At 42.9% G+C, this 72,089-nt stretch overlaps 1 long non-coding RNA gene across 2 annotated transcripts; it reads right to left on the bottom strand.

Moving 5' to 3' along the window:
• Positions 1-30,916: 30,916 nt before the first annotated feature.
• On the bottom strand, positions 30,917-61,492 carry LOC117981444 (uncharacterized). Of its 2 annotated transcripts, none has more exons than XR_004672980.1 (4): positions 61,243-61,492; positions 54,252-54,490; positions 31,853-31,925; positions 30,917-31,485 (listed from the first exon to the last, which is right to left on the bottom strand). It is a non-coding gene; the product is annotated as an uncharacterized LOC117981444 (long non-coding RNA). The 2 variants fall into 2 exon arrangements; XR_004672985.1 differs by having other exon boundaries at positions 30,917-31,140.
• Between the last annotated feature and the right edge of the window lie 10,597 nt (positions 61,493-72,089).

The raw sequence follows: 72,089 nt of genomic DNA, 5'->3' as shown, positions 1-72,089 counted from the left end.
CCCCCAGAGGTCAGTCTCCTAGGGCACAGAGTGCAAAAGGGTGGAGAGAGATTTACTGGGGAAAATGGAGTATCCACTCCTGACCTCAAGGAGAGAACTTAACAGGTGTTCCAAAGCTTCACAGACTGGCCCCTGCCCACCGCTTCAGCTGCTTCTTTGACTGTGTTCTCTCTTACTTTGCCCACTCCCACTGTTCCAGACATCTCTCCATCACCCCAGTTGCATGCCTGTTCCCTCCACCTGCAGTGTTCTTTCTTCACTCTTCACCTGGTGCAATCTTTTTTCATTTTTTATGATTTATTTTAAGCATGACTTACTCAGGGAACCTCTCATTGAAAACCTGTACTTCTTTTACACGTTGATTTGAGCATTTGGAATTCATTGATTATTTTCAATTACATTCATTTCTCTCTGCTTCTCTGGACACAAGCTCCTTGAGGGCAGGGGCTTTGTTTGGCCTCATCCACTCCTTTTTCCTAGAGCCTGCACATGGCAGGAGCTCAGGAAGAGTTTGCTGTCTAGGCCTCAGTGTCCTCAATTAGAAAAGGATGGACTTTTGATGCAGATGAAGTAAAAGGCCCCTTTGAGCTCTCCAATTCTCTGAAATGGAAATGCTTGTCCCACAAGTGAGACCCTCTTGACTTCTCTGTCAAGAAACTTCTTCCAAGTTTATACATTAGCCAGAGAATACAGTAGGGGGAGAAGGTTAGGAAATCTCAGATTACTTACGAGAGGTGAAAAATAGCATTACGGTGGACGTATACAGTTTCACAAGGAAATGAGCAATCTCTTCTTTGATGGAATATGTGAAAGCCAAACTGGAAGGAATAATTAGATTAAATAGTGATGTAAACTGGAAAGGAAGCATTACTTCCTGCACTGTACCAAATGTCTTACAGGTGTCAGTGGGACCCACCAGCTCAGTAATTAGGGTTTTAACTGTCTCCACTTAACTATGTGCAAGTGGTTGAAAACAGGAGTTTCATTGGGACCCCTGGCATCAGAACATTTTGGTGAAGTGAGCTTTGTTCTCAGTTACTCAGGGTAAAAAAAACAAAACAAAACAGGATTCATGGTAAATGGATGTGGTAATGGCTTCTTTTTTAACCCATGCTACTCAGGGCTCTGCTAGTGTGTGCCCTAGAGAACCTTAGACCACAAAGAGTGTATACCCAAGGTGTGCCCTGAGGATGGAGCCAGCATACAATACTCTAATTTGAGAGACAGCAAGGTTTTGTTGAAACTTGGCTCTTTCCCTAATTAGGTGTACAATCTTGGGGAAACCAGACCCTGAAATATCTGATGCACAAAGGGCACATCATGATACTCTGACACACCGAAAAGGTACCTGACATACAATGGAGGCATCATAAAATAGTTTTAAAATTTCAGTTTTGGAGCCAGGCAAACCTGCATTCCAGCCCAGGCTTTTACTAATATTGTTTGGCTGTGTCACCACCCAAATCTCATCTTGAATTATAGCTCCCACAATTCCCACGTGTCACCAGAGGGACCCAGTAGGATGTAGCTGAATCATAAGGGCAGGTCTTTTCCATGCTTTTCTTGTGATAGTGAATAAGTCTTATGAGATTTGATGGTCTTATAAAGGGGAGTTGCCCTGTACCTACCCCCTCGCCTTCTGCCATGTAAGACATGACTTTGCTCCTCCTTACCTTCCACCATGATTGTGAGGCCTCCCCAGCCATGTGGAACAGTGAGTCAATTAAACCTCTTTCCTTTATAAATCACCCAGTCTAGGGTATGTCTTTATTAGCAGCATGAGAACGGACTAATAGAGTCACTTATAATCTGGATGACTTTGGGCAAGTGCTCCTCCTCTCTGACCCTCAACTGATGTGTATGAAAACTCAGGTATTATAATACCTGTATCCCAGACCTGCTCGAATAATGAGTTCTCTATAATACGGCAGCAATAACAAAACTACAATAGATGAATAGGTTGGTCCCACCTTATCCAAAAAGTCAGTCTCTTATTTCATTCATTCATTCATTTATTTAGCAGGTATGTATTGAGGGCCTACTATGTGCCTGGCCCAGATTACACAGTAATCCCTGCTGTCAGGAGCCTTGCAGTCAAGGTGAGCTAGCATAGCAGCAGACTTCAAATAGACAATTCTGTGAAGGAAAATGCATAGTCCTGTGAATGTGATGAATGGTGTGTGTTATTTAGATGACAGTGCTCAAGGAAGGCTGCTCTAAGGAAGTGATATTTAAGCTAAGGCTTAGAGGATGAGTTGGCATTATCCAGGTGAAATGTGGGCAAAAGAGTACTTCAGATTGTGGGAACAGGATGTGTGAGAGCTCAGAAGTTTGAAGGAGCTTGGAAATGAACGTCAAGATGGCTAGAGTTTTGTTAACAAGGGGAAGAGAGGTGCAAAATGAAACTGGACAGGTGAGCAGAGACCAGCTCACATGGATTTAATCCTGCATGCAGGGGGAAGCCTTTCCCCATACTTCCTTTATGGGGCAGAATCCCTGCCTGCTCCTGTCTTGCTGACTCCCAAAATGACCTAGGAGAGCAGACAATGCTGGTCTAAATGGTGGAAGATCTGTGTCCTAATCTCAGATTTACCATCTTATCCTCATAAAGTGCCTCTTTAGCTGGTAGCTTCATTGTTTGACTTCCAAGTTTGCCTCCGGCAAAACAAGGTTCATTTGGGTAAAACTATCCCAAAGACATCATCCAGCCTAAAATTCTTACATTCCAAATTTCATATTCTTGCCAACTTCCATGGGTGTCATAAACACTGGGACAGTCACCTCCACTAACAAAGAGAAGGGCTGAGCATCTGCTCTGCTCATTGCTGCCCCACTGCCATCCGTGGAAAGTCTCAGGGGAAGTGCTTAGGAAGGAGGAGGAAACGCCAGGGCCTCACAAAGGATGTGCTGTCAGCAAGGGAAACAGCTGGCGAGGACAGAATGACAGTATTCAGGGCCCCTGCCAGGTTTTGGAGAGGGAAGAGAAGCGTTCTGCTCCCCAGGAGTGGAGGTGCAATGTGATCCCCTGGGGCGGAGCCTCTCTGAGGACACCTGGAACAAAGCAACCCTTAGATTATCCTCTTGGGCCTGCTGTGTTCTCTGATCAGTTTAGCTTCCGACCCACTAGTCCTTAGATTGGCCAAACCTCTTGCAATTTTGGCTGTGTTGGTACAGGCTAAGTCTGGTGGAAAGTTAAGGTAATTAACCAGATGAATCAAATTTACGAAAAAAGTTAAGTATACTGAGTGCAGGGCTTGAATGCACAGTTTGGCTTCCTGCAAGCATTAGCCTTACTAGCTCACTGCTCAGCTCTCCACGTCATAGGCTGGGTGGTCACATTATTCCAGAGGACTCTGCCATGCAGTTAGAATCAGAAACAAACAAATATCATTCATTCAGCAAGGCTTTAATGAGAGTTACAACGTGCTAAGCCTATGCTAAACCCTAAAGCAGCAAACAAAGACATGATTAGTCTCTATCTCTGAGAATCAGGAGCTTATACCTGGTTAGGCAAATGTTCTTTCTTTTTAATTTTTAATTTTTGTGGGTATATAATAGATGTATATATTTATGGGATACATGAGATGTTTTGATACAGGCATGCAATACATAATAATCACATTGTGGAGAATGGGATTTCCATCTCAAGTATTTATCCTTTGTGTTACAAATGATCCAATTATACTCTTGTCATTATTTTTAAATGTACAATTAAGTTATTATTGACTGTAGTCACCCTGGTGTGCTATCAAATAGTAGGTCTTATTCATCATTTCTAACTATTTTTTTGTACCCATTAACCATTCCCACCTTTTCCCCACTCACCCCCACTATTCTTCCCAGCCTCTGATAACCATCCTTCTACTCTCTATGTCCATGAGTTCAATTGTTTTGATTTTTCAATCCCACAAAGAAGTGAGAACAGGCAATGTTTGTCTTTCTGTGCCTGGCATATTTCATGTAACATAATCATCTCCAGTTCCATCCAGGTGGTGGCAAATGACAGGATGTCAATCTTTTTCATGGCTGAATAGTACTCCATTGTGCATATGTAACACATTCTTTAACCGTTTATCTGTTGATGGACACTTAGGTTGCTTCCAAGTCTTGGCTATTTTACACAGTGCTACAACAAATATAGGAGTGTAGCTATCTCCTTAATATACTGATTTCCTTTCTTTCGAGTATATACCCAGCAATGGGATTGCCAGATGGTAAAGTAGGCTCTATTTTTAGTTTTTTGAGGAACCTTCAAACTGTTCTCCATAGTACTTGTACTGATTTTCATTCCCATCAACAGTGTATGAGGGTTCCTTTTTCTCCACATCTTTGCTAGAATTTGTTATTGCCTGTCTTTTGGGTATAAGCCATTTTAACTGGGGTAAGATATCTCATTGTAGTTTTGATTTGCATTTCTCTGATGATCAGTGATGTTGGGCACTTTTTCATATGCCTATTTACTATTTGGATGTCTTCTTTTGAGAAATGTCTATTTGAATATTTTGCCTGTTTTTCGATCAGATTATTAGATTTTTTCCTATAGAGTTGTTTGAACTCCTTATATATTCTGGTTACTAATCCCTTGTCAGATGAGTAGTTTGCAAATATTTTCTCCCATTCTGTGGGTTGTCTCTTCACATTGTTGATTGTTTCCTTTGCTGTGCAGAAGCTTTTTAACATGACGTCATCCCATTTGTTCATTTTTCCTTTGGTTGCCTGTGCTTGGGGGTATTGCTCAAAAAATTTTTGCCCAGACCAACGTCGTGGAGATTTTCCCCAATGTTTTCTTGTAGTAGTTTCATAGTCTGAGGTCTTAGGTTTAATTCTGTAATCCTTTTTTTTGTGGGATGGGGTGGAGGGGGGGATAAGGTCTCACTCTGTTGTCCAGGGTGGAGTGCAGTGGCTTGATCTCAGCTCACTGCAGCCTTGATCTCCTGCCCTCAAGCAATCCTCCCATCTCAACCTTCTGAGTAGCTGGGACTACAGGCATGTGACCATCATGCCCAGCTAATTTTGTTTACTTTTTGTAGAGACAAGGTCTCACTATGTTGCCCAGGCTGGTCCTGAACTCCGGGACTCAAGTGATTCTCCCTCTTCATCCTCCCAAAGTGTTCGGATTACAGGAGTAAGCCACTGCACCCAGCCTAAATCTTTAATCCATTTTGATTTGATTTTTGTATATAAGAAGAAATTGGGGTCTAGTTTCATTCTCCTGAATATGGATATCAAGTTTTCCTGGCACCATTTATTGAAGAGACTGCCTTTTCCCCAGTGTATGTTCTTGGCACCTTTGTCAAAAATAAGGCAAATTTTTTAAAGTGGCAATCAGGAACTGGTGAACTGTAAAATAGTCAACCCACCTACAAGATGACCCTAATTGTTACAGGGTTTAGAGAAACAAGTAGCCAGTGCAGGCTGGGGTTGAAGAGGACAATTTGCAGAGGTGAAAGGCCTTAAAGAACAAGACACTCCAGCACCAAGGAAGAAAGAGGATAATCCCAATTTTTAGTTAAATTAATGAAAGCGAGGAGGTAAGACAGAGTGTAGAGAATTTAGAGGAATGCAAGGAACCACTACTAAAAAGTGCTAGAAGTTTACAAACTCAAATTTTTACCTGATTTGGGGGTCCCAGAGAGTAGTGGTGGGAACTAATCCAGCATGACTGATGTCCTTGTAAGAAGAAGAAAGCACCACATGAAGACAGAGACACGCAGAGAGACCACCTGGGGAAGACAGAGGCAGAGATTGGAGTAATGCAGCTGCGAGCCAAGGAAAGCCAAGCATTGCCAGGAAAGCACCAGAGCTGGCAAGAGTCAAGGAAGGATTCTCCCCTACAGGTTTCAGAGGGAGCATGACCTTGCCAATACCTTGATTTTGGACTTCTAGCCTCCAGAGCTGTGAGACGATAAATTTCTGTTGCTTTAAGCCACCCAGTTTGCAGTACTTGTTACAGCAGCCCTAGGAACCCCATACATACTCACAGGCATTCATTTAGCCTCAGTGGAGGTGCAATTATCCACCACAGAGATGGTGAGGGGGAGTAAAATAACACCTAGAAAAGTGCTTTACACTCCCCAGAAGGAATTACATTGCCAGATAAAGGAATTGTACCCACACCCTGAGTGAATAGTGGGAATAAAAGAGGTAGCAACTGACAGTGAGAAAGAACGGAGGAAACAGTTTCATGTGATCGAGTTACAAGATGATGTTCTTAGGGCTGGCCTTAATCCAATATGACTGGTGTCCTTATAAGAAGAAAACACCACGTGAAGGCAGACACGCAGAGAGACCACCTTGTGACAATGGAGGCAGAGACTGGAGTAAGGCGGCTTCGAGCCAAGGAAACTGTTTTACAAGGAACTGTTTTACAGCTCACTAGCTCCTGATTGCACTTATCAGGTTCACGGGTGAAGGTATAAGCTTTAGAATCAAACAGGCCAAAACTAAACCCTGCTCTGCCTCCTACCACCTGTGTGAACTGGGTTGAGTTATTTCCCTCTCTGGGCCATCATATTTTCAGCTATAAAGTGGAGATAGTAACTGAACTTACCTTATAGAGGCAAGTAACTTTTAAAAGAACTATGATACACAAAGCCCATAGCACAGAGCCTGGCCCCCAACCTACCAGGACCCAAGCTTTGCCTCTGGGGCCTCCCAAACCCACAGCTCTCTACAACATATGCAAGCTTCAGTCTCAGCGGAAATGCCTTCATCCACCTCCCCTTCCCAGAATTCCTCTCATCCTCCAGCACCTACTCCTGTCCCCTTGACCATTCCAGCCCTCGTGGTGTCCCCACTCTGAAACCCTATAACACAAAATTGCCTTTCCCACCATAAGACCAGCTTGCCTTTTTTTTCTTTTCTTTCTTTTTTTTTCTTTTTCTTTTTTTTTTTTTTTTTTTTTTTGGCTTATAAACAACAGGAATTTATTTTTCATAGTTCTGGAGGCTGCAAAGTCCAAGGTCAAGGCACCAGCAGATTTGAGCCCACTTTCTGCTTCACAAATGGCACCTCCTTGCTGTGTCTTCACATGGCAGGAGGGGTGAAGCAGCTCTCTGGGATCTCTTTCACAAGGACACTAATCCCATTCATACTCTGCCCTCAGGACCCAATCACCTCCCAATGACCCCACCCCCTAACACCATCACACTGGTGATTAGGTTTCCACATATGAATTTTGGGAGGGACATAAACACTCAGACCATAATCTCTTGGCCTCTTTACAAACACAACAGTTTGGCACTAGGAGTGAAAAGATAAGGAGAGAACACTGCTTTGCCTTTTTTTTTTTTTCAACATGCCCTGCCTTCTGCCCCAAGCTGTTACCCACATTGAAAGCCAAAGAAAGAGAAAAAAGAAAGGCAACATATTCCTCAACACTCACGCTAAGCCACAGGCGATACTGGGCACTTTCATTCCTCGTCATTTCATTTCACTGCATTTCACTCCATCCCCATGACGCCTCTCTAATGTATGTGCCTAACCCCTGTCTCTCCCCACACTTTATGGATCTAGAATAGCCTCCTGGCACATGGTAGGTGCTCAGTAAAAGCTATTATACCATGATAATTGTATGTCATGTCATACCATGACAATAATAACCTTCAGCTCCTCATTTGGGCTAGTATGAGAGAAGAGCCAAAGAAAAGAAAGAAGATTCTATGTGTCTCTGAAAAACTGTCTGATGCTGCAGCCAGCAAAAAGGGAAGGTGGTGCTGCTTTAGAAACAGGCTTGGGAGCCCAGAATTTCCACATGCCTAGCACACCTTGACCCAAGTCTACTTCTAACACTACCCACCCCTGCCAAGCTAACTGTCAAGAGAATAATCTTATTATTGGTAACCTCTTCCCAACACAGCCTCACCACAGGACAGCCTATTAGGCCGTCGGGCCTTATTAGTGCTTGTGGCAGCGCGGTCGAGTGTAACTGGATCTGGAGCCCTGTGCTAAATGCTCCATCTGGAGCTACTCTCTCTGAACACGGAGGAGGGCTGCACCCTCCTCATCCTTAAAAGTCTTCTAAAGAATGGCTCAAGTTTCCCAAACCTGCTCAAAGCGAAGACAGCATCCACCATCTGAGGCTCCTCACTCTTATGTAGACAAACCTAGCAAACAGTGGCAGAGACCTATTCCTCCTGGTCTTGTTCTTGAGATGGGCACTTTGCTAATAGACTTATGAATTCTCTGTCTTCTGATAAATTCACTTTAAAAATATCTATTGAACAGAAATTATATGCCCGGCATCATTGTTGTACTGGGGTTACAGTAGTGAACAGCACAGAAAAACAATCTCTGTCTAGAGCAGCTTATGCTCTCCTGAGGGAGGCAGAGAATAAATTTAATTTTGAGAAAGTCAATTACAGGGACTGCGAATCCATTGGCTGGGGCTGCCATTAAATTGTACCGTAAATTGCGTGGCTTAGACAACAGAAATATTTTGTCTCACCTGAAAGCTAAAAGTCTGAAATCAAGGTGTGAGCAGGGTTGGTTCCTTCTCAGGGCTGTGAGGGAAGGATCTGCCCCAGGGCTCTCTCCTTGGCTTGCAGATGGCTGTCTTTTCCCTGTGTCTCTTCACGCTGCCTTCCCTCTATGTGGATTTGTGTCCACATTTCCCCTTTTTATAAGGACACCAGTCAGATTGGATTGGGGCCCACCCTAATGATTTCATTTTAACTTGATTACCTCTGTAAAGACCCTATTTCCAAATTAGGTCACATTCTGAGGACCTGGGAGTTAGGAATTCAACACAGGAATTTGGGAAGGGACACAGTTCCACCCATCACAACGTTAGAAGGTAAGAGTGCTATGGAAAAAATGACGCAGTAAGAGAGACAGGCGTACCAGGATGAGGGCGCGCTACTAAACAGTGTGGTCAGGAAAGAGCATCCAGATGGAAGGAAAAGCCCTAAGTTGAAAGCAGGCCTGGAACTTTCTAGGAAAGCAGGGAGACTAAAGTGGCTGTAGTAGGATGGGCAAAGGGGAGAGTAGTAGGAGCTGAGGTCAGACAGGTGAGCAGAGAGGAGCCAAGTCCTGTACTTCAGCCACAGTATGAACCAAAGTGGCTGGAGGGTTTTGAGAGGGACGTGATCTGGTTACTGAAGTGTAAAAAATTTTTCTCCTGTAAATTTTGGCCTTGGGGTAAATAGATGGGCCTTTGAGGTATTACGTTCCCTTTCTGCAGCACGCACAGAGCCTCACCATCTTTCACTGCATTGACTCTGGCCCAAGACCCTGTATCCTGGTGCTCTAAGCAGGATTTTTATGAGGCTGCATCTTTCTGTGTTCTGCAGACCTATTTCCTCAGACTTCTTGGGCCGTGAACATCACAGGCCTTCTGTGGCACAGACCAAACTGGCCACAATGGACCAAAGCATTTTAACGCTCCCCAACACCAGGCTCTTCTTGGCCGCTCATTTCTGTATCCTACCACTAACGCAACAAAGGAGGGAAGAAAGCCTTTAGCAAGCACCAAAGATAATAAATGCTTCTAAAATTGCCTTCTTAGGAAACAGAAACCTGTAAAGGCATTTACTAACTGTACAGTAAAAAGGTGGAAACAGTTACATTACCAGACATGACCCAGTGATATGTCATTAGAGGAAACAATGTTTGCCTGTGACAGCCATCACCCACACCCACTGTTACAATGAGAATTTGCTCACTTATTTCTCCTGAGCAAGTATGGGGGCTTGGACCCCAATGCATAGCTTTATATCTTAAGAATGGCTAACACTGACTGAGGGCCTCCCATGTGCCACGCATGCTGTAAACATTTGCTCATTTAATCTTCACAGATATTACTGTAGATAGTACTGTTCCCATTTTACATATGCAGAAACTGAGCCTCAGAGAGGTTATTTTTGCCAAAGATCACATAAGCAAGCTAATGAATGGTGGAGCTGGGGCTTAAACCCAAAGCCCCTCTCCTGCAGCTCAGGAACTCAATTTGCATGTCAAAATTCTGTTTGGTACCTTCTGTCATTTACTGCCCATCTGAAAGTTTTCTTGTTTCCTCACTCTCTGATTAAAAATATTATCCCACTATAGCCCCAATGTTTAAATATTAACACAGTATCCTACTCAATGCCCATCTCCAGTATTATTCCTTTATGAAACCTTCACTGATAGCCCCTTTCTCCCACAAAAGTTGTATTTATTCTCTTTAGACTTTAAAACTTGAGGAAAATGGACGTGTGTTTTGGAGTCAAATGGACCTGTGCTCGTATGCCAGCTTTGTGACTTCGGACAAGCTATTTACCTTCCCTGAATGTCATCTTCTCAATAGGTATTGAAATGCCTACCTCATTTGGTTTTCGTATGGATTAAAAGAAATAATGTGTGGAAAGTAGCTGACCAATAGTAAGTGCTTATTATTAATAAATGTTGGTGCCTTCTCCTAACCTCTTATGACCCTCAAAGCATTCTGCCTTATAGAATAATTACTTGTGTCTTGACTTTGAAGGTATGGCCTATGTCCTACTCATTTTTGTTGCGCGCATAGGAATAACTCATAGTTGGCTCTCTATAAATGCTTATGGAATAGTGTAAGGTGCAAGTTAATCCTTCTTGAAAGGAGGTGGAAGGAAAGAGGGAAAGAAGGAAGGAAGGAAGAGAGGGAGGGAGGGAGGGGAGAAAGAGATAAAGAAAAGAAAGGAAGAAGGAAAAAAGAAAGGAAACCCCATGAATGCAATGGGTGGGAGGAAGAGAAGCCAGCAGCTGGAGACCCACACAGCCAAGGAGGTTGAGAAATCACAAGGGCAAGTTCCTGTTTTCCAGAGTTGTCCAGAACTGGTTCCATCAAGAGTTGTATTCCCTTGTTATCTGCTGCATACATCAAGCGCACGAACACACATACACTTCCTTTTTTTTTTTGAGCTGGAGTCTTGCTCTGTCGCCCAGGCTGGAGTGCAGCAGTGCCATCTCAGCTCACTGCAACCTCCGCCTCCTGGGTTCAAACAATTCTCTGCCTCAGCCTCCCGAGTAGCTGGGATTACAGACACTCACCACCATGCCCAGCTAATTTTTGTATTTTTAGTAGAGATGGGGTTTCACCATCTTGGCCAGAGTGGTCTCGAACTCCTGACCTCAGGTAATCCTCCCGCCTCAGCATCCTGAAGTGCTGGGATTACAGGCGTGAGCCACCGCGCCCGGCCAACACACATACACTTTTTAACAGCTAACAAAGTGGTAAAAGAAGGGCAGTTTAGCAAATCACTCCCCCAAGTGTTAAAGCCAGGACCACAGTGAGCAGTAACTCTGTACATGTCAAGAAGTTTCCTTTTGTTCCCTTACCCTGCCTCACTGTGGAAGCCCTAAATAGGCAGGTAATGGCGCATGACAGGGCAGGGTCAGGTCCCTCTTCCTCTGCCTGGGGAAGGAAAACCTAGTTCCAGGCAGGAGTTGCCAAGCTTTGCTCCCTCTCAGCCTGCTGGTAGCAAATGAAGGAGAAGGAATGGAGCCCTCTGCTTTCACTACGCATAAGTCAATTAGAACATGCTGATTTCTCTAACAGGATTATCTTTGTCCTTCCCCAGAGCCTGTTCCATTAAGGAAGTAATCAATGACCTATCATTCGGAGATGTCTCTGTCACTCACATGCTGGACTCCTCCTTAACTCAGAAATCATGTAGTAACCTAAACAACCAAATGCAGAGTTAGTAATTTTTACTTTTAAAGTCATTTTTATGGCCATTTTGCTTCCACCAAAAAAAAAAAAAGTGTTTGAATGCTAATGGGAAGACCTGTTTTTTTGTGTGAGCATCGTTGCTATCATTTATTACTAGTCTCAGGTGTGATGCATTTCTAGCAAGACCAGGCAGGAAGGGAGAGGGGGTAAGGACATCCTTCATTCATGAGGTGAACAAAGAGTGTTTCCCATCCCCCCATCCCCTCCTCATCAAAAACTTGAAAATAATGCATAAAATAAACAATCCATCAATCATGGGGAAATTTTAATCACATGTAGCAGAATGCAAGGCATATCTGTAAAAGTATCAGTAGAGGATACTAGAAATCTCCCAAAGCCCACCATAGCCAGAGTGATCGTCTTAAACCACTAATAGGATTACTTCCTGACCCGCTTCAAGCTTCTGCATAGCTTCCCACTGTTGTCAGGACAAAGTCCTAACTCCGTAACAGAGGCAACAAGACCTCGCTGTCTCTGGTGCCTGCCTACTTTCCTAGCCTCACCTCAGCTAATTCTCTGATTCCAATTCACTGTGCCATGTACACCCACTCACTCACACACACATATACAAGCTCACACACATATACAAACTCACACACATGCAAGCACATGTACACACGCGAACACACGAACACACTTTTCCCCTACCCCTACTGATCTTTCAGGCCCCAGATCAGATGTCACTTCTTCCAGGAAACCCTCCCAGAAACCTTAAACTTAGATTAGATGCCTTTCTCATGAGCTCCCATAGCACTTTGTACAGCTCCTCTTAACCCTTCTACAGTGCTTTGTAATTGCTTATTTGCCTGTCTCATTCCCCTAACCAGACCACTGGATGAGGACCACATACAAACTGTCCACCATTGTTTCCCCAGGGTCTCAGGCAGGGCCTAGCTCAATAAATACTTTTCAATTTAAATGTCATTGAAGAAAGTGAATTTAATATGATGTAGAAAATCTTCGGCAAGCCTGGCATATAGTAGGTGCACAAGAAATATTTGTCATTTGGAATTGAATTGAATTATAACTTGGATAATCTCAGGAATGCAAACCTGAGGTTTAATTGTATTTAAGGAAACTAATCACTGGTAAATAGTATAGAAGATGGTGTTCACCAAAGAAAATGGGTCATCATAGAACAGGCCAAAAAAAAAAAAAATTCTAAAGGGAAGAAATGACTGTTTTTGCTTGGCCCTGCAGAAGGGAAAGCCAGTGAATCTGTCAGTGACACTAGCTGGCCACTGGAAACAGGTGCCCTGCTGCAGGCAGGGGACATTCATCAGGCTTCATGCCTCCTTCAAAATGCTGGCCTCCTTTTCTCAGATTCACTGCTCACCAAGCATCCCATAAACTTCCCCTGCAGATTTTCCTACAAGGAGACCATGTGCTGACCCAAGCATTCCTAACCCTTCGGCAGCTCTGTTTCTCATTGAAAGTGAATAAATTGGCCCAGCTTACGCACCAGGCTAGTAGGAATCTGTCCTGAAACCCTGCTCTATTCTGACTTTAAGAACAAATATCATGTTTCTAAATTTACAGAACTGAGAACCAGGCCTTTGGACTCAGCAAAGTACATTGCCTTGTAAGGCCCAGCTTGAGCGATCACTGTCCCCCACCCCCCGGAAGATACTCATTTCTTCTAGATACAATGGGAAGCAAACCAAAGACTTGCATAACTCAATGAACACAGGGGCTGAGAAAACCCACTGCCTCAGATGTTGGCAATGCTGGGGCAATCAGACAATGAAAGAACGACCTTGACTCAGTCAATGGTCACGCAGGCAGAAATTCAGGGGTGTTCAACAGGGCCTGGAGCCACTGTCTTTGGTGGTAGGAACCTGGCACCTAAGCCAGAGTACCAGAAGGCTCAAGTTGTAGAGGGGGACAAGTAAGCCCTAAGCAAGAGTCTGAGGCAAGGCTCCTTTTGGGGGCAAGAAACTCTGGATAGGGTAAGGAACTTGGGACAATAGTTATCATATCCTAATACTGTCTTCCATTTACAGAGCACTGACTCTGTTCTAAGCAATGACCTTAGTGTCTTTATAACATTATCTAATTTAACCTTTCAACAACCCTATGATCCAACTACCACAGCCTTCCAATTTACAGTAAGGAAACCACCCTGGATACGATACTGAAATTGTCAATATATTAGCATGAATGAAATGCAATTACCAACATGTGGGTGTTGCTTACCTACACACACAAAAATGACAATTTCATGTGATTCAACCCCATAGATCCTGTCTCCATGAGAGCTGGCCAGGAACACAGATAGAATTAAATATGCTGGTGGGAGGGAACAGAGAAGACAGAAGTGAAATAGAGGAGGGGTCAATCTGTCACACCAGCTAGACTTGCAGGAGTGATGGCCGCAGGGTGGACAGGTCCCAAGAGCACTATTGTCAAGCCCCTGCAAGAAACTGTGGGGTTTCTGGCTAGGAGATCTGAGCCCACAGACAAAGCCAGGTGTTGTTTCCCAGTCAGGTCACAAGTCTCAGGCAGTCTTATGCTGAGCTGTCCCTTTTCCCAACACCCAGAAGCCCAAATAGCCATGCATGTCTCTCTGTCATCCCGTGTAGGGCCTCTTTCTGTAAACAGAAATCAGATCACATGTTGCCTGAAGTCAGATATGATCAGAATCGGTGCACTGTGCAAGATTTCACCAATGATGAAAATAACTTTCTCCTGCTGCATTTAACATCTGGTGTCACAGATTTTTGCTGAGAGCCATAAAATCACTAACTTGCAGAGAAAACCTCATTGTTGAAAAATACATTTATGAGGGTGTGGGGGGATGGCAGCCGGAGCCTGGCTGTGTTCTGGGCCTGCCCAGTGGATGATGAATTTCATGAGGCCTTGGTAGGAATCTGGGGCAATAGAAAGACAGACCCAGGCTAGCAACTCTGCCACTGACTAGCTGAGGGACCTTGCACTGGTTTCTTCACCTCCTGGAACTTCTATTTCCTTATCTACTTAAAAAAAAAAAAAAAAACCAGCAGGATAAAAATAGCCACGTGCCAGGGTTACTGTGTGGATTCAATGAAATAACATATGTGGCAGTGCCTGGCACAAGAGTAAATGCTAGCATTTTCCTTTCTTTTCCTTTTCCTTTTTTGTTCCCTGACATTTCCTTTCAGACCCAAGTCTGCCTGAACACTGTGGCATTTGTGGAAGACGTGTACATGCAACACTCCTGCAAAGCTTGGCCCAAGTTGCAGTTCACTGGGACCCCTGTGCTCTGCCTTAGGGAGAAGCGCTGATGTTTTAGTCTGTCTTTCCCAGTGAAATGGACAGTCTTGGGGGAAAGAGGCTGAGCCAGTTCACCACTGCCTGGCACACACAGTAGATGCTTAGGCATTTCCTAAATACTGGAGTGATCTGTATGACATCATCAAGAAGTAGCAGGAAGGGAGGAGGTGGTGCACCTGTGTGCTCTGCCAACCAGCACCCAGCAAGCTCCTGGCTTGTCTATGTTGTGTTAGGCCTGGAAGTCTAGGAAGTTAGTGACAAGAGGAGGTGAGCCTCAGGAGCCTCTTAGCTTACCTGGCAAGCAGGGGCTGGGACCAAGGAATCACGCTTTGTAGCCTTCATCATAGATGAAGGCGCCAGGTTGGGTTGCCTGGCAGGCCACTGGCCACATTGAAGACAATGTGTCCTACTTGTCATTCCCATGGCTGCCTTCAAAATTCACATTAAATCCAGTTTCCCTCGTGTCTAAATGCTGCCATGGGGTGGTGTGTTGAGGGATCCGCAGGATGTAATTGACCCTGTTCCTGTTCTTCCCCACAGCATGGCCTTGACCGTTGAACCCACTCCAATTATTGTAGACCTTTGCCAAGAGCACACTCAATCTCCCACATCTTTCTCTCAGCTTCTCCCACTCTCCACCCTTTCTGCACCTCCTATGGATGTCTGTCTCTGTGTGTGTGCTGCCTCTCACCCTCTGTGTCCCGTCCTCTCTCTCTCTGCCCTTCCCTCTCTCTCTGTTCCCTTGCCCCTCTCTCCATCTCCCTGTGTGCCTGCATGTGGCTGTCTCTCTCTGTTCCTCAGCCTCCCTCAGTTGGTCTCTGCATCCTTCCCTCCTGCCCCCTCCCAGACTCACCCTACCTGAGCCACTGCCCCCCCCACCCCGCCTCACCCAGCTGCCTGAGGTCCTGCACCTCCCAATCACTCTCCTCATATTTTTAACTCTCACTTATTATCTCTGCATCGCCATTTTTTTGGCTGCGGGCCACAGCAAACAGAATGTGAGAAAGCAAAAACTAATGAGCTTCTTCAAGAGAGGATAGGGAGCTTCTGTTATTTCATTTAGTCCTCGGAGTTTAACTCCTGGCACTTCCGTCACATCTCCAAATGGTAAGTGAAGGTTGTTACTTTTCAATTTGGTTGGGCTGTGTAGCACATTTCATCAATTAAAATGCACCCTCGGTGCAGAATCACAACAGGGCCGGCAGGAAGGGTGCTAGTGTGTGAGGATCTTTTTTTTTTTTTTCAAAGTTACTTTCATTCCATGTTCCATGGAGTGGAGAGCTGTTAGGAGGCAGCTGCGTGCTGAAAACACCACCACCGTTGGTGGAATGAATGCAGCACTGTGCATGCAATCCACTGCTGTGCAGCACCCTGATGGCCGAAGACCCTGCCAGACCTGCTGCGCCTGGCCGGGAGGTGGAGCCCAGGTCTCTGGATTTAGCCCTGAGGCTAAATTGACCTCCTAACCTACAGAGTGACCTGGGCAGGTCACTCAAGCTGTCTGTGTCCTGTTTCTGTCTCACCCGTTCCTCTCCTATAGGCTGTAGGAGGAATTCTGTAACTGGAAAGATCTTTAGGAGGGGAAATGAATGAATGGCATAATAAACTTCACCAACCACCCTGATATTCATTCATTCAACAGATATGTGTAGAACACTCACTGCATGCCAGTTACTATGCTAGCCTCGATTCTTAGAAATTAAACCCCAGTCTTTCCCTCCACCCTTACCTGCCAGAAGGAGGGTGGAATTCATTTTTGTTACCATGAAAACAAACTCCCTCAGCCTTCTACTTTTTCTACCTATGAAAATTGCTTAAGGGAGAACTAGTGACGCACCTTTTAAAGAATTATTGTTGTTTCCTGATTATAAAAGTCATTCATTTATTATAATAAATGTTTAATGCACATCAAAAGAAAGCACAAAATATAAATCAGTCACAATCCTACCTCCCAAAGATAACCACTGTTTTCAAAGACACATTACTTTTTACAGCAATGGAAACCAACAAGCCTACTAACAGAAGGCTAAGCCCCCAAGAGAAAAGAAATTTAATTATTTGACACAATTATTGAGTACCTACCTCACATGAAGGACTCCCTTGGAGTTACAAAAGTTAGTAAGATCTTGCCTTTCCAGGGCTTGGGAAACACTGACTTATTGGTCATTTTTACCCAGATGTCTTCAACCCTGGCCTAATGTCTCTAAACCAGAAATATAACTTGAGAATTGGCTCCATGTCCAATTTCAGTGAGAATGTTTTATCCATTCTAAAGTTTCTTCCACATTTTTTTCTTCCCACTATTAGAATTTCTCTGTTACTACCGTTCACCCCCTTTCCAATTGATTCTTTCTCCAGTGCTTTACTTTCAGAAATGGTGAACACTGAGCAGCCTTGTGCAATGCCTAAGTGATTAGCAGTAACATCTTAGCAGATACGGATGATAGAACAAAGCCAGGTAGAAGATGAGCTGCGTCACACTTTTGCAAGGCCCCTGCAGCTGGTGCTTCCCTATAGGCCAGGATTCGCTGTTCATAAATGCTCTCAACTGGACAACACTATGCAGAACATCCTAGTTCTATCGCCAACGTGTGCTGCTCAAAACTCTAGTCCCCTGCAATACTGCAAGAGAGGGAAGGTAGTAGTCAAATATGTTTGGAAAGTGCCTCTAGACACATCCAGTCACAAAGCACATCAACACATCAAAGGATCCAAGAAACCTGGTTAGCACAGTTTAACACAGCAATTCCCAAATGTCTGACCATGGATGTTAGAAATGCTCAGGAACATCCTAGGAAAGTCATTTGGGAAAATAAATTAGTTGTTCTTATTGTATAAGTTATTCATACTCATGTTATGTTAATATTATAAAGAGAAACATTGGCTTCGGTGTTATTAACAACATCCTTCTCTACTCTTACCACTGCCAAAGTCATAATTATTTCACACAAGGTCATCACTGGTCTGGCCCCTGCCGAGTTCATTAGCCTCACCTCCTACCCATCCAGTACCTGAACCTTCCCAAACTGCTTGAAATGCCCCCAAACTCAATGTGTGCTTTGTCTTGCTGTTTCACTGAAATGTTCATCTAACTTATCTATGCAGCCAACTCCTACTCATCTTCTAAGGCTCAAGTTTTCTCCTCTGTGGAGCCACCCCCAAATCACCCCCAGGAGTAGGATACTCCTCCTTGCTCTTCCCTGGCATTTTGTATTGGGTAGTACATTGAGTGATGCACAGAAGTTTTCAAAGAAAGAGATGAAAATGAACCAGGATCCAGAGATTAAACAAACCCCAATTAAAGGGAACACATGAAGAAAATGCTTGAAATAGGGAAAATGTAGGCAGAGAAGCAGCTGGCATTTCGAAGCATTAGTTGTAAGTGACATCCTGATTTCAACAGCATTGGCAATATCCAGACATGCAGGTGGTCTGGGATGGGGAAAGGGGGTGCAAAGAACCAGTTCCCAGGAAACTGGACTTCAGATACAACAGGAGGTCAGAATAGAATAAACTCCAGGCAAATTAAGCAAACCAGGATGCAAATCTGAGTCACTGGGTACTAATCATTAAATAGAGGCAGGACTGACTCCATGTTCTAGGGCAAGGCTGAGCCCACAGGTGCAGAGTAAGTGGCTGCACCTGGAGAATTAAAGGACTGCAGGACAGGAAGCCAAGCAATCATTACAGCTTCCAGGTGCTTCTCTCCACATGGCCTTGCTAAGGTTTGCCTCTGCCTTTATTATATAACCTCAGACTCCCCCACACTATGCATTTCTACATTCAGAACCCCAGTCTGGAAACTTGGCTTCAACCTAGTTCGAAAATCATTTGTGCCCTAGAGTTTAAAATTCAGGATTAGATTCATGGAGTTGTAATGCAAAGACCTGTTCACCACAACATGTTTAAACCCATGTTGGGAGCCTCAATAATTTGCTCGTAAAATAAAGGTCATCCATCCAAATGGTTTTGGATAAAATAAAGGTGGATAGTAAATATGAATGGGAGTCTTTCAAGAAAAAAAATGTTCATTTTCTTTCAATGCCTGAAGACACAATCTCCCAAACATCTCTTCTAAACCAATCTGGCCTAGGCAAGGTATTTCATGCCTGTAATCCCAGCACTTTGGGAGGCTGAGGCAGGAAGATTACTTGAGGCCAGGGGTTTGAGACCAGCATGGGCAACATAGCCGGACCCCATCTCTATTTAAAAAAAAAAAAAAAAAAAAAACTAAACTAATCTGAATAGTTAAGGGGAAAACATAACAGATTCAGGTCAAGTTAAGAGGATTTGAAACATAGGTTATATTATTCAATCACCACCAAAACGGGGAGAAATGGATTCTAATTAAATCCTGAAGTCCTCAACCCATATCTAGGTCACAAACTGTGAAGTAAGAAGCTATACACATTTGGTTAGGATGATTCTGTTGGCAGTGCAGGTAACTAGCAAGAAACTCCAATAAAATAAGAAGAGTCCAAAAAGGTCTAAAGTTTCACATTTTTCCGTGGAAAGTCTAAGGAATAGGAGAGGATTTCCTGTACTTTTTCACTTTATCAGTTTGGGCTCTAAAGAACAATGAGAGAAAGAGATAGAAGTGATGAAAGGGTGGGTGGGTAGGTGGATGAATGGATGGGTGAACAGAGAGATGGTTGAACGGGTGGATGGATAACATTTTTTAAATGTAGATAAAGTGGATAAGGCTCTAACTCAGGTGCTTGCTTGGTGCTTTCCCCAGAAGGCCACATGTACTTTTCCTGGTGCTTCTGCAAATGGTCACTGCAAATTCCATATGCAACTCAAATGTCAGTTGGCATCGCTTTTGTCCTTTAAGGTTCTGACAAAATTGCTGAGATGCTACCCCCACTCCCACTCCACATTAAATCTAATATTCTTCCCCAAGATTTCTGTGGATTACAGGATTTATACAGTCTTGATCTCTTGATACTCAGATTTTTTGTTCCTACTAAATCTAGTTAACATTACTGCTTTTCCTTCTTGTATCTGTCCTATTCTTTCTTTCTTTCTTTCTTTTTTTTTTTTTTTTTTTTTTTTTTGAGTCAGAGTCTCGCTCTTTTACCCAGGCTGGAGTGCAGTGGTGTGATTTCAGCTCACTGCAAGCTCCGCTTCCCAGGTTCACACCATTCTCCTGCCTCAGCCTCCCGAGTAGCTAGGACTACAGGCACCCGCCACCACTCCCGGCTAATTTTTTTGTATTTTTAGTAGAGATGGGGTTTCACTGTATTAGCCAGGATAGTCTCGATCTCCTGACCTCGTGATCCACCTGCCTTGGCCTCCCAAAGTGCTGGGATTACAGGTGTGAGCCACTGGGCCCGGCCCTGTCCTATTCTTTCTATTCCATGCGGATTCCAACACAAAATTCCACTTCTCCCCTGGATTTACCCCAAATATCACTACTGAAAAGTTTACTGAGACTATAGGAGAATAGGGAAGGGGGACTACAAAACGGAATAGCACAGCATACAACCTGAGTCATTGTTAAGCAATTAGACATTCCTCTTCTTAAAATCTCTGCACCATACCTACCACTTGGAACTTCTCACTTGCTTACCTTCTCCTCAGAATCCCTGGTGTTCTGCCGCTCTTTGTCACTCTCTCTCTCTCTCTCCCCCTCTCTCCCTCTTCCTCCTACCTCTAGATTTTTCTGTCTTGCTCTCAACTCCCCAAATTCCCAGCTACTTTGTATCTGTTTGGATCTCTCTTCATCCCTTCCCCGCAGCTATTCCTGGCTGTGCCACAGAGCCTCTTTTTTTTTTTTTTTTTTTTTTTTTTTAAGACAGAGTCTTGCTCTTGTCGCCCAGGCTGGAGTGCAGTGGCGAGATCTTGGCTCACTGCAACCTCCATCTCCCAAGTTCAAGTGATTCTCCTGCTTCAGCCTCCTGAGTAGCTAAGATTACAGGCGCCCAGTTAATCTTTGTACTTTTAGTAGAGATGGGGTTTTGCCATGCTAGCCAGGCTGGTCTTGAACTCCTGAGGTGATCCACCAGCCTCGGCTTCCCAAAGTGCTGGGATTATAGGCTTGAGCCACCATGCCCAGCAGCTACAGAGCCTCTTTATGATCAGACACACCCTTGCAGGTGTGTTTGGAGACAAAGGTTTTTCTCTTTGACAGGGATTCTGCCTTTTGCCTCAGAGTAGCAATTTTTCTCTCCCTCCCTCCACCACTCCACCTCCTATTCCATCACCAATCCTTAGACACACCGCAGCCTTCATTAACTCTCTTCTGAATTCAGGGCTGCATGTCTGTGCTCCTGATGTCAATCTGAAACCCTGACCCAGTCCAGCTTCATCCTGGCTTCTGTCTCAAAGTTGTTGACTAAAATCCATTCAGCATTTGGGGTTTCTTAAAAAGGAATCATCTTGGAGTAAAACGATTGTTACCAGAGGCTGGAAAGGGTAATGGGGGATGCGCAGGGGAAGTGGGGATGGTTAATGGATACAAAAAAATATATAGATATAATGAATAAGGCCTAGTATTTGATAGCACAAAAGGGCACCTATAGTCAATAATAACTTAACTCTACATTTTAAAATCACTAAAAGTATATAATTGGATTGTTTGCAACACAAAGGATAAATGTTTGAGGTGACGGATACATCCATTTACCCCGATGTGATTGTTATGTATTGTATGCCTGTATCAAAATATCTCATGTACCCCATAAATATACTGTGTACCCACAAAAATTTAAATTTTTTAATTTTTTTTAAAAAAGGAATCATCTTGAAACATGAAGAGTATACAGGACCAAGTGATGCCAGAGCTATGACTTTAGTTAATGTCACAGCAACCCTGTTAGATGGACAGATGAAGAAAATGAGGCTCAGAGAGGTTAAATAATTATTTCAAGGTTGCACAATTTTCTCCCTCCAATTTATTTTCATTCTTGAAACTAGAGTGATTTTTTGTTTCTGTGGCCACTTCTTTTTCTAAGAGAGACATGTGATCATGCCGCTTCATTGCTTAAATTCTTCAATGGCTCCCTGCTGTCCTCAGGGCAAAGTTTATACTTCTTAGCCTGGTATGCAAGGCCATTCGTGATCATTTACACACACAGCAAGGTCATTCATAATCACTTACACACACACACACGCACACACATGTTTACCTCTCAGTCCTATCTTTCTTTGAACCACCCGCTCCTTGCTTCCTCCTCTGTGGACTCTAGGTTCTAGGCTTGCTGAATTATATATTGTTCCCTAATCATGCCTCCAGTTCTCTGTACATGGTGTTCTCTCTGCCTCTCATTCTCTCTCCACTAGAAAGAAAGCTCCTTAAGTGTAGCGACTTTATTTTGCTCATCACCGCTGTAAACTTCACAGCTAGAATACTGCCCAGCACACAGTATTTCCTCATGTCACCTAAATTACTCTCGCAGACTTTTCCTCCAGGCCGCATCTCAGATGTCACTTCCTCCCAGAAGTCCTCCTGACATCACAATCAGGTTTTAATTCTCTTTTTCTGGTCCCTCAGATCATATCATGCTTACATCTATCATAGCATTGATAAGACTCTATTTTCTCTCAACTCACCTGACGCCTTAGTCAGAAAACATGAGAGCATGACTATGTCTTGTACATCATTGTAATATTCACAGTACCAAATACAGGCACATGGGGTGAGAGTAGTAGTGGGACACTCATCTCTGGAACCAGCATATAAAGCCACCACAAAGATGCTACTCTTGACAATTTCAGAACCTAAGCCAGGCACTATGGCATGTTCCTGTAGTCCCAGCTGTTTGGGAGGCTAGGGCAGGAGGATTGCTTGAGCCTAGGAGTTCAAGACCAGCCTGGGCAACAAAGCAAGACCCCATTTCAAAACAAAACTAGAAAAATTCTAGGGCAACATGGGCCAAGTGGGTGGAGAGAGAGACAGAACAGATACAATACCTTAGCAATGGATACCATTTACCCTTGCTATGCTACTGTCCAAAGAAGATATCTGGCATATAATCAGCATAAAATATGAATGAAAGAATGACTGAATGAATGAAGCAAGTGTCAGAGCTGGTGTGTCCACTCACAAACAGCTTTTCTAGTTTGATGCTATTCAGCAACCCCCTCCTCCTGTAGTATTATAACCAACATGGTGGAATTCGAAAAGTGACATCCAAGACATTAGGGATCAGGAATAACAGCGTCAGTGCATGTCAATTATGGACAATTTCCAGTTAGCTGTACTCCACCAGTTTCTGACCCCACTAACAATTCTGCTTCCGGATAAACTGTAAGACATGTTTCAGGAGGCCATAAGAGAGCTCATCCTTTCTGCATTCCCACCAATAGAGTCTTCTCCAAACTCTGAGCAGTTGCCTTCTCTTCAAAGCCCGCCTCACACACTAGTGTCACCTGGAAAGAATGTCCTACGAGCCCTGCCTAAAAGAAAAACTCCTTGGCCGGGCATGGTGGCTCACTCCTGTAATCCTAGCACTTTGGGAGGCTGAGGCGGGCAGATCACAAGGTCAGGAGATCGAGACCATCCTGGCTAACACAGTGAAACCCCGTCTCTAGTAAAAATACAAAAAAAAAAAAAAAATTAGCCGGGTGTGGTGGTGGGCGCCTGTAGTCCCAGCTACTCGGGAGGCTGAGGCAGGAGAATGGCGTGAACCCGGGAGGTGGAGCTCGCAGTGAGCCGAGATCGCGCCACTGCACTCCAGCCTGGGTGACAGAGCGAGACCCCATCTCAAAAAAAAAAACAAAAAAAAGGAAAGAAAAACTCCTTTTACTCCACCTTGAGTATGTGTCAGTTGTGAGCACTCTTGTGGCTATTTGCCTGGGCCACCTTGTCATGTTGTTTACTATAAAATATATATGTTCTGTTGACATCTAGGTTGAAAATCCCATAACAGATGCTGGATGTATTCAGTGGGTGGCTGTGACTCCTCTAGGGACCACAGTGACCCACCGTGTGCATTCATTATCTCCACTTCCTAGCGTATAATGTAACTTAGGACATGTTTGTTGGGAAACTCTCCTCTTCTCCTCCACCGCCCCCTACATTAAAATCAATCCTTTAGGGTTTAGAAATTCAATGTAATTCAACAATCAGTTTTTGGAATTATTCCTATGGGCCCCAGACTGCACCAGGAGGTAGAAAGGACCCTATATTTCCTGCGGACTTCCTCGGTACCAGGCATGGGGCCACCATTCCATTTAATCCTCTCTTCAGTCTTGGAAGGTAGAAACTATCAACCCCATTTTACAGGAGAGCAAGTTCTAATTTTCAGAAGTTAGAGTAGCCCTCCCAAGGATATGTCACTATTAGTATGAGACATGAGATTCAATGTCTGATTCCAAAGGCCACATCCTTTCTAATCACCTATTGACCATAGGATTCTATTTATCTTTTTGACAAAAAAAATTATTACAGAATTAAAATATGTAAATATATGCAAATTTGCTATATAATATATAACATATTATATAACTATATCTATTATAAAATTGAAATTATTATAAATTATTCCAGAAAGATCCTGTTGAAATGCACATATTATCTCGGGATACATGCAAAGAGGAAGCAAAGAAGGGAGGAAATGCAGTAGTATAAGTAACTTGGCAGAGAGTATGGCACAGAAACTCAAAATGGCTGAGTGCTGATGGGGTAAAGAATTGTGGGAAGGAAAAGGCATTGAATATTCATTAAGCTTCTATGATTTGTCAGAGGCTTTTCATATGTTTCCTCATTCAATCCTCATACAACTCCATGAGATTATTATCATGAGAAAACTGAGGCTCAGAGAACTCAGTAAATTGTGTAAGTTCATAAAGCAAGGAAGTAGTAGAGCTTGGATTTGAACCCAGGTCTTTCTGACTGCAGGGGTCCACTCTCCTTCCTTTGTCCCAGCCTACTTCTGAACAGGCCGCATGGGGGCCTTGAGCGTAAGTAACATAAAAATAGGAAATGAATGGAGGAGGAGTGTAGAAGTGAAATGGAATCAACAGAGGTACCATGAAGAGATTTTGCTTATTCCCAAGTTAACCTGGGCCCCTGCCCAATATGGTACAAGAAATCCCTGGTTCTCACCGCAGCCCTGCCGATAACTGAGTACAGGTCACCTAGGAAGTCATAACCTTCCCAGGGCTCAGAAAATTCCTCTCCTAGAAAATTAGTTTTTTGAACAAGGTGGTCTAAGACCCATGCAGCCATGAGGTCCTTAAAATCTAGAAAAAGTAAGCACAAAATAGAATATTTTCCACTTATTAATTACTGTCCAAGTTCCTTCCTGAAGAGCTAAGCATGTCCAGACTGGACCTGTTGCCCAAAGGGTGCTTCTGTCACTGTGTTGTTTGTCTATCTGGGCCTGGAGGAGGTGATAAATATTGATTAAGGCATTGATATGGTGCTAAGGGAAAAATGTATTAGCACACTTGTACAATGCCCTAGAGGTGCAGTCTTCCTTGGTTCTCAAGGAAGAATTTTTTATTCAGTCAACAAACATTTACTGAGGCCCCCCAACACAGTGCTCCATGCCATCGATATAGGAGTAAACCAGCAGCCAACATAGGCATTAAACAAATAATTACACAAATAAGTAACAACGGTTGTGTTTTATTTGGGGTCACTTGGGGAGCTGTGGAAAGGCTTAGGCAGGGAAGTCACATTGTCAGATTTGTACAACTCTGGCTCCTACATGAATTAGAGATGCTGAGATAGGAGGCCATGAGAAAATCCATTGCAACAATCTGGGAGAGACGTGTTGAGGCTCTAAATTAAGCCAGGGTCAGTGGGGATGCTCACAGACCACATTCTTGAGAGATAGAGGAGGGAGCTAGATGGATATGTGATGTTCACGGCACTCCTATGGCTGGCGTTGCCGGCAGGAGGGGGTGTATAATACTAATCACCATGCACTAGGCTTGCTTCGTTCGCCCATCCAGGGAGGCAAGATGCCAAGAGGCACAGGTGTTCCCTGCCATCGAAGGAGGCCTCTGCCTCTCTTGATTACATAAACAGGCCTCCCGCCTTCCTGCCTCCTCAGCATCCAGCATCACCCCAGGGAGTCCTGGCCTCCCATTCAGGGTGCTCTCAGCAGGGAGGCACAATGTCTGGCGGGATCTGAAAAAGGGTGAAGCCCCTTCATGGGCATCCTGGAAGGGCTGTGAGTCCATTCTATGGGCCCAGCATCGCGTGATCTCCACACTCACTGCCATCTGTTTCCTATCAAGGCTGAACACAAGCTCGTGCGTGTGGTCACAATTGCACAGAAAAATCACTCGGCCAACAAATATGGAAATGTCAGCTTCATTCTCTCTCTCTTTCTCTCTCTCTTTCTCTTTCTCTGTCTCTCTGTCTCTCACACACACACACACACACACCCCTGACTTAAAAAATAGGCATTTAAAATATTGACCCTTTCTAAGATGTCCTCCCCCAACCCCAAGGAAAATATAATGGCATCAAATTCCCCTTGCAGTCCATACTTTATTTAAAGGGTGGATGGGGGAACCTCAATGCACATGTACAAGGGCCAAACCAAAATAGGAAATATGAGCAAAGTGGTTGCATCCTTTTGCAATCAACTATTATAAAAGCTGGCCATCTCCTGTTCTACAAGAAGACATGGGGTTTCCAACCAGCCCAGTTTTATTTTACATAATTGTAACCATCTCAGCATGTCAATTAAGATAGAATGTTACCTTTGGGATGGGATCAATTAGGGCCCTGAAGATTGAATTTGGAATCATGATTAGCCTGTTTTACATTTTGCCTTCATTTTCTAAAATATACAATTGTCTGATTCAGCCCAATTTTTAAAAACATATTGTAAACTTATTTATTTTTTTAAGCCAAAACAGACGTGGGAGGCCAGTTAGTAACAGAAACCATAGCAAAATGGAGGATGAGGAGGTGGGGTTTTCTATTTGATTAGAGTCGAATCTTAAATTTCCACAGCAAGAAAATATTGAATGTAGTGTAATGGTTGCTGGATTTTCTTAAGAACTGAAATCATTACACCCTGGCTGCGATCCAGGTTCTTCCCTTTTTTAGGTTACAATTTGAAACGGTGCAGAACATGCTATAGTATTGTAGTCATTTATGTAATGTCATTGAATCGAGCTTCTGGAAATAGACAAAGGACTTTGTGTCCTGAAATGGTCTTCTGGCGGAAAATTGATAGCAACATGAGATATGCTATTACTAGGTTTGCTTCTGCCTCCAAATTTGTGCTGACTAAAGTAATTGAGAGAAAGACAGAGAGGGAGAGAGAAAGAGAGAGAGGGAGGGAGGGAGAGAGAACAGGCAAGTGAACTTACAACTGTGTAGGGAAGCTAAATACTTAAAACAAATGCTGCATAGAGGGAAGGCACACATTTCCTAGCAGAAATGTGCAAGTTTTTCAGGGTCACTAAAATAATGTGAACCTCTTTGCTTGCTTTTCTGAAGTTGTTGTTTCCCAATTGGAGACAATGAACATGCAAATACATGACATGAACCCCCCACCACCCCGGTAATTCTCCCAAGCCCTCCCCTCCCATTCCAGCCCTCCAAAGTGTTTTGCCTTCATTGAAACCCCTTGTCTGGAGCTTTTGCCAGATTCATCAGAATGACAGGCGAGTCCAGCTTCACCAACCAAAGATGCAGCCTGAATGCAAATCAAACCCAGGCCTGGACACTCTAGCCAGGACACATGGTGTTAGGCACAAGCCCATGCCCTGCCCATTTTTGCCCCCCGCCTCCAGTGCCCTTCTGAGATTTGTCATCTTCATTGCAACAGTCACTTTCAGAAAGAAAAGTTAGAGCTGTTTGCGCATGAAGTCAGAGATATGTCAATAAGCCCCCTTTCCACATAAATAGCACATCAAAATATTACCAAATAATGCTGTTGACTTTGCCAACAGGCAGAGGACTCCATCTGGAGATAATATCTTCCAACTGAGAGGCATCCTAAGTGCCCTTTCCTAGGCAACAGGCACAGTGACCATTCTGTGGCTAAATCCTGTTCTGTCTATGTGCAAGGGCAATCCTCTTCATCTTCCATTGTGCCCACACCACCTACACTGGATCCTGGAGTTGTCTGCTCCCATCCAAAATGAATTCATTGGTCCTCTTTCCTTTGTGATTACAACAGCACCGTCCACTTCTGACCACACTCACTATATCGAAGTATCCTCCAGAGTTGTCCAAAATAGCCAATACCAGATTCTAACCTGGGACAGAGCTGGCTGGCTTCACCAATAATCTCCATTCATCTGCTCCTATCAACACAGAGACAACAGAAAAACTTGCTGTTGGGTCAGCTCTGCATGGTGTCAGGAGTGACACCTGAACAAAGTCTTCCCTGCTTCCGCTAGCACATGGGTCTCTCCTGTCTGCGAACTCCAATGTAATTAGAGTCTGAGCCACATAGATATGCTTTCTATTGTTCTCCTCAGTTATTCAAGAAATTCTTGCTGAGCATTTATTACATGCAAAGAACAGGAAGGCAACAAAGGTGAACCAAATATCAGTAGAGGTCCCCCGGCTCTTCCTAATCAGTGTGAATCCCCACTTATTCCACTGACATTTTAAGATTTCTGAGGATTCTTGGAGGGGCTTGTGTTCTTACGGTCATCCAGGTCTACAAGGTCCTTTCTCAGTGCCATCTCTGCCTTGGCCCATGTCCACCTGTCCATGAGAGAGGTCATTTCTATTTATATAAAAGCTCTTGCAAAGCATTTGTGAGTTCAGGAGATTTTTGGCAGATGTCACTGCGATATGGAGAGACGAGGAGGGAGTAATGACACAGTAACACAACATCATGTTAACCACGAAATGTAAAAGATGGCACCATCTTAAAAGCAGAAGATTGCAAGTGAAACTTCACTCAGACCTCCCTTAGCTCACGTCTTTCCTTCCCACCAGCTCAGCCTCACCCCACATAATTCTCTACCCCTTTGTACTCTTCTCTTCTCTTCCCTCTCAAGTGAAAAAAAAATCTCATATTCTCAGATGCAACTGTTTAAACCATTCTCTTTTTTGGAAGGGAGGAGGGAGAGGAGTGATAATGATTTCTGAAGGCTGGGTTTAAAACACTCATACCCTCAGATCTCAAATACCTTTAATGAGTCATCAAGGGTTTTTTCCCTCAAACAAAGACAATTTCCTCCCCTTACACACACACACACACACACACACACAAAATATTGTTTGTGCCAACTGTTAAAATAACAAATAATTTTGCCTTATTACACACAAAGAGGTATGATGCCATTCTATTTAGTATTCCCTGCCATTTTCTGATCATCTTCTATGTCCTAGGAAATGTCCTAGGCCCTCCAAGCATGCAAATTCATTTAATCCTTGCCACAATTTACTGTGGTAAAGAAACTGAAGATGGGAGCAGTTACATTGTCCGGGGCCACCTAGAGCATTCTGATCCTAAAACTATTATCTTAAGCAATAAATTACTCTGCCTCCCACAATTCAGAAGGCTGAATTATTTGCAAGGTACTATGAGAGGTATAAAGAGCAAAAGGCAGGGGCCCAGGTCACTTAACATAGTAAGCCATTGGAAACAAGGAATTACGACTTCAGAGAAAGACCTGAGTTTGAGTCCCAGCTGTGCTAGGGATTTGTTGCATGACATTAAGTAAGTCACTCCACCACTCTGAGCCTCAGGTTCCTCATAAATAAAATGAAAATGCTAACAGTGCATACCCCATTAGGTTATCTTGGGGACTCAAGGAGATAAGGCATGGGAAGCACTCAGTACAGTGCTTGGCATGTGATGAGCCCTGAATAAATGTTACCTTTCATTAGTATATTGAACATGATTTTATAGCTTACCTTGTGGATTTGGCATTTTATGATGCTTCTTTCTGCTGCTGAATACACTTTGTAAAAATCATTGAGATAGTTAACGTCTTGCTTCATTTATCTATTGGAGAATAGTGTTGTTTGTCCTATCAATATGTATAAAGTCATCCTATAGTATTACTAAATCTTTGTTTATATTTGCTCTAAGTGTTTCCCCAGATGTTTGTCTGCCCTTTAATTTTGCTTAACATACTTTCTGACATGCAGTTAATTTTTATGAAGTCAAACCTATCTAAATTTTACTTTGTGATTCCTTCCATTAATTTTAAGGATTTAAAAAATTCCTTTCTACACAGAGATTAGAGAGATATTTATCAACATTTTTTTCTAGGATAAAGATACATTTTAAAATGTAAAGTGATTCACAAAATAAATAGATTCTGAAATGTGATGTTGGTGGTTTCTTCTATTCATGAGCAACCTCCGTATCTCATGACTTGTATACCTTGGCATAGTGTTAATAATTATGATCACATAATCCTGTTTGGGGGATTAAATAAGAATCAGATTTAAGTCACTCATCCTGAGAGTTCTTTCATGAGTTAGCCCACTGTCCCCTTCTCAAGTAGAGAGATTTCTAGAACCTAAGAAGTCACACAGATCTCTAAGAATGCATTCATGAATGTGAAAGATCTCCTTAGTATGGCCCTGGCCCTCAAGGGGCTCTCTTTGTTTTCCCCATAATTCCTGTGATACAGAGAAAAGACTTTGGTATGAGGCTGATCCAGGTTAGGAGTTCAACCCTACCCTCGACAGTATGATTCCCTAAATTCATACATGAGAAATCCCCTGAGGCTCTGTTTCCTCATTTAGAAAATGGAAGAAAATAACAGACCTGATTTCATACATAGATCTACTGTGAAGATTAAGGTAATGCATGTAAATCTCTTAGCACACCTGACGAACAACAAATGACCAACAAATATTAGCTAGTTTTCCGTTTTCTCCACCAGAAGATGACCATGGTTGTCCCTAAAGGCCCTGATGCCCAGCATTGACTCTGGAGTAAAACTCCTCTTACTATAGCAGGAGGCGTAAACCTCAGGATAATTCTAGCCTGATGAGACTGATATGGTAATAACTGGGAGATACTGGATCCAAAGTACAGTGTATTCATTTCCCAAGAATGCTGTAACAAATTACCACAAACTAGATGGCTTCAAAAACAAAATTTTATTCTCTCACAATGTGGGAGGCCAAAAGTCTGAAATCAAGGCGCGGGCAGGTTTGGTCTTTCTGGAGGGTCTGAAGGAGACAGTCCTATGCCTCTCTCCTAGCTTTCAGTGGCTGCGGGTAGTTCTTGGTGCTCTCCAACTGGTATCAACAGTCTTGGCTTCCATCTTCACACCACCTTCTCCTCTGTGTGTATCTTCCCTTCCTATGAGGACACTTGTCATTGGATTTAGGGCCCACCCAGATATTCCAAGATGATCTCATCTCAAGATCCTTAACTTAATTACACTGCAAAGTTGCTTGCTAAAAACAAAGTCATATTTGTTACCAGTGGAGAGTATCCAGGTTCTTGGCATCTTGAACAAAGAACTGGACAAAACGCACAAAGCAAGGAAAGAATGATGCAAAAAAAGCAGAGATCTATTGAAAATGAAAATACGGTCCACAGGATGGGAGCAGGCCCAAGCATAGGGGCTCAAACCCCCGTTTACAGAATTTTCTGGGATTTAAATACCATCTAGAGGTTTCCACTGGTTACTTGGTGTATGCCCTATGTAAATGAAGAGGATGAAGTAAAGTTACAAAGTCATTTACTCAGTGTAATCCCTATGTAAATAGAGAGGATTTTTCTTGTCATAGCTGAAGTGTTTCCATTTGATTTAGTTCTAGGAAGTCAGCATGAATTGGCCTTATATTCCCAGCCTCCAGACCCTATTCTCCTGCCTCACATTCACAGATTCAAGGTGAACACATTCTCAGGGTCCAAATGGACACGTATTTTGTTGGGGGTAGGAAGACGGGGGATGGAGGGAGTGCAGGGGGTCGGGACAGGGGCAGCCATTCAACCCACCATACATAATTTCCTACCATGTAGTGAAAGAGACCAGATACAGAGAGGTAATGATAATCAGCAGTACCTTGGGCAGTATTTTTGAAGAGTAAGGTGATCATTATCTGGGTTGCAGCATTTTTATCATCTCCTTTAAACATCTAAAACAACAGAAAACGCAGATATTGAAATTCGTGAAACCCAGAGGGGTAAAAATTATTGCCTGTGTACTATATCAAAAGATCAAAAAGTACATCTTTGGAGGAATTCGTGGTCACCGGCTGAAAATCCGAAAGATAAACAAGTCAGGAAATCCTCCCAGTTTGTTCTGAACAGGCATTCTCAGCTCAACAAGGATTTCTTGATTCTTTCTGCTGCTGGCACTTCTATTGATTGGGAAGGAAGATCCCAGGAGGGAAAGCATCAAGGTGATCTGAATAATATTCTTGAAAATGCCAATGCTTTGTAAATGCTAAAGATAAAACATGCCGACTATAGAGAGGAACAAGAGGTATCTTTTGTCAAATGAAAGAAACCGCTTATGTTGTGCACACCACGTTTACATTTTTTTACATCCTCTTTCATGGAGAGTGTTTTGTAAATTAGTTAAGGTAGTTATAACTGTGGTTCCTCAATTTCAAGACCCATTTTCCCTTTTCCAGGTCAACTTCACACACACTAACTTTAAGGGATTCCTCTTTATGGGAATTTTGTAATACTCAGAAAATTGTGACTTTAATGAAAGTGTTAGAGAAGAAATTTAATGGCTTAAAATCAGCTGTGTTATTTGAGAACATAAAGAGAATTTCAAGCCCAAAAAAAAACGGACTAATTATTGGTTCATGTAAATCACTGAGCATGTAGATAATGAATAAACATTTACATGTGTTTACATAATTTTGTATGAACAAATCTCAGAATCTATCCATTCTTTTCAGCAAGTTTTACTGAGTGCCTGTTGGGCCAGGGACCATGCTACTCTTTTCCTATTTAGGAGGTGCAGTGGGAGAGTGAAACACATGCCCAGTGTCATCAGTCCTAGGCTGCCCAACCTCTTCTAGACCTTCTATAGTGATGGGTATTCACTACCCTTCTAGAGCAGCCCATGCCACTGTTGAATCTTCCTAGTGTCCATAGGAAACAAGTAGAAAGTTGGCGAAAATGCAGATTCCTGGAGCCACTCCAGAAATTCTGATTTAGCTAGTGTGCTGTGGGACCCAGGAACCTGTCATATTAACATGCACCTTGGGTGACTCTGGTGCAATTGTTTCCCAGGTGGTTCACACACCAATATTTTGAAAACTACTTGTACAGTGGAGAGAGAAAGTGTCAATCATGCTGTTAGACCTGCTCGGTGAGCTTGAGGCATGCACAGGGCTGAGCCTCCTGGTAGTGAGTCAGAGGGCAGGAAAGGGTACCTCAGACAGTCTCCCTGGAATCGCCAAGAAAAAGTCACAGTTTTGCAGCCACGCAGAAAAAGTCATAGTTCACTCTCTCATTAACTGCTTATTGAGTACCAGTTATGTGACATACACTGTTCTTGGTGCAGAGGCTAAGCAAAGAATGAAACAGTCAAAAACCTCATCCTTCTTGGAGCTTACGTGCAAGTGGGGGAATAGCCCTCAATTGTGCTCCATTAGTTTCACTCATGCATGCATACATTCATCTGTTTCACAAGCATGGATTAGATCAGGCATTGTAGGGGAGTGCCATAGTTCAGAAATAAACACCACAGTCCCTACCTTCTAAGGAACCTACACTAAAGGGTGAGAGACAAACTAGTAAAACCTTACAGGACAGTTTATCAAGTGCAAAGATAGAAGAGTCTGGAGGTGTCATGAGAACTTGAAAAGAGCCAATCAAGGAAAGCCTCCCAGAAAAAGTGACAGTATACCTAAGCCTTGAAGGACAAGCAGGAGGTAATAGCAGCCACAGGCACATCTACATGAGAGGAAGACACTGCATGGAGCTCAGCATGATTGGAGCAAGGGTGAGCAGCAGAGAAAACCGATCCAGGAAGCTGCAGAGGCAGGTGGGGACCTTGACTATGAAGACAGGATTGTATCCTGACCTCCATGGGGAGCCACTGAAAGGTGTCAAGCAAAATGGAGTAACTTACTCTGATGTGTGTTTTAGAAAGATATTTCTGAGTTCAGTGAAAGGAATGAATTAAGAGGGCAGCGAGTACAGTCAGGAAATGAGAAGGACTTATTACAATAGAATGGGCCACAGTGACAGGGGCCTGAATACACTAAGGCACTGTGTATGCAGATGAAGAGGAAGGGACACAGCTGAGAGATATTTAAGAAGCGGAACTGAGAATACTCGAAGACTCGTTAGGTGTCAGGAGTATGAAGAATGACAGTCCCTAAAATAGTTGGATGACAATTATGTTCCCAAAATTTCTCATTAGCCTTTCCCTTAGGATTCCCTTAGTTTTCCATTTTTACATCCTCCTGGTTCCTCCCAGTCTTACTGCTGCTCACCATAAGTGAACCGAATTAATGGAGAGTTTGGCCATGGTCTCTGTGGAACAACTTACTCAAGTTGAATCCACATGCTTAAATACCCCAGTCAAATTTAAATTATCTTCAGGGGGTCAAATCAACTAATAAAAAAAAGAATTTAGTGATCATCTATGGCAGAAAATCCCAAAGAATTGGAAATTCTCCTTGCTGAGTAACTGAACCTGGAGTTCATACAAACCAAATTGCCCTCTACGGTATTCAGAAAATAAGGGCAGACCTGCAAATCCGGAAGAGTGGTTACCTCAAGGGGGCTGGGGGCAATGAGGGCAGAGGAAATGCAATTAAAGAAAAGGTAGAGATCTTCCATTATAATTATGGGGTTTTATTCTTTTGCTGGTGGTGTAACGTAAACGTTCACCTTTTTTTTTTCTTTTTTTTTTTTTTTTTTTTTGAGGCAGAGTTTTGCTTTTGTTGCCCAGGCTGGAGTGCAATGACACAATCTCAGCTCATCACAACCTCCACCTCCCAGGTTCAAGTAATTCTCATGCCTCAGCCTCCAGAGCAGCTGGGATTACAGGCATGTACCACCACACCCAGCTAATTTTGTATTGTTAGTAGAGATGGGGTTTCTCCATGTTGGTCAGGCTGGTTTCGAACTCCCAACCTCAGGTGATCCACCTGCCTCAGCCCCCCAAAGTGCTAGGATTACAGGCGTGAGCCACTGCGCCTTGCCAAATGTTCATCATTTTATACACTGTGTGATGGGCCTGAAACGATTCAGACATAACTGAGATCCCTTTAGGGCTCTCCTCACTAACTGTGATCTGGAGAAAAGGTTCCAGGAGACCCTTTAGCAAGTGACAACTGTTTCTTCTTCACCTGGGTACTGGTAGATTATTCTATATCTGAAGGGATCTTATGCATGGAGAGTAATGTCTGTTGCTAGTTGTATTCTGATTGCTTCCTGATAGACTAAACACATGAATCTAGTAAACAAAACTTTGAAAATCAAAGGAAAACATTGAAAGAAAGACAACAGAGATAAATTTAAGCCTGTGATTTTTATATCACATAACTCAAAGCCCTAGACACTCTCTAGAGACAGACGGTTGAGTGACCCATGCTGTGCCTCCTACCCTGGTTTCCCACCAGTGTTTCCGCCTGACTATATATTGTACTGGCTCACCACACAGTAGATTATTATTAATGATGAGTTCTATAGTTTAAAGACATTTCATAAACAATGGATTTTGAAATTAGAAATTTTAATTTCCTCCATTTTTCCTTCAAAGCCAGAATTTAGGCATAGCCAGTTTACTATATACATGCAAACACATATGCATAATGTATACATACAAACACACACTCACAGTATGGTTAATGACCAAATGGGCCCAACAGAAAAGAGCAATATAAAATTACTGAACAAAAGGCTGGGCATGGTGGCACATGCCTGTAATCTTAGCACTTTGGGAGGCCGAGGTGGGTGGATTACTTGAGGTCAGGAGTTCAAGACCAGCCTGGGCAAAATGGCAAAACCCCATCTCTACTAAAAATACAAAAATTAGCCAGGCATGGCGGTGAGAGCCTGTAATCCCAGCTACTCAGGAGGCTGAGGCAGGAGAATCACTTGAACCTGGGAAGCAGAGGTTGCAGTGAGCTGAGATAGCACCACTGTACTCCAGCCTGGGCAACAGAGTGAGACTCCTTCTCCAAAATAAAATAAAATAAAATTACTGAACAAAGATCCCATTTTTCTGTTGGTTTGTTAAAGGGAAGAAGCTTTTTTTTTTTTTTTTAATGTATTGACTTCTCCATAAAGCCTTCTGTGATCATTTTATGCACACTAAGCTCTCACTGAGGGCTGGTACTGATACCTTTTGTGTGAGCTTATAGCTTTCACTCTGCTAAGCCCACAATTACCACTCTGGTACTTGTCAAGTCAGCAGATGAATGAATGAAAGATTAAAGTACAAAATAGTAACAAATAGATGAACGGTTGAACAATTTGTCTGGTCAATTTTTTCACACATGAATTGTGTTCTGCCCTCATTAAAGTTATGGGTCATCCACAATATGAACACATATATAAATTTCTGCAGGTGTTAATTTCATAGCCAGAATCCATACCTGACAACATTTTCATGTGTGAACACTTAGAATTAAGGCAAAATGTCTTTCTTAAACTAACATGATTACCCTTGACAGTAGCAGTATAAACAGACTTAGGTCAGAGATTTGTTAATTATCTTTTTGCAACTAACATCCACTTTGTAGATCTGCGTTACCATGAAAAGGCTTTTATTGGGAAGCATGTTGGGAATCTCTGGTGCATAAATCTGCCAGAATGCAAGCAAAGACTAGCTTATTGCCTACTTTTTGATGACTTTTCTTTCACGAACAAACCGAAAGGGCCACAAGTTGATCACAATAGTTTCCTCACTCAACAGAAAGAAATGAATACTTAATGTTAAAATCCAATTCAGTTACTGTTGGTTGGGCATCTGCTAGCAAAAGGACCGGGATAGATGGAGCAGTGAAGTGCAAAGATATCCACAAGAAGTTGTCAATCTAGGTAGAGTTGCAGGCATTTCATTCTTTGTTTATTTACTTAACTAGTATTTATTTAACATATGCTATGAGCCAGGCACTTTTGCTAGGCCCTGGTGATAGACATATACATACAGGCACGGTCCATTTCCAAAGTGAGTTTGTAGTGCTATAGGTAAGACAAATATTAAATAATGGGTATACGAACAAATATAAATTATGAACAAAGTTAAATGAGAGAAACAACGAAATTCTATGAAAGAGAATAATAGGGGATAATGTTCTTTAAATGTAGGGTTCAGATGCGACATTTACAAGAAAGTATCCTTTGTGCTGCCTCCTACCTGTGATCCTTATATTTCATGTTATACTGTGAGTAATAAGGGCTGGTATAAGATGCAGGAAGTTCTGTGGGCAAATAGGTTAAAAAGGCATTTCGCTCCAGCTAAGCGATTCTTATGGAAAAGACAGTTTTTTGAGGGAAGTGTCTTTCTTCACAGTTTCCCTGAAAATGGACAGAGATTTCATATGTGAAGAAAACTGCATGAACAAAGGAAGAGAGGAAGAAAAGCAAAGTGTGTCTAGGAAACAGCAAGGAGTTGAGTATAGCTAAAGAACAAGGTATGATAGGGATCAGATTATGAAGGTCCTAGAATGCCAGGCCAAGGAGTGTAAACCTTACCCTTTAGGCACTAGGGAGCCATGGATAGCTTATGAGCAGGGTAATGGGATGCTCATACCTGTGCTTTAGAAACCCAGCATGGCACATGAGTGGAGAGTGTTTGTACAAAGGATACACTAAAGTTGGCTAGAACAATGAGATCCAGATGAGATTTTTAAAAGCAAGCAAAATGTCCATGGTTCACCTGAGAATAATGAGGGCTTGACATGGGACAGTGGGTGCAAAAATGGAAGGACATGACAAATGGCAAATGCTGACTAGGTGATCTGCCTGGCTAGACACAGTCCAGTCCTGATGGGCCTTAATAAGTGAGAAGGTTGTGTCAGTTGTGACACTGAAATCTTGAATTTTAGAAACTAGAAAGCTGGTTGTGTCACATCTATGGAATAGATGCTTTGTTTGATTTGGGATATGTTGAATTTGGGGGTTTGCAGAGCCTTCTGTCCTGCAGCCTTTAGAAGTTCAGATCCGTAGCACCCAAGCCAGAATTACCGAGCGAGAGGCGAGTGGCTTGATTCACTGAGGGAGCTACAATCCAGACCTTGAGTCTCAGGGCTCTGCATCTGTTTTGTTTAGCCAGGGAATTATTAAAAATATTTACTGTACTCAAGTCTGGGCCTCCCCTGAGAATTGGGATCACAGTGCCTAACCTAATATTCTCTGATTATTACTGCTAATAATTCTTTATTGGGGAAATCAAATAGTTATAACTTTTCACTGTTGTTGGAAAAGCTTGAGGGGTGAGTCATGTATTACCCATAGAGGAACTCTGTCCACACTAGGTGCGTAGTAAAATTAAGTTCAAATAAAATGCTGTGGAAGAGTGTTTCATTTCAGAAAGGCTTACAGTCATTCCCTTACTGGAAATCAGTGTTAGAGGGCATTAAAAGGCTGTATGCCCTCTGTAGCATTTAATATAAGGGCTCCATTTTTCTTTTAGTCTACATGAGGTTGATACTAAAATTTGTAAGCGGTAAAAGCAGTTGCAGGAGACTTTTTCATTTATGGTACTCTATCATTTATGAAACACACTTGCCAACATTGCTCTTCTGATCCTCACAACAAATCAGCAGAGTTTGTGCTGCTGCCCCTCCTTTCCTTCAAAGAAACTGAGGCTCAGAGAAGTCACAGGTGGTTCATAGGGTCACCTAAGTAGAAAGCGTCAGAGCCAAGGTTGAGTCCAGAGCCTTATCATTGTAAACTGTATATTCGTGTAGCAGTTTGTAGTTAACAATGCACTTTCATGATAACCTGCTAAATTTTCCCAAGGACCCAGTTTGGTAGTCCCTGTTGATACTCTTTACAGCAGAGGGACTTGAGAAGCTGAATGACTTGACAATAGTCACATGAGAGGGGGGAGCTGAGACTCCTAGCCTGGGCACTCTCTCTCCACTCCCCACCCTGGGTGGGCCTCCTTCTAAGACCCCAGAGGGTAGGATCCACTGATTATCGTTACTCTCAGACAACCAGGACTCTCATCTGTTGCACACTACAGGACCAAAATAGCTCCCATGAGTTCTTCCTTCTTCACACACCCTAACCCGATATATACTGCTGAGGAAAACATCTTTAAAACCGCAGGAGAATCCCTTGAACCCAGGAGGCAGAGGTTGCAGTAAGCTGAGATCACGCCACTGCACTCCAGCCTGGGTGACAGAGTAAGACTCTGAAAAAAGAAAAGAAAAGAAAGAAAAAGAAAAATGCTGACCATTCCTTGAAGTTTTTCAAAGATTCCAGATTCAAGTGCCCAAGATTGAATTTCATCAATACATACCTATACATACCACCACCAATATCATCCCTTTCATGGAGTTTACCAAGGGGAAAAAAGCTCTTTGAATGCCAAAGCCAGTCCCCAGTGCCAGTTGCTAATGGCACCTATGTTGTCAGCTCAGCTGATCACTCCAGGCACTAGCCAGAGAACACAGAGTAACCCTTCCCAGCACACAGACTGTTGAAAGTAGCTTGAGTATAACTGAGTTACTTTGAGCTACTCATATCGTGGAGCCTGATAGCAACAGGTATCACAAAGCATACTCTGAAAGCATTGAAGCATAATGCAGGTTTTACCAAAAGTTTCTTAATGGAGATAGAGGAGGAGGTTCACATTTTATATTACAAAGCAAAACCTCCTTTAACTCATTCTTGGAAATCTCTCTGTTTCCCCAAAGCACCTTTCTGTATAGCTGCTCCTCCCTCTCTCCTCCTTCCTGCAACTTCTCTACACCCATTCCTCTCCTGTAGCCACTGCTACCATGCCCAGTATCTCTCTTTCGGTAGAGCAACTGACACCCCTAGCCATCAACCCTACTCAGGAAACCTAAGACTATTCCTTGGGATCTGTTCTCTTTAAAGTTTGGGAACTGTTGAACAGAAAGAGAGAGAGCTGGAGAAAAATACAAATCTAAAAACTGTTAATTTCATTATTGTTCCTGCCCAAAAATACTGACATAACAGCCAACATTTTCTATTCCTGATTCTTTGCATACTTTCTCTCTAATGCTCAAAACAGCCTTATAAGGCAAATAAAGATCTCCATTTTACAGATGAGAATGCTGAGGCTCAGAGGAATTAAAACTACTTACCAGCTACAGATGTAAAGTGGCAGGCCCAAATCTACCTGACTTTGAACCCCATGCATACCCCAGCACACTGCACAGAGACAGAACATCAGAACATGTTTTGATGTTTTTCCTTTGGGAGCCCTCTCCTCCCAGCCATTCAACTCAAGCCAGCTGCAACCCCCTCCCCCATTCCACCTTGTGTTTCCTCTGGCCAGAGGGAAAAGGAAGTTTGTTACGTTTCAGCTGATAGACCCACTTCCTGAGCCAGCCCAAGGTGCTGGTGCACACATGGCCCAGCTCTCCCATGCGGAGACCTGCTCAATACCCTCTAGTCACATCTGGGACATATTTAAAATTACCTCTAACCACAACTGCAAAGTAAGATCGCAGAGATTAAGCAAGTGCCATAGGCTTGCTTGCTAAGGTTCAGCATGGGAGATCTGTGTCCCTACTTCCCCTACTCTGGCTCTGACCAGGAAAACTGGGCAACTTAACATGGGAAGTTTGATCCAATTGTTTCCAGTTGAGAGCAAGCGCAGAATCCTTGGTTGTCTTCTGGACTCAGTGACTTCTTGCAAGTGGGGAGCAATGGGAGGTAGTGGAGGGTGAGTTGCGGTGAAGCAATCAGCCTTGAAACTGAACTGGCCCAAGCATGTGTCCTAGCTCTGCCACTCACTATCTGTGTAACCCTGGGTAAGTTACCTAACTTCCCACCTGCAGTGGTGTTTCCTTGCCTGAATATGAGAGGGTTGTTAAGGAGTAATGATAGAAAGCCTGCATCTAAAACAAAGGCTTCAGTAAACGTAATTTATCCTCATTATTATTCCCAGTGGGACCGTTGGCTCTCTCCTATCCTCCCTAACATTGGGGCAATCTTTTAACCTCTGGGCCCCAGATTTCCTCACCTGCATTGGCTGGTCAGAGGCGATCATCTCTCAGGTCCCTTCCTGCATTGGTTTTCTATGAAGCAACCTCCGTTTGGCATTTATTTTCCTGCTTGTTGGCTGAAAATAAATTCACTCATTCCCAAAACCTCTTGGAAAAAGAGGGACTCTGCTTGGCATGGGCTTTCATTGGAAACAGCTCTTCTTTTCCAGAATAGCAATAAAAAGCATGTGTTGTTTGCTGTTTGTTCAAGTTCAGAGAGAAAGAGAAATGGTGAGAGTGACTTCATGGGACAAAGAGACCTAGGATGGAATCGGGGTGGGAGGACAGGTATTTTTAGCATATTAAATCCGTAATCTGGGGCTTTGAGGGAACTTCTACTCTGTGTGGGTTTGCCTAGAGTACACACCTGTTGTGTGATAAAAATAACAGTATGGCATTCTTAGAGTCCTCCATCCTGGAGTGGTAGTCTTCAAATCAGAACCCAGGGAGTGACAGTCAACATTGAAAGGTGCCAAGGATGGGGAGCAGGGACGTGATGAAATAAGTATTCGCCCATGATAGAGAGGAGGAAAAAAGGAGAGAAAGAGAAGCAGTACGATCCGGGCTCTGATCAGCTGGGCCCCTGCTGTTGGCCAAGCAAGCAGGCTTTGCCGGGAGCTTCCCGAAGACAGCTGTCCAGCCAACCCCATGCAAGCTCCTGCCAGGAGGCATCATTACAGACGAGTGTCTGATCAGCTCCATCGAGATCACATTAAAGGCTCTCCTACCCACCCCCCTTCTGAAAGAGTGTTACCGTTTGGACAGATTTTCAGGGTCACTTTCTGACCCATCTCTGGAAAAACAAAGACTGTCAGACCCCTCCTGACTTATTTGCTAATGGGAACAAAAACCATACATCTTTATTCAAAATAAAGAATGATGCCCAGCACTAGCCCTTGGACTCTTTGAGGGACTTCTGCTTCCTTTTCCCTTGCATGTTCCACTACCCTTTGGCCACTCCTGGAAATAAGTGCCCTTCCAGTTAAGCATGCTTTGACTAATTAATTTATTCCATCTGTTCTTTCCTCTGGAACTTTGACCATGACACAAAAGGTTCTGAAACAGATTTGGGTCTTATATTGATAACCAGGTCACCGATAATGGATGGAGAGTAGAGTATGGAAGGCTGAAGGAAAGGGGCATATAAGTTTTGTCCCCTTACATGTGCCTGGCTTTTAGGCAAATCTCTGATTTATCCAGTCCATTAAAGGCATGGAGACATCTGAAACTGCATACGAGAAAAGCTAATCTCTGCATTGCAAGGGAATTTTTAAAACCTTACCCTATTCAAGTTACTGGTAGAAATAACGAGGAGGAAGAGAAGTAAACAAACTAATGAATAACTGTTCATGATTCATGTTAATAAATGAATAAACACACTAATGGATTTGCCGACCATAAGCCAACTCCTCGACCAGGTGGTTTATTTGTTTTTTAACTCTCAGAACAAGTTTGTGAGTAGGTAGAATAATGCCTGTGTTACAGGCAAGACAGCTATACCTCACAGAAGTGGAATAACTTGCTTTCAGACACTCAGACCTTGAGTGGCAGAGCACAATTCAAATTCAGGTCAGCATCACTCTAAAATCTGCTACTCCTCCCAAGCCACATTGAGACATGTGCATTTCTTTGTTGTGAGTTTGTCTCTTCCAGAATTCTGACAGCTCAGAGTCTTTGGCAGGACCCCACCATGTCTTCAGAGGTGGAGAAAATCAGTGACCACTGCTAGGGTGGGCAAGCTCTCCCTGACAGCTTGGGAGAAGCAAACATTGCCTTCTATGCACAGGCTTCCTTCATTGAGTTAGTCACCTTTATTTGAAGTCAAATGCCACTTATCTAAATTGACAGCAGGTTGCTGATCAAATATTACTGAGTCTTCTCTAGGTGTGAACCTGGGTGAGTTCCTCTGTATACCCTTGGTTAATGTCTTGTGACTGTGGGAGCCAGAACCGAGGAGTCTGGCTCAGTCTAACACAAGGTGACAGCTAACACCCAAAGGAGAAAACAGTCCCTCTCTACTGTTTCCCACATTCCCCATATTTACAGTGTGCACACTGCAAACCCAGTCTGCAATGGACTTTTTAACACACCAGGTGTTACCACTTGGAAAGGTCATTTTTACATTTGCAATCTTTGCATTGTGTTCCCTGCTATGGATTATGGAGCAAGCGAATGAAAAGCAAGCGTCCAGTGTAAGTGTGTATTTGGTTCCTCTGATACCCTGTTGGAAGAGGCTTACCAAGGGAGAGGCCCAGGCCATATGGGCTGGGGTGGGGGTGCTGGTGGCCAGGCTCAGTGCCCCAGAGGTTCACGGTGGCTCTTGGTTGATGTTGAGGCACTCTGAGGGAGTCAGGACAGACTTTCTTCAGTGCAAGAGCAATGCCCGTTCCAGCCTGAAGTCGATTGCGATAACCTTGACAACAGGAACAATGAGCGGCACATCATTTTCCTGAGGATGCATCGGTACACGGAAAGATCTCTGCCAAATCTCATCCCCTTGCCAAGGCTTCCAGGTGTTTCTTTGTGTTCGCGCAGAGAACTAACATCATTTTTTCCTTCAGTTCAGAAGAGGTGGTCCAAAGTGTTTAAGCGACAGTAGTTGCAACATGTCAGAGTGGGAATTTATTATCTCAGCCCCAATAGGTCTTAATAAGCCTTACACAACTGTTTAGGCATTTATTCTATTAACGGCTGTTCATTCTGGTGGCTTCACCTGAATATTCATGATCTTCCTATCCCCAGAGCTTCAGCATAGCAGCTGTTTAAAACCCACAGCAAATGTTCAAGAGAGTTCCACAAATATAAACACCCTCACAGCTGAATGTTCCAGCTCTGGCCTCACAGAGGCTAAGCCATGAAACATTTATGTGGAGTGGTTTTTGGAGGGCAGCATTTACAAAACTTAAATAATCTTTCCCCTTTGGGGAGCCCTCAACTCTGTTTGAAACATAACCACGAGGACAAAGGGTCCAGGAGGACCCAAGTCCACGAAGATAACTGCCCCCTACTTGCTTCCTCCTAGAAAGGGAGGTTCTGAATAAATTCTAACAGGAAGGGAGCTAGAGTGAGCTGGGGGTGGGCTGGGTGGATGTGCAACCCACTTCAGGGGAGAGGGCCAAGCCAGTTCCCTGTGAAAGAGTGAGATGGTTTGTACAGGGAATATTTTTACTGTAAATATATCAAAAGAGAAGGCACTGGTGGTGGTTTTTCCAAAGGGATATAACCAGGAATGACAGGATTAAATTAGCGAGAGCACGATATGACATGAAATTTCGTGAGATCTCCCTCTTGAGCATATGTTTCCTGCCTTTCAAGTAAGAATGCAAAGTAGAAAAAGTTCAGGCCCATCTTTATGATTGGACAAATCTCCCCCTTGGGCAAGTCACTTAACCACTTTGTGCCTCAACGTCCTCATTTATAAACTAGAGGGGAGGGGGATGTTGTGTCAAAGAAAATGACAAGGTGATGGCATTGTGTAAACCGGTAATGTATTATAATTAATGTATTAGAAATACACATTCCCATTGTCTTTGACTTATCCAGAGAAGAGTTTTAAGAATTAGTTTAAAAGCATAAAGCTAAAGATAAGTAAGCATACTTTTCTAGCCTGTTTGTGGAAGACCAAGCTCACCTTGACCAGTGAGGACAGTAGGGGGAACGAGGATATGGGAATTCAGTGAAAGAACATGGGTTGTGGAGTCAGATTAATGTGGATTCAAATTCCTGCATTACTGCTGCAATTTGGGCAAATAATGGAGCTTTTCTGAGCCCAGTTCCTTCATTTGTAATACATAAAAAATATCTTACACATTTGTCACAAGGTTTGAGATGTGTGCAATACACAGCACAGTGCCTGGCATGACATAGCTGCTCACCAGATGTGATTCCCTTCTCCCACCTCTGCTATGAGAGCACAGCTAGCCTGTCACCCCAAGCAGGCCCACCCCACGGCCCCCTGCCCATGGCAGTGGTGATCTGGGAGCCCACAGTTAGGTGGACAGACAGAATAGCACGGTTGCCAGCCAGAGATTTCTCCAGCCAGTACGCCATCTCTGCAGGTCAAGAATCTGGGTTCATTCTTCCCTGGGAACTCTATGGGCTGAAGAAGAAGGAGAGAGAGAAAGGCTTTTCGAAACTTCCAAAGGAAGATGCCCACCCCCGGTCAAGGCCCCACTGCTTGTGCCTCCCCAGAACGCACGTGGGGAATGCTCACATGTGTTGTGTCATCTGCTTTTTGTATCCATGTCCCTCAGTAGGGAACTGCTTCTCCACCTTTTGTAAATGTCATCCTTGGATTCACATTAAAAAACCCTCAAATCCTTTCATGGTATCTGGAATTCCAAAATAAAAGAAATACAATGACCAACATCCAGTCAATGTGATGATAATATCAACGTGTTTTTTAAACTGTGCAACCTTTCTCCCTAATACAGCTTTGTATCCCAAGCTTGAAAAAAATCATAATATAAATGAGAATGAGAAAATCAAACATGGTAAAAATGAATTAATGTAAGCGGGTGTCAAACGTTATAATAGAGGAGCAGAGCACGTCCCTGGGAGCATTGAGGAAGAGGGAGTCTGCTGAGAGAAGCAGGGGAAGAGCTGCAGAGAGAAGGGCACGATTTGAGTATACATTTTCTGAATCGAAAAGCTGGAACAGTTATTCCAAGGACAGGCAACTGAATGGACAAAGTTCTTAAGGGAAGGAAAAGGATGATGTGACAAGGAAATGACAAAAAGCTCCTCATGGCTGAAGTGGTTGAGTGGGGAGCACTGTTGGAGAAGGTTCCAGAACTTTGTGCTGGGCTGAGATGCTGGACCGTATCCTGTAGGCAGAGGTGGAATAATATCATCAGGACTCTATTTTAGAAGAAGAATGCATGCATGTGTATGATGTTTAAAAATTGAGTTAGGGAGACCAGAGACAGAGAGATCCTATGCTCTTGATCTCACCCTGCCAATTACCCCCACAAGGTGGCTATTGTTTCTATTTCCCTTTAACAGTAAGGAAACTGGAGCTCGAAGCAGCCCATGACTTGATCTTTAGCTGTTAAGTGGCAGAGCTGAGACTCAAACACAGACCTCTTGATTTCAAGTCAAGGGCTGTTTTTACTTCTCACAACTCATTAGCTACTACAATCACAAAATGCAGACCCTGAGTTGCTTTCAGGGGTTCTGAACTTCTTTATGCTATGGACCCATTTAACATCTGGTGAATCATGGACCTCTTCTCAGAGTAGTTTTTTAAACACATAAAAGAAAGTGCATTGAGCAACTAAAGTTACTAAGTATGTTGTGATCAAATATACACACATTATAAAATATATAACTATCAAATCCATGTATCAAAATATTTCAAATATTGTGCTATGGCAAGAATAGTGCTTCTGTATTCCTGCATCGCAAAGCAAGCTCTATTAGAGGGATTAATATCTACCAGAATTTCAAGATAGTGGTAAATGTAAATAATGTTTCAAGACATCTTCAACAATTGCAATGTGATATGAAGATATCTGTGATTTCTAGAGAGGACAAAGTCCTGGCTTTTGCTAATATTACTGCGACTTGCTCACCATCCTAATTAGTAGACATGATAAATTTCTTTTAGAGATTAGTGAACATAAAGGTGTAATTTATTTTCTCATCCAAATTCAAATATCCCTGAATAATATCCATGAACCCTGGATAAGAACCTCAGGAAATATTTCAAATTTGAGATAGTCCATAAGATGATTTCCAAAATATTTAGGAATTACATCTTTTTTTTCCCAAATGAACCAAGAAGTAGAATTTCCATGATGAAATAGTTCAAAGCAGAAAAACTCTGGCTGAAGCTGTGTAGGAAGGAATCCCAAGTCTCCTCATTGTGCCTCTTAGACCCACGAACCCCCAATAGAGCCAACCCATGAGACATCTCCTTCACAGAAAGTACTTTGTTATGGTTTCCCAGCACTTGTTGGCCGTGCTCAGCTTTCTCGAGGCAAGGGTCTAGAAAGTTTTCTGGTGATAACAAGCCTTTCCTGAAAAGCCACTGCCATTCCACTCTCAGGAAAGCTTGCTTTAAGGGCAGGTTTCTGAACAAACGGGGATCTTCAGGAATACGCCAGGGGTAGCATTGTTCATACACAGGCCTGCTTCCAGTGAACAGTAACGGTTTTGAGCTAATAAGGAAATAATCCATTTTCAGCAGATGAAAGAAGAGGGATCAGAAAGGTAACTTGAGCTGAGGGTAATAATGGTGCCAAAAACTTATAATGGAAACTATCTAAAGAATCCAAGACCCTTTGTTAGATATGAATGATTTCTTTTTTCTGGTGAGAAGTGTATGGAGAACTTGAGAAGAAGGGCCTGAGTGGATTTTATGAAAAAAACCTCTGTCTGGGGAAGAAGGGCTTGGGGTTAGGTTGCAGCTCCACTGTATCCTTCAGTTGCGTAACAGGGAGGGAGTTGAAAGATGTTCAGAACACCACAATACGATGTGTTTTGTCTTTGAACTCTTTCTTCCAGATTTTAACTGTAAGTTCATACATGTTTCCCTGCAATCCCTCTAGGTAGGTGTGCAATAGACAGCAGAGACAGAAACAAATTTAATTAACAAAGAATTCTTAACATTGCACACACCCAGAGTTCCCCGCTTTGAGCATCAGCATCTGTACTGTAATAATCAGCAAGAATCCACCTAATCAAGATACCTATATATAACAATACTTTAAAGCTCTTAGAGGCAGGATTTTTTAAAACATTAAATGGATTTCATTGAAAATGTCTAATCCCGTCCTTAAATAGGAACTGGAAATTGTGGCCTTTACTATCAAAATACAAAGAATTATAAAAGGTATAGAGTGGGCTATCATATCAGTTTATAGTTCCTTTTATTCATTCATTTGCCTAATTATTCAGAAACTATTTATTGAATGATTTTGATGGTCGATGGGCTGAGCGAGGTGCCGGAGAAACATTGCAGAACAAGACCTGGTCCTTGTTCGCATAGAAGACATAGAGAGCAGACAGGCATTACACCAATAATTACTCCATTCCTCCTCATTCTCAGCCTTCAGTGTGACTAAAAGTCATCCAGGAAGCTTGCTTAAAACTACATATTCCAAAATCACCAGACCTGAAGTGGGGCTGAGGAATTAGCATTTTTAATGAGTTCCACGGTGAGTCTGGTACAGGTTGGTTGAAGAATCGTGTAACTAATGAGGCTACAGAACAGTCTTTCTGCGTTTCCTGTGGCCCCCGAGTCTCCCGTCCCAAGCTTTCCACACAGGAATGCTCATTTCTTGCTTTGCAGCCCTTAGTCTTTGCCTGAACACTTTCTTAGAACTCAGTTTTTAAACACTAGGTCCCAAGCATTAAATAATTTATTTCTAGGGAAAACTCTGATTCCCACCAACATACTCTGAAAACACCTTCAGCATTTTCCTGCAGCTTCCTGTTCCCTAACCTGAAACCCCTGCCACTCCACTTTTTCAGAGAGCTGTATCGTTTCTCTATCCTGTGAGGTTCAGCAGTGGGAGAAGTTTCGCACCCCTTTGGACAGGGAGAGTCACTTTCTGCTTGCAAGGTGCTTGAGTCCTTCCAACAGGAAACCATTCAACAGTCCATCCCACCTGGTGTTATCAAAGGGCATAACTTTCACCTCTTCATGCCTCCTGTTACAAACACACGTGTTCGCTCACACATCCATATCCATATAAGTAGGTTTGCATATAAAACTATCTAAATAAAATCTGTCATTTTATTAATGTTATCAAAAGATATCCATTTTCAAATTGTCACGAACAAACCATATACAGCCAGCAGTCCATATGAAAATGTGACTCTTCTCAATTCTATTTTCATAAATCTATCACAAAGGAAAGAACCCCAGTCTCAAAGTATAACGGCCCTTTCTCTTCCTGTAGATAACAGAGTTAGGACCATGCCTTGACATGACCCCGTGCCTGGACCTTACTGTGACTCAGCCCATGACTCCAACAAATTAAGGCAAGACCAGTTTTCATCTCCCTCCCAAGCACAAATTGTTGCTGCTTAATAATCTCTGAACCAACTATATCCCAGTAGATTCTAATACTTGTGAAAGTCACTCCTTACATTTTTAATTTCTTCATAACATGGTAATACCTCACTATTAAAAAATTAGGTGCTTAGGGGTGAACTGAATGAATTTGTGAAAAGTGTGAATTATAAAGTATATCTTTTCAGAGAAATTTTGTTACTATAAAATACAACAAAATTAAGTAAGTCTTGCCTAGTGGAAAGCATGCTGCCCTGCCCTGCTTTAATGAGTGAATGAGAATAATTTGTAATTCACATACAAACGTTGCTGAATTGCTTTTTTAAATGTTCCTAGCATAGGGCACACATGCTTCCAAAGGACACATCACAGGAATTAAGCAAAGCTGGCTCTGTAAATACTCAATAGGGATATTATAAAAGATTTAAGCACTGGATAATTTTTTGAAATCTATATCAGCCAAAAACTTCCATGATTATGTGACAAACCCAATTTAACGTATCTTTTTTTAAATTTGATAAAATTATTTTGAGTTATCATGAAGTCTAAACTAGTAACACCCAAATTGAAAGATTTTGCTTAACCCAATTACTCTGTTTTCTGATTTTTATAGGAAAGTTCATATTTGGTGTTCTGCCAAGAGCATCATGTTCCATGATCTATCTAACTGAAAAAAAGGAGAAAACTTTACTCCAGAGATAAAGAGTAGCACAATAATAAAATTAGCAACTGACATTTATGTCACAGTGTACAATTTACTTCCAAATGCTATATCTTTTTAAATTCACACTTATTCTGTACAATAAGTAAAGAGAGTTATTATTAATAATTCCATGTTAAAGTCAGAGAATCCAAGAGTCTGTAAGCTCTTTCAGGATCGTGGTTCAGGTCTTCTGACTCCAGAGTCTACGTGGTGTATAATAGAAGTTCAATGTGTATTAGTTTAATAAATGAACAAATTAATTAATTACAGTAATTAAGGATAGCCTAGCTAATTTAAAGAAAGCACTACTAGACAAAGGAAAATAGTCATTTCAACACTAAACATCTCTCAGATGCTTAGGAATACAGCAATCCTATCATAATACATAGCCAGGACTGGCTACATAATTCGCAGGGCCTGGTGTAAAACAAATACATAAGGCCCCTTGTTCAAAAATCATTAAGAAATTCAGGAGAGTAACAACAGAGTATTCAGGCACAGGGTCCTTCAAAGAGCAGGGAGCCCTGATGACTACACAGATTGTTCATCCTTGAAGCCTGCTCTGCACAGAACATTTTAAAGCTTAGAGCACTAGCTCCTGGAAGAAATGATACCACCTTGTGGATAGCATTTTTAATATTTGGTAGGTGGGCAGGTTCTTGGTTGGTACAAGGAGGCCCTGCTGGTTCATAGTGGGCAGGAGCCAAGGATTCTAGAGATCTTCAATGGCAGGGACAGTTCTGAACTATGAAGAATCTTCCTGCTTCCCAGAGAGCTTTTGAATGTTCCACAGATATTCACATGGCTGAAAAGCCTGTTTTTAATTATCTGAGCTTAAAATCTACCTTTGCTTTACATACCTTGAATTTTCCAGGAATGTGACTACCGTGTCAATTCTGGAAATGTTGTGTGCTGCTAGTTTAGAACTTTAATGACATCCGTACTTCTCGTGGCATATGAGGCACCAAAGTAACCTACCTGCTTCACTCTGCATTTGTAGCTGTCACATCATTCAAAGTGATTCAACATAGTAGTACAAGGCTCTGACTCCTTCATCATATCTTCTGGTACTAGCCGTACTTTTACATAAAGGAATATGTATTATTTTATCATAAATTGTTTTCCTTTTATTTCCCCTTTAAATTATAGTTAGAGCATTTTTTCCTAATTGGATGAAGGTAGGTTGTAATAGTCAATCATTTCATTTCATGTTGGCAAAAGGAGATTTCAAAATACTTGTTATATAAAGTGGCTTTGGGTATGAAAGAGTTGAGAACCATAGGTTTATAGGCATAAGATTACAAAATGTTTGAGCTGGAAAGAATTTGGGGGATTATCTAATTCACTGACAGATAAGGAAATTGAGGCTGAAACAAATTCTATATCTTGCCTAAGGTCACCCTGCAATTATTGGCAATGCCAGGACTTGAAACCATGCTGTTTTCCAGGACTATAAAAAAAATTCATTCTTTCTTTCTTATTGTCCTTCCTTCCTTCTTTCTTTTCAATAAGTGCAACTGAGCTCCTGCAGGTCAGGCACTGGGGTGGTCTCGATAATGCAGAAATGACTAAGACACAGCTCCAGTCTTTAAGGAGATCACAGGCTGTCTGGAAAACAGGACAGAGCCCGAATATGGTACAGCCTACCTTAGAGTAAACCTATGTTCAAAACATTACAAGGAGGAAACGACTGATCCTTTTCCTGGGAGTTCCAAAAAGATTTCCCGGCAATAGTGAAATTTGAATACTGAGGTGGGAGAAAGGCTTGGCCCAGTAGGAATAGGGTCACCCTCATTCTAAGCAGTTGCCCTGCCCAAGTGTGCAAAGCCACAATGGCCAAAACGAGACCATCTGTAATCAGGTATTGACTGCCCACAGCCCAGAGACAGTTGGAGCCCTTAATGGCAAGAGTACAAGTAGAAGCACAGGCTTGTCATTATCTTACCCAACACAGCCCTGAGACCAAGCAGAGGGCAGGGCTGTTTCAGAACACTTGGGACTTCATGAGGTTTACAGGGAGGAGAGAAAAGAAAGGGAAAGTCTCCAGGCAGCTCCCTGGGTTACAAGGGCCTGATAAGCCCCTGGATTTCTGTAGGCACTGGCCAGAGTGCAAGCTAAGAAAATAGCTTGTTGATTGCTGAAGTGATTAAGTGGATCGCCTTATTGATTCTCACCTAGCTTGGAACAGACCTCAATAACCAACATCAAGTGCTTTAATAAGGGCAAAGAAAGATTTACTGGATGTGAGTGCTTTTCATTAGAGAGGACTGAGGGGAAATAAAACATACTGACCCACCAGTGAGGGGCCATGGCATGGCTTCCAGCCTGGTGACTTCCAACCAGACAGGAAGGTGAGTAAGAGGAAGTCAAATGAGACAGCCCCTGGGCCTGAGCTTATCAAAGCATTCGAAAAAAAATTTCCACAGATTGCTAGATTGTCTGCTTCCCTTCTGCCTCTCCACACTGCAAACCTCACCACCCAGGAAGCGAGGACACAGTCAGAGTGGCTGCTGCTTACTGCGCCCACATCCAGGCACCAGCTTGGCCTTTTGGTAAAGATGACCTCTAATCTTCACCTCAACCCTACAAGGAGTGCATAAGTTTCTCCACATTACAAAGAAGGAATCAAAAACTAAAGAAGACACTCAAATGGTGGCACTAGGATTAGAACCCAGATCTCGGCTGGGCCTGGTGGCTCATGCCTGTCATCTCAGTATTTTGGGAGGCTGAGGCAGGAGGACCACTTGAGCCCAGAAGGCCAAGACCAACCTGGGCAACATGGTAAAATCCTGTCTCTACAAAAAATGCAAAAAAAAAAAAAAAAAAATTAGCTGGGCATGATGGCATGCACCTGTAGTCCTAGCTGCTCAGGAGGCTGAAGTGGGAGGACTGCTTGAGCCCAAGAGCTCAAGGCTGCAGGGATCCATGGTTGCACCACTGTGCTCCAGCCTGGGTTACACAGTGAGACCCTGTAATAAAATAAATTTTAAAAAAACAATCCAGATAACTCTAGTACCAAGGCCTATAATTAAAAATTTTCTGTGGACCTCTATTTTTCCTCTCAAGGCTTTGAGTTGAATACACTCTACCCTGCATAAATTGGCCAAATTTTTATTTTTAATCAGCAATTGTTGTGTGTCAGGGGCCAACCAAGTATTACACCAGTTGATCTTCACAACCAGTTTAGAAGTTGGCCCTATGATTATTATCCCCATTGTAGAGATCAGTTAACTGAGGCTTGGAGAGTTAACTTGCCCAAGGGTTCTTCAGTCAGCATGCAGCAAAATGGGACCCTGAACACAATGTTGTCAGAATCCAGGTCCTAAACTCTAATCAACTACGTCTTAAAGAAAGTATAAATGAAAAATACAGGTGGCAGTCTAAGAAGACACAGAAGAATGCAAAGACTACATCCATTCATTCAAATGTTCGACAAATACCTGTTAAGCTCCGACGGTACCATAAGCATTTTTTTTAACCCTGAGGATATAGTGATGATCAAAAAAGGCTGTCATGGGAATAATTTCTTTTGGAGACAGCAGATGATAATAGAGGAACATATAAGATAAATAAGAAGAATCCTGCAAGAGAGAAGTACAGTGAAGAAAATAAACCAGGGCAAAATGGGCGGGTCTGCTTTATATTGGGTGGTCAGGTAGGTTTCACCCAAGAAAGTTGCCTATAAGCTGAGGCTTCAAGGACAAGAAGGTACTAACCTTGCAAAGGTTTGGTTAAAACACCTTCTAGGCAGGAGAAATAGCGAGTGCCAAGGCCATAAGGCAGGAATGGACTTGATGCCTCCACAGAAGAGGAGGAGGCTGCAGTGATGAGTGAGGGAATGGTAGAAGAGGAGGTCTGAAAGGAGGGGCAGTGAAGTCTCGGGGGCCTGGCAGGTCATCACAAGAAATTAGGTTTCATTCTAATTAAGAGAGGAAGCCATGGAAGCATTTGAACTATTTTCAATGATTTGCATTATAAAAACATAATTTTGACTACTGTTTGGAGGGGACAAGAAGATGCAGGGAGACAAGATGGGAGGCCACTGCAGGACTTCAGATGGAGCAATAATGTTAGCTCAGATCAGGTATAAGTTAGCAACATGAAGAAGTGGCCACATCCTGAATGTAACTGGGGAAATTGCTGACCTGACTTGCCACTTTACACTTTTGGAAGTGGACAGGAGCTGCTGCCTTTCTGATACTCCCACATGGTGCCCCCCTGCCAGCTGCTTTCATTATGTTTTGACCGGCTTCTGCCAAGTCAGACTACAAAAACTTCACTGAAATAACAGAATGTGATGCCGTCATCTCCTCTGCACACGCCAGGAGAGGGTTTTATAAAGTTTCACAAACAACAACGCCTGCTAGGAAGCCAGACAGCTCCCCTGACCACTGCCCAGGCTGACCCAGACAGAAGAGAGAAGACACTGGCAGAGAACTCCCTGCTCTTCTAAACAGCCCCAGGGGTGGTTTGCCCTGTTCACTGTGGTCAAAGTGGCATTACTACTTCAGAAGAAATAGAAAATGAGGTGAATAGAAAACAGAAGAAAGTTGAGGTCACAATGAGATACCACCTCACATATTTAAAGGCAACTGAGAGACGCTGGGTTTCCTCCTGGCACGTCTGTGAAAATGCGAGAAAGGTCTGTCTACCACCAACTTGTTTAAACCAGGGGAAATTCATCAGAAGGATAACGAAGAACTTGACAGGGAGTGTTCCTTTGTGTCATGTTCTCAGGAGGGAAGACAGCTGGTGGCATGCAATCGTCTGCAGGTCTGACTCAGGGAGACAGAAGGTTGGGCACAAGGTGAACTGTCAGGAGAAAAAAAAATTGAGAGAACCTTAGAGAAGATGAGCTTTGTACATAATTGATCTGACAGAGCACTGCCCACCCCATCACTACAGCTGAAATATGGCCACTCTCCCACGTGGGAATGCACTTGCGTTTAAGGGCACCAGACGCCATCTATTAAGGAAAGTGTTTAAGCAGGAGGGATAACATGTCTGTCAGTCTGAGCTAGTGATTCTGGGGACTCAAACACCATGCCAGAGTCTCAGGATTAAAAAAATTCTACCTCTATTCTAAATAAAAAGGAATTTTATTCATCAAATGAACAAAGGAACAGAGTGAATGGCTTATGACAACCTCCCCTCCTGACATTTGGTTTGTTAGTTGTACTCAGGGAAAAAATGTTGTCCACTCTAGAGAACTTCATAAAAAGTGGTTCTAGAATTATTCTCAGCTACTTGAGTTTGCTAATTCCTAAGGGTAGGGTAAAAGTTGTCCATTATTTCATCAACAAATATTTATTTAGTATTCATCATTCTGCTAGGAACGATATTAAACAAGATAGGCACACCAACCCTGCCCTCATGAACTTAACAATTCAGTCAGCTTTCAGGCCTTTTCAGATATTTAGGCATATGTATTAGTCTGTTCTCATATTGCTATAAAGGACTGCCCAATACTGGGTAATTTATAAAGAAAAAGGTTTAATTGACTCACAGCTCTGCATGGCTGGGGAGGCCTCAGGAAACTTACAATCATGGCAGAAGGGGAAGGAAGCACAACCCTCTTCACATGATGGCAGGAAAGAGAAGTGCCAAGCAAAAGTGGGAAAAGCCCCTTATAAAACCAACATAACTCTTGAGAACTCACTCACTATCACAAGAAGAGCAGCATGGGGTAACCGCCTCCATGATTCAATTACCTCCCACTGGGTCCCTCCCACAACACATGGGGATTATGGGAACTACAACACAAGGTGAGATTTGGAGATTTGGGTGGGGACACAGACAAACCATATCATTTCTCTCCAGTCCCTCCCAAATCTCAAGTCCTCACATCATTTCAAAACATAATTATCCCTTCCCAACAGTCCCCCAAAGTTTTAACTCATTCCAGCATTAACCTAAAAGTCCAAGTCAAAAGTTTCATCTGAGACAAGGCAAGTGCCTTCCACCTATAAGCCTATAAAATCAAAAACATGTTACTTCCAAGATACAATGGGGATACAGGCATTGGGTAGATACACTTGTTCCAAATGGAAGAAATTGGCAAAAATGAAGGGGCTACAGTCTCCATGCAAGTCCAAAATGCAGCAGGGCAGTCAAATCTTAAAGCTCCAAAATGGTCCATTTGACTCCATGTCTCACATCCAGGTCACACTGATGCAAGAGGTGGACTCACACAGCCTTGGGCAGCTCTCCCCCTGTGGCTTTTCAGGGTACAGCCCCCCTCCCAGCTTCCTTCATGGGCTGGCAGTGAGTGTCTGAAGCTTTTCCAGGTGCATGGTGCAAGCTGTCAGCAGATCTACCATTCTGGGGATCTGTAGGACAGTAGCCCTCTTCTCATAGCTCCACTAGGCAGTGCTCCAGTAGGGACTCTGTGTAGGGGCTCCAACCCCACATTACCCTTCCACACTGCCCTAGCAGAGGTTCTCCATGAAGGCTCCGTCCCTGACACAAAACTTCTGCCTGGACATCCAGGCATTTCCATACGTCCTCTGAATTCTAGGGAGTGGTTCCCAAGCCTCAGTGCTTGACTTCTGTGCACCTACAGGCTCAATACCACATGGAAACTGCTAAGGTTAGAAGCTTGCACCGTCTGAAGCCACACCCCATCTGTATCTTTGCCCCTTTTAGCCATGCCTGGGATGCAGGGCATCAAGTCCTGAGATTACACAAAGCAGCAAGGCCTTGGGCTCAGCCCACAAAACCATTTGTTCCTCCTAGGCCCCCTGGCCTGTGATGGGAGGGACAGCTGTGAAGGTCTCTGACATGTCCTGGAGAATTTTTCCCATTGTCTTGGCAATTAACATGTGGCTCCTCATTACTTATGCAAATTTCTGCAGCCAGCTTGAATTTCTCCTCAGAAAATGGATTTTTCTTTCTATCACATTGTCAGCCTGCAAATTTTCCAAACTTTTATGTTCTGCTTCCCTCTTAAACATAAGTTCCATTTCCAAACAATATATTTGTGAATACATAAAACTGAATGCCTTTAACAGCACCCAAGTCACCTCTTTTATTTATTTATTTTATTTTATTTTTTCAAGATGGAGTCTCACTCTGTCACCCAGGTTGGAGTGCAGTGGCACAATCTCAGTTCACTGCAACCTCTGCTTCCCAGGCTCAAGCAATTCTCCTGCCTCAGCCTCCCAAGCAGCTGGGATTACAGGTGTGTACCACAACACCCAGCTAATTATTATTATTATTTTTTTTTTTTGAGATAGAGTCTTGCTGTGTCACCAGGCTGGAGTGCAGTGGCACAATCTCAGCTCACTGCAACCTCTGCCTCCCAGGTTCAAGTAATTCTCCTACCTCAGCCTTCCCAGTAGCTGGGACTATAGGTGTGCGCCACCAAGCCCAGCTAATTTTTGTATTTTTAATAGAGACAGGGTTTCACTATGTTGGCCAGGATGGTCTCAATCTCTTGACCTCATGATATGCCCACCTCAGCCTCCCAAAGTGCTGGGATTACAGGCATGAGCCACCACACCTGGCCCACACCCAGCTAATTTTTATATTTTTTGTAGAGACAGGGTTTCACCATGTTGGCCAGGCTGGTCTCAGAACTCCTGACCTCAAGTAATCTGCCCACCTCAGCCTCCCAAAGTACTGGGATTACAGGCATGAGCCACCGCGCCCAGACCCAAGTCACCTCTTGAACACCTTGTTGCTTAAAAAATTTATTTCACCAGATACCTTAAATTGTCTCTCTCAGGTTCAAAGTTCTGCAGATCTCTAGGGCACAGACAAAATGCTACCAGTCTCTTCATTAAAGGATAGCAAGAATTACTTTTGTTCAAGTTCCCAATAAATTTCTCATCTCCATCTGAGACCACCTCAATCTGGACTTCATTGTCCATATCACTATCAGCATTTTGGTCAAAGCCATTCAACAAGTCTCTGGGAATTTCCAAACTTTCCCACATCTTCTTATCTTCTTCTGAGTCCTCCAAACTCTTCCACCCTCTGCCTGTTACCCAGCTCTAAAGTCACCTCCACATTTTCAAGTATGTTTATAGCAGCACCCCACTACCTGGTATCAATTTACTGTATTAGTCCATTCTCATGCTGCTATAAAGGACTGCCTGAGACTGGGTAATTTATAAAAGAAAGAGGTTTAATTGACTCACAGTTCTGCATGGCTGAGGAGGCCTCAAGAAACTTACAATCATGGTGGAAGGGGAAGCAAACACGTCCTTCTTCATATGATGGCAGGAAGGGGAAGGGTCTAGCAAAATGGGGAAAAGCCCTTTATAAAACCACCAGATATCATGAGAACTCACTATCACAAGAACAGCAGCATGTGGGTAACTATTCCCAAGATTCAATTACCTCTCACTGGGTCCCTCCCACAACCTCCATGTGGGTATTATGGGAAATACAATTCCGGAAGAGATTTGGGTAGGGTCACAACAAACGACATCAGCATATCTATGACAAAGGATTAAATTCAGTTTAATTCAACAAGCCTGCACTGGACCCTTATTCTAAGTAATACAAGCATAACTTAAGAATTATTCATCCAACAAATATTGAAAAAACAACACTTGTGACTTACTGCGTTTTGGGAGACACATAGTTGATTTCGATCTAGATAACTCTCTCAAGGAAGCTGCAGTGTGGTAGGAATGATAAGACTTGTACATAGATAAGTAACACCAATGATAGAAAATGATAAATATCATTTTTAAAAAGAGAAGTGCAGATGGTGAAATTTAACAGGAAGGATAAGGAGATGACCAATTCCAGGAGATGGGCAAAATCTATTCACTGCCTCAGTTTCCCAATGCATTCATTCATTCACTCAATAAATACAACTTGAATCATTGCCCTATTCCAGATACTGTTAGAGTCAGGCATGAAAAGTAGACTAGAAGAGAGAGAGAGATGACAATTCCCTGGAATTAATACCTTAATATAGGTATATACGAGATACGGAGGGAAGAGAGAGGAGGGAACTTCCAAGCCTGCCTGTGGTGAGGGTCAGTTAGCAAAGGAATGTTTTGTCAAGGAAATGACCCTTTGCTGAGTGTGGAAGAAAAGGGAACACCTCAGGAGAAAGAAGAGGGAAGCCACAGCACTCTAGGCAGAAAGATAACAAAGATTCTGAAAGGGAGAGACAGGGTGCATGTGGGCAGAGGGTGGGGGATGAGGCAGGGGCGGAGGCATAGGGAGCCTCTGCCAGTTTTCTCAGGGAAATGGGAGGTGAGGTTGACAGACAAGGAGGGGAGGTGGTGTGGTTTGGGGAACTGAAAAGGCAAGATAGGCTCTGGAAGGCTTCTCTGGGAAATGCAAGAAGATACTAATAAAGAACAAATAAAAGACAGTTCCAAGGTAGAAACCACAAATTTTTATGTGGCATTAAGTACACATCATAATGCAAAATACTCCAAAAATACTTAGTGCTCTGGGCATGAGAGTAGAGAAAGTGGAGAGAACATATCATTGGACAGACAGAGCATGTGCGTGTGCAAGGGAAGGGGAGGGGTGCCATGAAGAGTTCAAATGCAAGTGTGTGGAGTCTGTCCTGCCTGATGGACTGAGAGAAAGTGGATCAAGGAGTTGGAGCTGGAATGGCAAATAGTTTTCATCTCACGCATCAACTCCAGTTGATGGAACCTGTGCTGAGAAGGATCCCAAAGCAACCTCTGGGTTTAATAGGAGAGTGGCATGATCAGTCTGTGAGGTTCTCAATGAGCTGGAAAGAGTGGCAACAATCACACCAGGCATTGGCCATCTCTGGACCAGAGGCCAGACAAGGCTGTGAGAAGAGAGGAGTAAGAGAAGTAGCAGGACAGGGGGCTGTGGCCAGAGTGAGATGTTGGAAGGTGAGGTTTCGTGAAGACATCAAGGCCTAGAACATGGCTAGGGAAAAGTTTGGCTGACTGAAGAACAAGGCACAATCTAGTGTTCAAATACCTTCATGCTGCTGCTCTTGCCTCACTGAAGAGGTTAAGTGTCTTCAGAAGACATGTGACATAAGGGAATGGTGGATGGTTGAAGAAACACTTGGCTGTTCTAATGTAAACAGAAGAAGGAGTGGGAAGCTCTCATTTCTCCATCATTATCAGGCTCTGTTCTCAGGAAGCCAGAGAAACCTATGGCATGCTGCCTATGCAGGCCTCCTCCAGACCCATGGCTCAGACAGACCCGCCTAAACTCCAGCAGAGAAACAAGTCCCTGACCATTCCCTTCATCAGGGCAGGCAGGATGCAAGCCAACAGCTTCTCCTCCAGTGAGCCAATCCCATTACTTTTTTCCTTTTTAACTTTGTAAGAACACATAACATGAGGGCCACCTTCTTAGCAAAATTTTAAGCACACAATACAGTATTATTGACGATAGGTAAAGCGTTGTACAGCAGATCTCTAGAACTCACTCATCTTGCTTAACTAAAACTGCATGCCCATTGATTAACAACTGTTCATTTCCCGCTCCACCTAGCTCCTGGCAACCACCATTGCACTCTTTGATTCTACGAATTTGGCAATTTTAGATACCTCACATAAGTGGACTCATGCAGTTTCATCTTTCTCTGACTGGTTTATTTCATTTAGTTTAATGTCCTCAAGATTCATCCATGTTGTCACATATTTTAGAGTTTCTTTTTTAAGGCTAAGTAATATTCTGGGATGTGTGTGTGTGTGTGTGTGTGTCTGTTCCACATTTTCTTTATCCATTGATCTGTTGTTGGATATTAGTTCATTTCTACATCTTGGCTATTGTGAATAGTGCTGCAATGAACACGGGAGTACTAATATCTCTTCAAGATCCTCATTTCAATTCTTTTGGATAAATACCCTGTGGGACTGCTGGATCATATGGTAATTCTATTTTTAATTTTTTGAGGAACCTCCATACTGTTTTCCATAGCAGCTGCACCATTTGGCATTCCCATCAACAGCATGCAGGGTTCCAACTTTCCCACATCCTTGCCTGAATCTCTTTTTGGATTCCGGAGTGACAGTGTCTCAGGATCTTGGCAGGGAAGGACCATCACCTCCTCATAATCCGTGCCACTCTGGAGGGCTGAGCACACAGTTCTCCTTGTTTCCCTGTTTGCCAGCTTGCCTTGTGGATAAATGCAGAGAAGGATTCAGGATTGGAGGGAAGGGTGAATTCACGGCCCTACAGAGCATGTCTAAAAGCATTTGTCAAAAAAAGAGTTAATGACTGCTTCTCTGCGGGAAGCCCTAAAGAAATGAGTGTTCTGAAGTGTAGAACATTCGCTTTTACGGTAGGTGGTGTTATTGTTACATGTTCATACAGACAGTGCTAATTAACAATCCTAAAGGCCACATCATTAAATTATTTCTCCGCTAAAAATCCTATGATGTTTAATGCATCCCAGCAATTCAATTATATCTAAAACACTGGCCTGAACGGCAGGCACTATTCTGTGGCTGACAAAGTGCAAGTTGCTCTTAAGAACAGGTGAAGCTTAACAAGGAAAGAACAACATCTGACAAACTACCTCCCTGCTCTTCTCCCTAACATATACCCTAAGAATAAAAACAACAGTGATATTCCAAGAAAATTAACGTGGGTCTTACCTTTGCTAGACCGGCGATGAAATATAGGCTTTACCAAATTTTCTGTGAAGAATCTGACAAGATTTTCTTAAAAGATTTCACCCAAAATAATCAAATCAGTGCCCTCAGATCTATTTAAGGTCCATCGGGTTTCACTGTTTTTTTTCTCTGGATCCTACCACCCATCCTTTGTCATTTCTAACCACTGCAAATTGCATTTTGGGTTTGAACTTGGGGTGACTTCATGGCTTTGGTCTGGGTTTTTCCTGGATGTGTATCACAGTCAGCAGAGAGCACTTTGAAGAGCACACAAAGCCTCTTTGTCTCCCACTCAGTGAAATATCTCAAGTACAGAGCGCAGTGAAAAAGGGCTTCTTTCCAGCTTAAACACACACACACACACACACACACACACAAAAGAAGCTCTTGCCCTTCCCTGCCGCCCCCAGCCGCTGTGGTGAGACAGTCTCTGCACAGGCACGGGGCCCAGTGCAACTGGCCAAGTGGCCTCAGTCCTCTGGACAAGGCTTGGCAGGCAGCACCATGACAGAACCTCCTGCTTGGAGGGTGTTGGTGCCGAGACTGCATCTGGGAGCAGCACATATGTGATTCCACTAGTTTTTACACAAAGAGGCAGACTATGCCAGTGGCCAGCTGGCCAGCTGGGCACTCATCTGCAACCTTAGAAGCAGGAGTCAGGGAGCAACCCACTGATCCTCTTGTCATGATCTTCCCAAGTGCCCAGTTTCCACATAAACCATTTCCTCATCACTCTCCTCCCTAACACTATCCCAACAGTACCCTCAAGGAGGCCCCACTCAGCTCTATGAGGACAGGGGGCTATGTATCTCCTTAGCTCCATACCACCAAGCACACTGCCTTACATGGAACACACTCTCAGTAAAGGTTTCTTGGATGGAAAGATGAATGAACAGATAGACAGATGGATGATGGGTGGGTGGATGAGTGTGCGCATGGATGGGTGTGTGCAGGGATGGGTGGGTGGATGGATGGGTGGGTGGATAGAAGAATCTTATAAACCATTGTTCGGATCCTGGCTCAAACATTTTCTTTTTGTGAGATCTTGGGAAAATTACCAAAACTAAGATACTACAAAACTAAGCCTTTTGGTTTTTTATCTATACAAAGAATGATAGCAGTTACGGTGGAGATTGAGAAAATTCAGTAAGCACCTGATAGTAGGTGCTCTGTACACATTCATGGTTTTTACCCAGGAACTGTTTATAGATTATCAAGTCCCTTGCTTCTGTAGGAGGTCTTTCCTATCACTGTCGAATTCATTGCTCACTTGCATCTCTCGCAAAGGGATGGCAGAGGAAAGGTAGTAAAGGGTGCTTAGACTGGAGTGAGGACTACAAGAGGGAGCACCAGTATTGACTGGGGATGCAGGGTTTCTAATTTTTCTAGCCCAGAAAAATTCAGACAGGCATGGTTTGGAGGAGACCTGGGTTCCAGTCAAGGCCCTGTCCCCAACTAGCTGGATAAACATGGCATGATCACCTCTCCCTTGTGGTCCTAGATTTCTTCTATGAGATAAACTCATATGATTGCATGAATGCTGAAGTCTCTTCAACTCCCAACTCTGTGATTCTATCCTTCGAGATCCACTTAACATCTTCTTACCTCCTCATTGAAGCCTGTCCTGACCATTCCTGCTGACAATAAATTCTCCCTCTTCTCAGAATCTGTGACTCTTGTCTGCGCTATGTGTCTGGAAATTAGTTCACGTCATGGCCTTGCAATGATGATGATAGCAAACACTCAAATCATACTAACTGGAGGACCAGAGATTATTCTTAGCTACACACATACGCACACACACTTGAACATATGCATGCACATACACACACATACACACATAATCATTACATTCTCATAATACCTCTCTATGAAGTGAGCAATCTCAAAATCTCATTTTACAGATGAAAAACTGACACATAAACACACACAAAAAATTTACCCAAGACCAAACAGTTTTAAGCACTGGGCCAAGTATTTGAACCCAAGCAGGCATGACCTGCTGTTACCAGGCTGTCATAGGTCTCCTTGTTATTCAGCATCTCACTCCTCTCCCCAGTAGCTTCCCTGAGCATAGGGGCAGTGGGGTGCTGTGGCTAAGTCAAAGTACTCCCTGTCTAGACCACCTGTATGTGAACCCCAAATCTATTTTACTGCTTTGTACCTCTATTTTGCCATGCATAAAACAAGAGTAAAAAGTGCACTCCCTCGTAGGGTTGTTATGAGAATTAAATTAGTTACTCTAAGTAAAGCATTTAGACCAGACATTTGCTGTTATTGGGTGTAGGAGCCCAGCCTAAAACATCTCTGTAGTCTCTATGCCTCATACATAGGGAATGCTTTTGTGTTGACTCAGTCAAGAACATGGGAGGAGGAGTCAAACAGACCAAGTCCAGTCCTAGCTCAACCACAGATTAACTTTATGACCTTGAGCATGTCAGTTAACTTCTAAGTCTCAGTTTTCTCATTTATAAAATGGGAATCACACGTGCTGCCCAGTGAATCCCACAAAGCTGTGCTACTCAATTCAACAAGACATATGTGTGCACCGTGCATAAACTATTAGATAAGTGGAAGGGTTTGTAACTAGTTTAGTCTAGATGAAACCACCGCCTGAGGATATCTGAAGGTCTCTGCTCGAGGGCTGTGGTCACCCTACTTCAAAAGCAGAAGGGACAGATCCCTTCAAAGGGGCCCTGTTTGTAGAACTCTTGCTAAGCCACATAATGTTATCACAAAAGCATGTTGCAGAGAGGACCTCCTGATTTTATCAAACTGGAGAAACCACCCTTCCATGCCCAATATGGGACAAGTCATGAGTTTTCAGCTGTGTATGGCTTTGTTCCAAGGCACCCGAAGAGTTTTGCCTGCAATGACATATAGGTGCCCATTCGGTTTGTTGCAAGTTAGGAAGAAATTGATTTTACAGACCAGACAATATAATGAAAAGGGCATTTTTAGCTGTTTGCTATTTCCCTTTGGAGTTAGACACATTTATGTTTCGATGGCAATTTAATCACTTACAAGTTATATGACCTATTTAATTTATCTCAGCCTCACCTAGGACATTTGTGAAGATTAGAGACATAGCACAGCTTGTGGCACATGAGAAATGTTCAGTGAATTTATTAGTCACTGTTGTTATCATTTCCCTCTTTATAGACTCCCAAGTTACATCGTTTCAGCCTGAACGCATGGACCCAAGAGCCCTCAAGCTCTGTCTTGCCTGTTCCTTCAACACATTGTTGAACTCTCCATGGTCTGAACTTTTCCTGACTCCTGCCAACAAACACTCCTTTGTCCCCCTCCCCATCAGACAGACCAGTGCCTGCTGAGACATGTGCCTCCTGATATGTTTCCCCATCCAGGTAACATTTGCTAAAAGACACTAACAACGGCTCTGAAAGATGCTAATTATGATCATTCTACGTCATACTGCTCCTGAATGCTTGCTTCCTAACTCATAAGGTAGGATGCTAAGATGCATCTCAAGGGCTTTTCCTGATAATTAAAGAAGATCATGCAACAGTTAGCTTTTGGTGCCTAACACATCATCCCACAACTTAGTGACTTATAATAAAAAAACATTTATTTAACTCACAGTCCTGTAGGTTTGTGATTTGGGCTGGTCTCAGCTGTGCAGTTCTTCTGCTGGGTTCTTGATGCCTGGGCTCAGACCTCAAACTACGTTAAGCTCACTACATTCAACTGGTCAAAACAAATCACAAGGCCAGCCCAGATTCAAGGAGTCGGGAAATAGACTCTGCCTCTTGATAAGAATTGCTTTAAATTATTGTGGCAATTTTTGCATTCCACCATAAGTAATAAATCTAAATCACCTGCTCCTCAAACTAATTTATTTGATTTCTATCATATTTTTGATTCAGAAATCCTTGCAGGGCCTTTTATACGAAACTAGAAAACATTTATTGAGCCTTTACTATGTGGACAGAATTGCGCTAGGTATTGGGGAGGAAGGAAGGATTTAAGATATGTTTATGACAAAATCTCTGTCCTCAAGGTGCTTATAATCTCATTGGAGAAAATGTACATGCACAAAGATGAATTCTAAGGCCAGAGTAAAATACCAGTTTAAGGCAATAGTACAATAGCTGTCACAAGGGCAGGTATGATTAATTGCTAAGTCTATTGCACAGCCACCATCTCCTAAATCAGAGCACAGCACGGGGAGATGGGTAGAGTCTGGGGTAGTCAGGGAAGTCTTGTCAAAGGAAAAAGGATTTAAGATGCGTCTTGAAAGACGGTTTGGTCCAAAGCACCAAACTCAAATGTCTCCCTGACATCCCCTTTCTATTCTTTCTATTCAGTTTCCCTGCTAGGGGGCCTTCTTTCAGAAAAGACTGCCTACAGTCATAGCTTGTATGATTAAGCTCTCTTTCCAAATGCTGTAGGGAAAAATGAGGGAGATTCTAATCCTGGGAGCCATCTGTCAAAGGGAAGACCTTTCTTGATGATAGACAGAATTGTACGGTAGAAAAATTATGGGTGTTTTTAGTCCCCAAAGCTGGCAGTGTTTGTTTGCTTTTCTTCTGTGGGATTCTATTTCCTTATCTTTTATCTCGAATGGGGATTCTTCCTACAGCAGTACATGGAACATCACAGAGAATGTGAAGGTAATGCTTCTGGCATATAGCAGACAATAAATAGAATGTAGTTCCCTGTCTCTCATGCTCCTCCATTGCCTTTGCCATCTAGATCAAATTTATTTAGTAAATGTTCCATTCACCCTAATACTTAGCAATTGCTTCAGCATTAGGCCTTCACTCTTGTAGTCATGTGGCAAAGCTCATTCCAGAAGATCTCAGTGCAGCCCCTGGCACAAGTAAAGTGCTCAGTAAATATTTGTTTAAATGGCTTTCAGTCCCTGGAACTCATCATGCCCTCTCATACCTCTGGGCACTGGCCCTTGTTGCTCCATCTGCCTGAAATAAGCCCCCTTTCTGCTTTCCATCCACCAACGTAGCTAAGTCCCATTCCCTTCTTATTATTCATCTCAGGCATCTTTCCTGTAGGAAGATTTTTCTGCCCCTGTCCTCCACCCGCCCCCCCCCCCACCCCACCTTGGGTTTAGGTATCCCTCCTCATTGTTCCTACAGAAGTGCAGGGAAAAGCATAGCATTTCAGAAAATGGTTATGGAACGGATGGATTGAGGGATGGATAAGTGGATGGATAAATAGAGGGATAGATGGAGGGAAGGATGGTTCAGTGAGATAACCCAGTCAAGAAATCAACTTTCCAAAAGCTCATTTCACATTTTGGGGCAAGTATAAAATGCCTCTGGTGAAACATGAATTTTTAAAATCTGACATGGAAGCTAAACTTTCTACAAATATGTGAGAGCTGATAATTAAGGATCTGTTTCATAAAATAATAGACCTAACATGGAAAATTCCTGCTCAGCACATACACACTTAATACTCACCAGAAACAGCAGGTAAGCAACTTAATTAGAAAGAACCCCAATTAATGCATAAACCCAAGGAACAAAAGCCATTCCCCTGGAAGTTTTCAGGGGCAAATTTAAGACAAGGTCCTTGGAGACAAGACTCCGTACCAACTGTCAGACTCAGTAAGCACAAGACCCCCAACTTGACATGTTGGGGAAAGAATGTTTCTGTCCACGAAAACTGAAGTTAGCTACTCTTAGATTCCTAACATAAATCATTTTCATCCTGCCAAAGGCTTCAGCTAGCAATGGGACCAGGAGACCTCAGCTCTCAGCTTCCAAATGTCCGCTTTCTCTCTCACCATTCACAAAACCCTCCCCACCCCTCTTCCTCACTTCATCATGTAATATTTCCCAAGTGTTTCAAGGTCACAGAAAAATAAACACTGTTTACTTAATTTGGAACACCATGAAATTTTTCTTTAAAAAAAAAGCAAAGCAATTTATTCAAATATTAAAGCTAGGAAGAACATAATATCTGAATTTAATAAAAGAAACTATATAACATCAGTGTATAATACTTTAAACGAAAGTGTCAAACAAAAGAGAAAGTACTGACCTCTTCTTCCATATGTCCTCCCTTTAAAAAATTTTTTTTTAGTTTTTTTAGGCACAGGGCCTTGCTACATTGCCCTGGCCAATCTCAATCTCCTGGCCTCAAGTGATCCTCCCGATTATCCTCTCAAAGTGCTGGGATTACAGGCATGAGCCACCATGCCTGGCCTATTTCCTCCCTTTCCTTCTTCATCCATGCAACAAACATTCACTGTTATGTGCCAAGCTGTCTGCTAGGCCCTTGATGTAAAATGGAGTAGGGCACAATTGTTTCCCACAATCTAGAGGAGACACTGGCATGTAATACACAGTTACTCTACAGTGTGAGAGTACAAGGAGAGATAGATCCAGAGTCTAGCGGGGCCACAGAGAAGAAACATCCAAATCAGTCTGAGGGATCATAAAAGTCTTCCTAGAGAAAACAACATCTGAAGGATGAAGGAGATTTTAAGGACAAGAGGGGTTTGCCAGGCAAAAAAAGCAAAAAAAAGCAACAGTTTCCACACACAGCTAGAATGGTGTACACAAAAGTAGAGCAATGGATCAGCCTCAGAGAACCCTGGGTCATTCACTATTACTGGAGGAATGAGGAGATGAAGCAAAAGAGAACACCAGAGTCAGATCAGGAAGTGTCTTGTGTGCAAAGCCGAATTTGTACTTAAAAGCTATGCAAACTATTGAAGGCTGTAAGCAAACAATACCATAATCCAGCTTGCATTTAGAAAAATGATTCTGTCCTACTCTGAGTGATGGATAGTAGGGAAGTGAGACTGGAGGCAAAAGACCATCTAGAAAAATGTTGGAGGAAACTTGGTGAGAAGTGATGAAGGCCTGATGGACCACGGCACTGGCCGTAGGAAATATGGCTGAGGGTGTTTTACCTTTGGACGGAACCATGTATTTTGGATGAAACTTCCCAACAAAAAAATATATTGTGGCAACCAGTATTACCTTTGGTTTCCTTTGCATTTCTTTTATATTCGCTTTCCATAAGTAGCTGGTTTGGGAAAAAGGCATCTTTAGCAATCATTGTGGTCAGGAGCCCTACATTCTTATCCTATCTCAATCATTTATCAGCTGTGTATCTTCAGGTGAGTCACTCATTCTCTCTGAGACTCAGTATTTTAATTTATAAATTTGATCATAAATTTTACCTCTTAGCTTTGCATAATGATTAAATAGAGGAATGTATATTATTACATATTATTATAATGTAATATATATTACATATTATAATGTAATATATTATTACATATTAGTATGTAATATATTACTACATATTATAATGTAATATATTATTACATATTATTATTATTATGTAATATATTATTGTTTAGCCAAACATGTTGCAAAAATGAAGTAAAACACCACATACTGTATAATATTAGGAATATTTTGGATGCAAATGACAGAAAATTCCACCAGCCCTGGCTCAAACTAGATAAAGGAATATCTTGGAAAGTCTGTGAGCAGATTTGGCTTCAGACACAGCTTGACCCAGGCTCAGATAATATGTCCGGGATCCAAATCTTGACTCAGCTCTTCGGGTAATGGCCCCATTCTCAGACTCACACTGTAGGCTCCTCATTGCCCCGGCAGCTTCAGATACACATCACACTACACAGCACTGTCTATTCCAGTGGGTTCTTCCACAAGCCTGGGACCACCACTCTCTGTCTCTTTCACTGGCCTGAACTGGAACATCTGGTCATGCCTATGACCAGAAAATAAAATTCATATATTGCCTTTGCCTATGTAAAGTGCTCGGCCCCTGGGACATATGAAAGTATAAGACTGAGAATGAGGGAGTGGCAGTTCTCCCAAAGCAAAGGTAGGGTAGTGTTGTCAAATGCTAAGGGAAGATACCGTGGATGCAAAGCAGTCTACAAGTGTCCCTTATGCACACTCCCACAGTCAGGCTGCCACTCAAAGCCTCTTGCTGCTAATCAGCTGGATGGGGATTCACTGACCTTGCTGTTGTTGCCATCGTTTTGAGATGAGCTGGCCCTTCTTTCCACTTATGTCATAATAGTAAAATGGTTATTTATTGTCAAGCTTTGAAGTATTCTTCTGAATGCTCTCTTAGCACCTATGAGCTATTCAAGGATCACTAGGATTCTGCAGGACTCATTTAAGAAGCACTTCTAGAGGTAAGATGGGGCAGAGGGCAAGTGAGAGCTTCTAGCAACAAAGAGAGGGCCTAATGGGCAGGAATCAGATAAAAGAATCTGACAGTGATCAATAGTAATTGTATTTATAAGAGGCATCCTCTTCCTCCCTGGAAAGTACCTGCTAGCCCCTGGGGACTTACCCATCTCTATAAGCTTTAAATCATTTCACCAATCTTTTACATCCAGCCACCTTGAGTAGACCCCAGGAGTCAGTTACCACTTTGTACTCCATCAGAACGTGTCCAAGGGCAGGGAAACACACAAACCCAAAAACTATGTGTCCATCAGAAACACAGAGGCAGCCATCGAAAACACAGAAGTTGGTGCCTGTCAGTTCTTTGCAAGAGTAGAGACGGGGTGAAGCTTATCCTGCCCTGGAGGTGGCGACACTCACACACAGCGGGGGCCCTTAAAGGCTAGATCTCAGTATCAGTTTCCTTTAACTTTATTCTTGGATATGTTTATAGTTTACTCCTCTATTGCAAAGCAAGCTCCTTAGGGGTAGAGGCCATGTCTTTTTCATCCCTGACCCCAAAACTTACCACTATCCCTGGCCCAAATAGGCATTTCATGAATGTGTCCAGAATCAATGAATTCACTTTGCTAGGCACTGGCAAATACAAAGATCTAAAAAACAGCTTTTTACTTATAGGTCTTACAGCCTTGTAGGGTAGAAAATGAGAACACAGCTGATGAAATAGCTAAATTGAGAGCAGATTTGAAAGCACTAAATCACATCCATTACCTTATTTGACTCTCAGGACACCCCCATGATGTTGGCACAGCAGATTTGTTAGCTTCGTTTTACAGACATGAGATCAGTTACTTGGGATGCAAAGGACAGAAATACTCCACCAAAGTCTCATAGCTTAGTGACAGCCTGGACTTGGTCACTTGACTCTCAGGTCTGGGTTCTTCCCATAACATTTTTGCAGCATTGCAGAAGATTCAAAGCAGGGATGTTTGGCTATCAACATCAAAAATAGTGAAATGAACCTAGCTGCTAAACTTAATTTTTTTTTTTTTTTTTTTTGAGACGGAATCTTGCTCTGTCGCCCAGGCTGGAGTGCAGTGGTGCGATCTCGGCTGACTGCAAGCTCTGCCTCCCCGGTTCATGCCATCCTCCTGCCTCAGCCTCCCGAGTAGCTGGGACTACAGGCACCCGCCACCATGCCCGGCTAATTTTTTGTATTTTTAGTGGAGACAGGGTTTCACCGTGTTAGTCAAGATGGTCTCGATCTCCTGACCTCGTGATCCGCCTGCCTTGGCCTCCCAAAGTGCTGGGATTACAGGCGTGAGCCACCGTGCCCGGCCTAAACTTAATATTTTTCTAAAGATCAGCCTTGTATTATTGAAAGTGCTTTCTTAGCCATTCTCTCCTCTGATTACCACATCAAATTTGTGTAGCTCTTTTATAGATAAAAGAATAGAGACAGGATTGAAGTGTCCAGAGTCTAGACTAATTTGCAAAACTCATCAGCAACTAAGTTAAAACTAGAATCTAAGACCTGAAGTACCACTCCCACTTTGCCTCCTCTTTGGCCTTAAAAAATGAGAGTTGGCAGGGCGCAGTGGCTCACGCATGTAATCCCAGCACTTTGGGAGGCCAAGGCGAGCGGACCACCTGAGGTCAGGAGTTCGAGACCAGCCCGACCAACATGGTAAAACCCCCGTCTCTACTAAAAAGACAAAAACTGGCCGGGCGTGGTGGCGGGCGCCTGTAGTCCCAGCTACTCAGGAGGCTGAGGCAGGAGAATGGCGTGAACCTGGGAGGCGGAGGTTGCAGTGAGCCAAGATCGCGCCACTGTACTCTAGCCTGAGCGACAGAGCAAGACTCCATCTAAAAAATAAAAATAAAAAAAAGAGAGAGGAAGAGAGACTCATAGAATTCTTAGATCATAGGAATGGAGGAAACCCTCCCATTCCTTACAGAATCCCCTTGTCCAGCTTCTTGCACACCTCCAGAGAGAACACATTATTTACCACATCGGAATGTAGGCCATCCATTCTTGGAAATCCCTATCATCGGTCTTTTCATCAGAAACAAATCAAACTGGCTTCTTGTCATTTCCACTCATTTCCCTGCATTGGTTCAATTTCATTCAGTTTAAGTTTATTAAGTACCTGCCATGTACCCCCACAGATAGGTATTATTATGCCCATTTTGGAAACTGGGCCTTTGAGAGCTTACAAAATTTACCTAAGGTCACAGCTGGGAAGAGCCAAGACCAGGTCTTCTGTTTTCAAATACTATACTATCTGTGGCTTGCACTTAAGAGTCACAAAAATGAAAATGCAACCCTTCCTCCAGATACAGCAAATAAGACCAGTTTTGCAGACACGGCTCCCTGTACGCCACTATCCTGTTTTACAAGTCAGTAAATGTTCAGGAGCTCCCAATACAATGTATGAGGTTAATTAATAATATGTAAAAGTTTATAGTTTATACAGCATAATCTCATAAACATTTATTAGTATGCTAATAGAGAGTAATGGCCATGTAAGCATAAAATCAGACAGGGGGCTGATGTGACACAGCAAAAGAGCTGTCAGAAAATCCATAATACTCTTTTTAACCAGCAAGAGTATTACAGGCATGATCTCCCTACAGACTTTTTCCTGGTTGCACTTCTGG

The sequence above is a fragment of the Pan paniscus genome, chromosome 1 (assembly GCF_029289425.2).
Source record: "Pan paniscus chromosome 1, NHGRI_mPanPan1-v2.0_pri, whole genome shotgun sequence".
NCBI lineage: Eukaryota > Metazoa > Chordata > Mammalia > Primates > Hominidae > Pan > Pan paniscus.
The sequence above is the reverse complement of the archived record's forward strand: the minus strand, read 5'-3'. Positions and strand labels throughout refer to the sequence as shown.